The sequence below is a fragment of the Thamnophis elegans genome, chromosome 9 (genome assembly GCF_009769535.1).
Source record: "Thamnophis elegans isolate rThaEle1 chromosome 9, rThaEle1.pri, whole genome shotgun sequence".
Classification (NCBI taxonomy): domain Eukaryota; kingdom Metazoa; phylum Chordata; class Lepidosauria; order Squamata; family Colubridae; genus Thamnophis; species Thamnophis elegans.
The window spans coordinates 11437161-11509249 of NC_045549.1; the positions used below are offsets into that span (position 1 = coordinate 11437161).

The 72089-nt window shown below is 44.0% G+C and overlaps 1 protein-coding gene across 1 annotated transcript; it reads left to right on the top strand.

Annotated features, from left to right (window-relative positions):
* The first annotated feature begins 2215 nt into the window (after positions 1-2215).
* Positions 2216-53751, top strand: GPAT3 (glycerol-3-phosphate acyltransferase 3). Its single transcript, XM_032224546.1, has 12 exons — positions 2216-2535; positions 23003-23069; positions 28500-28770; positions 36752-36826; positions 38284-38373; positions 39584-39677; positions 41037-41152; positions 42698-42753; positions 43994-44079; positions 46179-46307; positions 47023-47102; positions 52758-53751. Exons 1-12 carry the CDS (start codon positions 2392-2394, stop codon positions 52876-52878), a joined length of 1329 nt encoding a protein of 442 aa, XP_032080437.1. The 5' UTR covers positions 2216-2391; the 3' UTR covers positions 52879-53751.
* The last annotated feature ends 18338 nt before the right edge of the window (positions 53752-72089 follow it).

The window sequence follows — 72089 nt, forward strand, 5'->3', positions numbered from 1 at the left end:
TGCCAACCTAGCTGTTCGAAAGCGCGTAAAAATGCAAGGAGAAAAATAGGAACCACGTTGGTGGGAAGGTAACTGTTCCGTGCGCCTTCGGCATTTAGTCATGCTGGCCACATGAGCACGGAGACATCTTCGGACAGTGCTGGCTCTTTGGCTTTGAAACGGAGATGAGCACCGCCCCCTAGAGTCAGGAATGGCTACCACATATGTTCGAGGGGAACCTTTACCTTTTTATGTGCATGTATTTTATCCATCAGATGGGTTGCAAATTTCTCTGCACAGTCCTGAAGGTAAAGTTGCCCATTCCTAAAAGCGCTCGAGTCACCCAGAACAAGATTACTGGACATTTATTTGCAGATGCAACAAGGGAGGGAAATATTGCTGCTTTATCACCCAGACACAATATAGATCTTAATGATGGCTCTAACCCAGTAACACTCTGGCATTCCCCCAGTAGCTCTCCAGGCATCTCTTTATCGGCTTTTCTTTCAGACATTCTCTATAAGTAGTCCTCGGCTTGCGACAATTGAGCCCAACATTTCTGTGGCTAAGTGAGACAATTGGCTTTGGTCCCATTTTATAACCTTTCTTGCCACCGTTAAGTGAATCACAGCAGCTGATAACCTTATTAACATGATTGCTAAGTGAATCTGGCTTCCCCACTTATCAGAAGGTCACAAAAGGGGACCACATGACCCCAGGACACTGCATCAAAAATTTGAACATTTCGCATTCGAAATGCAGATGCTGGTTTGCACGCTTCACCAAGGATGACGCATGGAGAGACCAGGAGTGCGATTATGCCGCTCTTCCTAAAATCTGTAACAATCTTGGTTTTATTATCGTTTAGAACCAGGTTGCTTTTATTGCACCAGTCCACTAAGGCCTTCAGATTGTGTGGAGGGCTACCTGTAATCCAGGTGGCTCCCTAGGTCTGCCTTTTACGTATCAGTTGTGAACCGGTGTCATTCTCAGGAGTTCTTTCAGTATGACATTGTCAAAGGTTTCTGCTCAGCCAGATGCGCAGATCTATGCGCATGGCTAAGATAAGTGGCATCCATTTATGGTGCCGCTTTATATAATCATTATACTTTGGTATTAGACTTAATATAACTGATTCATATGACTGGGTGCCACAAGCAGGTGATCAGGGTTTCTTTTCTGAAAACACTTCTAAGGCATATAGACCAAGGGCTAAAATTTCCCACCACCAACATACACACCAGGCAGTTTGAATTAAGGAGGACTAAATCCATTTAGGTTTACTTAAGCCTCTGTCATCACACAAATTGCAATTTTGCATCAAATGTACGTCACACACAACCTAATTCTGACCTCTTCGTGGCTTTGGCTGGATGACACGGCATTTGCTCATAAAGTATTGCACTTAGCAGCATACTTAAAAGTATTACTTTCAGTACTTATTTAAATGTACGGGCCACTAATTCTCCATGCATGAAATACTCAGCCTCAGAATCAGGTGATTTGGGAATGCTCAGAAATTTTACTACAGCTGTGTTTACAGCACATGCTTATCCACAGTTAATGATGGGTAATCTTAATTTTCGGGATTGCCTCTGGCTAGAGAGCTGCCGCATCTGGGCTGTAAACACTCCAATAAAGAATATTTGTAGCATCAGGGTTGAAATGAAGGATCCTCCCTGAGCTTAATTATTTTCTTGCAGCTGTTTGATGACCCAAACTGATGATGTTACCTAGTTTTGGTAATGAAATGTGTTCAAGAAAACAAGCTTAGCTCCCCCCCCCCCCAGTAAACAGCTGAATGAGATGGCAATCCAGTTTCTTCCATCTTCTTGTTCCCATCTTTGCAGCCCAGACTTGTGCGGAATTCCAGCAAGGATCCAACTCGGTTCGAGTAGCAAATATGCGCAATTCCAGAAGAAGCCCGCCCGTCTCGGGCTCCTCCCTCCCCACGTCCATCTATTCGGGCCGATCCGTGTCTCCCCGTGGAACTGAGCGCACAATGCCGCCGTGAGCGAACAAATGGGAAAGGCGGCGCACACGCGACGCGCCCTGGGGGCACCCTTTACGCGCGGCTTCGGCGGCAGATGCAGGGGAGGCGAGAGTTGCGTTGGGGAGCCAGCCGCCTGCCTGCCAGTCGTCCTTGAGTCAGACCTCGCTAAGCCGTGGCTCTCCGCCAGGAGCCAGCCTGCGCAGGCAGCGCCCGCAGGCAGCGCCCGAGGCTCCCCGGCGTTGCCGAAAGAGTTAAGTGGGTGGAGCCGCGGGAAGCCAGGGAAAACGGAGGCAGCTCGGAAGAGGCGCTGCCACTGAGCCTGGAGCGGAGTGTCCCTGGGCAGGCCGGCGAGCGAAGGAGAGAGCCGGGGATACCGGCGCTTGGTTGCTGGTGACGCCTCGCAGGCCCTCGTCCCCAGCATGGAGGCGGTGCTGGGCGCCTTCTTGCAGCTCCTGAGCTTCTGGTTCGCCCTGGCGTTCCTGCTCATCGTGCTGCCCTCCGTCTTCGGCTTGTCGCTGGGCATCTCGGAGTTCTACCTCCAGGTGCTGGTCAAGATCCTCGAGGTGAGTCGGGGGGGGGGGCTTCCCCGGAGGGGTGTGCCAGGAGGTCGGCGCAAGGCGCAGCTTATCTCTCCCCTTCCCCAACCCCCGCGCCTCGACTTCATGATTAAGCCGGGCGACGACGCCCCATCGGCAGGGGATGGTGGGGAGTGTTGTCAGGAGCGTGGAAGGAAAGGTTGGCCAAAAGTGCGCTTTAGCTGCGCCTGCAAAGCTCGCCAAAGGCTGACCTTTCCCGCGTGATTCAGCGATCTCTTAGGCGGCGGAGGGAGGCGAGACCCACGTCCCCCCCCTCTCCACACACACCTTAAGGGGGTCCTGGGCCTTGCCAGGGGAGGGGATCGCGGCCGGGTTGGGATCCGGAGAATGGAACCCACCGCGTAAACGAGAGGAAATTGCGGGAGCGATGTTGTTTTGGTTTGCAAACCAGCCTGGGACGAACCGCAGTCTCTCTGCGTTGCTCCCAGAGGATTTAAAAGGACTTGTTAAAAGAAAAAAAAAATCCACCCCTTCAGTACGGAATCCGCTCTCGGGGGATTATATTTCTTAGGCCAAAGCCTTTCCCGGGGAAGCGGTATAGGCAGGTGGAAGAATTGGGCGCATTTTGGGGTGGGAAACTGGACGCTTTTCAAATAAAGACGCCTGCCAAAAAACTTGGGTTGTGCCCAGGGCAAGGCTACCTTGTCACATCTCGAAAGCATTTCATCTGGGCTAGCTGGTTTAGGGCATTTTAAGGAGTTAGGGCTAGGCTTTTGATTGTTTTCATTTTACTTATGACCTGCTGAAATATTTGCTGCTTTGCTCTTGGGGGGATTGTCCACGAGTTTAAAAACCAGGTGCAGAATTGTTATTGTTTTCCTCTTTGAAAAGTTAAGTATGGCAATCCACTGCTTTAAGAAGAATCCTGCTGGGAAATGCATGGTGAATCCACTGCAACCACACAGATGCAAACAAGCACAAGTAGCATCCCACACTTGTGTGAGTTGTTTGAAATTGGCATTGTAGATCGGTTGCTGCATGGATGAAGTTGTTTGCCTCCTGTAAAGATTGGCAACCTAGACGTCTACTTAAAGGACTGTATCCAATCGAAAATGTGCATTGGCTAGAAGGATGCAGGTGACCTTTATTATAGTAAAGTTTATTACATTTATATTATTGCCTACCTGGCTGATGGGACTATGGGTGGCGTACAATAAAGCAAAGAAAACAAATCTTAAATAACCATTAAAATAACATAAAATTAACATAAAATATGATAAATCTCATCGTGAGAGAATGCACCAAAATCTCACAATACAACCATTTTGTGGGCTTCTTATTACCATGGGATTCTCACCTGCTATACAGTGTGTGTGTATGTATAGACACACACACACACAAACACACAGAGAGAGAGAGAGAGAGAGGGAGGGGAGGGAGGGAGAGATTTCTGGAAGAACAGTAGGGTCAGGCTAATCTCACCTCAGGTGGGTTGTGGGGCATTGGTGTTCTGCAGGGCGTGTAGTTCACAAAAAGTTCCATATCCTGCATCCCTTCAGATAGAAGTCTTTAGCAGATAGGATCCACAACATACTGCTTACTAGATCTGATGGATAGCTAAATATAACCAAGGAGAGAGGTTCCCCCTTCCCCAAAATAAACCTGACCCCATGCCATTTGGGAACCAGCATCTTGAATTGAAACCAGAAGCAAACTGGGAGCCAATGCAGCTTGCAGAACAGAAGTGTAATGTAACTTTTCATTACTAGGAAGACACATAACTCCCGTTTCACTTGAGTTGAAGTTTCCAGACACACTTCAAAGGCAGCCCTAACTACGGTATGTTTCGGTACTCCATTCCGGAAGTGACCAGGGTATGAGGGCAACTCTGAGATTAATGCAGAAAAGTAAATATAATTTCCCCGTTGCAGCCGTAGTTTACAAGAGTTCATCAAAATGCAGTAAAGAATATACAAAAATGACAGAAATTTTGTTTGAAAAGCACCACTGCAATGTAGGAAAAATATTTATACCTCATACCAGGGTTATCTTGGCCACTATACAATATATTGTGGAGGCTACCTTGATGTCAACTGGGCACACTTACAAAACCCAGCAACATGATCTGACCCTTCGGCCATTCCTCGCTCCACCCTCTCCCACTGTCCATGGTGGAATGTTTTTGTGGGACATACCAATTGATTTCATGATTTGACATTTTGGCATCAAGTCATCTCTTAGTTTAGAATCCATATACTTTATAATAACTAGGTTGATTATATTTACTTCCAAATTTATTTGTAAGTTCAGATGTCTCTCCATGGTCAGGAAGTCTGCACGATGGTGTCAACAATGTTTTATTCACAAGAGGCCACATCATTTATTTGTAATGAAATTCGGATTTCTTCTCATCCTAAGAAAGTTTGTGGTGATGGTGTCAACTGGCTATGTTTTATTCAAGAGAGACCATGCCATGGTCTGCATTGATGGGTACACTTCCTTTCAATGGGTGTCTTTATAGCCGGAATGGTGATTTATAAACTTCCATTGGACAGACAGTTTTTTTTTGGTTGCTTTTCTTGAATGTTTTTAGAGTACTTTCTTGAGTGCTTTTAGAGTTTTTTCTTGGTTGCTTTTCTTGAATATTTTAGAGTGCTTGAAGATAGGGCTTCTGTTTCAAAATCCAGGTATGATAGAGTTCATCTTGTTCCTAGTAAAAAAACAAAAACCCAAGAATTTGGTAGTATCATTTTTGACTAATAAATGTTGTGACTTTGGGATCTTCTGTAAGGTCCAGTTATTGTACAGGTCCAGTGGTGGGTTTCAAAAATTGTTCGAACCTACTCTGTGGGTGTCGCCTCCTTTGTGGGAGTGGCTTGCCGCCCATGTGACCGGATGGGAGTGGCTTGCCGCCCATGTGACCAGATATGAAGATGCCGACAACACTTATCAGAACCACCTTAAATTACCTCACACACAGCCCTGGCATGCATAAGAATATGATGTAAACTTGTTTTTTAAAAGGCATCTTTGGTTTGCGTTCAAACAACTTCAACACACGCAATGTTCTGATTGCACCACAAACGCGTAGTCATCCTTACCTTTCACAGAGGCACTGAGTTTTATAAATATGAGCATGATAGTGTAGAATAATCATATCCAAGGACCAGTGGTGGGTTTCAAAATTTTTTGGAACCTCTTCTAACCAGTTCGGTAGATTTGACGAACCGGTTCAACCGAATAGGTGCGAACTGGTAGGAACCCACCTTTGTACAGGTCTGAAAGAAAAGAGGATTAAATTCAGCCAACATATTTTGACCTTTGTTTCTTTCTTGTCTTGCAAAATATATTATCTTTGATTTTTTTCATACAGATACTTGGGTTGCTGTTATGTAATATTTCCAGATGCTGATGCAAGAATCTATTTCATCTGGGAATAACAATATACATAGTCCTTTTTTTGCAATCTTACAGATAAGGAAAACCTCTGATTAAAATTGGAAAGATAACACACATTTGCTTTCCTATTAAATCTGATATTGTTTTTGATTCACAGCCTTCTCTTTGAAATTCGAGGCTGGCTACATCCTCAACCTTTATAAAACACACAGTCTTCTCAAAATAAATAAAATCTGTTGGGAAACGGAATTGTTCCATTGTTTAATTTCCAGATGTCTTGTTCTGATGAGATAGAATAATTCCCAGGGTGACATTCTCCAAATAGAAAGGTAGAATATCTGGAGAAAATTGAGTTTCCTTCACAGGGAATACTTCTTTGTGTTTATATATTCACTGAAAATAGCTACTTCTCTGCTGCAGGGTTCCTTAAACTTTTTTTTTCCCTCTGGGGAACTCTTTCCAATTTTGAAGATTATGGAGGATTCCCAAAGTGCTTTTATTTGAGAGTCAGAGTGATCGATATTGACTGCATTAAAAATTAAAATTGTGTGTCAGGTTTCTGAAAGATGCCCTAATTATGAGTTGACATGATGCCGTTTTAGAATACAGGTTGTCTTCGATTTATGACCACGATGGAGCTGTGAGTTGTGCCCCATTTTTGCCACAATTGTTAAGCGAATCACTGTAGTTCTTAAGTGAATTTTGCAGTTGTTAAGGCTTACCCTCCCATTGATTTAGTTCCTTCGAAAACAGCTGGGGAAGGTTACAAATAGTGACTACATGACCTCGGAACAGTGCAACTGTCATAAGTACATGCCAGTTGCCAAGCGGCCTAATTTTGGTCACATGACCTCAGGGATGCCACAAAAGTCGTAAGTATGAAAGCCGGTCATCAGATACATTTTTCAGTGCCGTTGTAACTTCAGTCCACTAAATGAATGGTTGTAAATTGAGGACTACCTATATTTTTTTTAAAAAAATTCCATTATGGTAGTATAGGCCAATGATGGTGAATCTTTTTTGGCTCGGGTGCCAAAAGGACGTTTTTCCAACTTTCAGTGGGCCCAGTAGGTCCAATTTTCACCCTCCTCGGGCTCCAGAGGTTTTCTAGGAGGTTGGGTAGGGCAAAAAACGGCCAAAAATCAAGGCCGAAAATTAGCTGACAGGGCAACGCCTGACATGCCCCCAGAAATGGCTCCATGTGCTGTGACACAGGTTCGCCATCACGGGTATAGGTATATGTGAAATGAACACAACTGTACATTCTACATCAAGGCAAAATGACTGAGATGGTCATTGGACCATGTGACTGGTCAGGTGTCCCTCCTGCTGCCCTCCTCCATCCAAGTCTTCTGGTCAGTTAGGACTTCCCCTGCTAGTACTGTGGCCCCATCCATCCAATGCAAATGGCAGGTGTGGCCAATTGCCATTGTCAGGGAATTGCATAAGCAGATGTCCCAACGAATTCAGAGAGGCTGACACAAACTTGTAGTTTTTATATAAATGCATCTATTTCACATCTACATCTGCAGCAAGCAGAGATAGACACCTCGCTACATCATGAGGTAAATCATCAAGTGAAACTCAGAACAGCATACAGGGCACACAGAAAAAAAAGGCGGGAAAAAAGGGAACCTCCCCCTCCACACCCACAGCCACCAATCACAATGCAGATTGCAGGAGCCAGCGCTCTCCAATCAACATAATTGTCTTTTCTGGATCACTGTACAATAGGGTGGATTTGATTTAGATCAAGTTGATTTAAATCATTTAAATCACTAGTAAAAAGGCTTGATTTAACTCGATTTAAATCAAAAATTTTAAAGAGCAACTGTCATCTTTGTCCCTCGACGTTGACTCCCCGACAGTCCCAATATTGCTCAGTAACTGAGCTCCATTTCATAAACTATATTATTAATATATCTTTAGATAGATTTTTACTCCAAAAGTATTTTATTAAAATAAGTTTGATTTAAATAAAAAAAATCTGATTTCAATTAAAAAAATCATATATATATATATATATATATATATATATATATATATATATATATATATATATATATATATATATATATATATACATATAAAAATTTTTATCTACCTTGCTGTACAACCCCCACTGTTCCAGCTATTAAATTTACATATCTTTAAACAGCCTTCCTATTCATATACTGGGTCATGAAATGGGATTATTTCTCAAATGATTTGATGGGATTTTGATATCTATTTTTTCTTTAAAAAAACATATGATGGCTTTTCTGGATCCCTGAGATGGGCTTGGAGAATGTTAAGAAACTCTGTCCTATATCTTCCTTTTTGTCCCTTGTCACTAATTCAATTTCTAGTAAAATGGGTCAAGGAACTGTGTGCACTATTACTTTTAGTCTCGTTTCGTAATACTAGGAAATTGTCCTGCTTTCTCATGCTCCACTAGCTGAAGAACGCTTGTGGTGTAAGCTTTCCAATTAGCCTTCTACCCTTCCTGTGGTTGACACCCAAAATTTTGCATCCTATGAGTCAAACAGAATTCATGCCTAGAAACTGGTGTAGGCTGTGTAGTAGCCAACTACTACTTCTTTGTTTTTGGAATATCTTTTGTTGGAGAGTTTAATAATTTGAAAAGATAATGCAAACAGAAACCAGAAAGAGAGAAGAAAGTAGAAAGAAAAAAAAACAGAGCACAAAAAATAAAAATGTTTAAAGAAGAGACTCACAATTGTCTTTGCAACAAGTGCAGGCAAATTTATTACCCACACCCTACAAAATTACTCTATCTACATAATTTACTTCCTCTCATAAATACAGCACCCATTTCACCAATCCCAAAATTATTATTGTTTCTGTCCAAGTATCATCAAAAACCTTGTAGAATTTTATGGAAGTATTTTTTATATTAAACTTACTTTAAAGTCAATTTTATGTTCCTCTTTTTCCTTCTGATAGTCTTGATCGTTAAATCATCCAGGTGCTGTTGTAGAATTGAATCTCCATTTAGATTTACAAGAAGTCCGCGATTTACAACAATTTGTTTAGTGACCGCTTGAAATTACAGCGGCACTGAGAAAAGTGACAGGACCGTTTTTCATATTTACAATCATTGCAGCATCCCCATGGCCACATGATCAAAATTTGGAAGCTTGCCAACTGGTTCATTTTTATGACCATTGTACTGTCCTGGGGTCATGGATCACTTTTTGCAACCTTCTGAAAAGCAGAGTCGGTGGGGAATCCAGATTCATTTAACAGCTGTGTTACTAACTTAACAACTGCAGTGATTCACTTAACAACTGTCACAAAAAAGATAGTAAAATGGGGCAACATTCACTTAACTGTCTTGCTTAACAACAGAATTTTTTGGGTCAATTGTGGTTGTAAGTCGAGGACAACCTGTAGTTTATATCACAAGTCAAAGATTTCTTTAAGGCTTTAAAAGTCTCCTTTTCTAAGTCCAGTGATGTCAATTTTGTCCAGGCCATTTTCCATCCCTTGGACTATTATCATTTGCATTTCCACTTTCATTGTCATCTCTGTCTTACACTCCACAATTTATTTTCCAATGTTTTTACATCAGTTGGAATTTGTTTCTCATTTTCCATCCTGAGAGTCTACAAATTGTTCCATGTTGTTTTATTACTGTTTCTCCTTTAGATTCTTCTTCGAAAAATGTATTTCACATTTTTGCTGGTTTATTGGAAGGGCTTGTGTGTGTGTGTGTGTGTCCCTAAGGATTTCATAAGTTTTCCATAATGAAAGTAAGGTCTCAACTTTCTAATGCATGTTGTTCTTGTGATTCATTAAACTTGTTTTCCTGCTTAGGCTAAAAGTGATTTTCAAAATGTAAATACAGCTCACCTGGGTTGTTCCCTCTTTGGTATAAAATAACAGAACGCCCTACTTTAGCAAACACTTATGCAAATGAATGGTATGATGAACTGCAGTCATTTCCTATTTTGAAACGCTTCCAGTAGTAACTTTTCAGTAGCAATTTAATTGACAAGCAGTTTTAGAAAGAAGAAAAAAACATACTATAATACTGGTAGTCCTTGATTTATGAGCACAATTTGGACCAGAATTGCCATTGCTAAATGAGTCAGTTGTTAGATGCCACAGTTTTAAAGTGAATCAGGTGCCCTCGTTGACTTGGCTTGTTTGAAGCTGAATGGAAAAGTCATATGGCTGATCACATGACCCAGGGAGGCTGCTGTCATTGGAAATAGGTGTCGATTGCCAAGCGCCAACTTTTGATCACATGACAGTGGGGACGCTGCAGCGATTGTAAGTGCAAAAATCGGTCAAAAATTACGGTATTTCCCCCCCCTGCTACTCTGTACCTTCAAATGGCTGCTAAATGAATGGCTGTAATCAAGATAAGTGCAGAGAGACACCTACTTTTATATTTTTTAAAAAGAAAATAATTACTAGATTTAAATAAGCAACAAAATTGCAGCAAATTTAAATTAGGGAAATGTACAGTATGACCGGTCAGTATGACCAGCTAAGAATAAACCTCATTTGATTCAGTTTTTATTTTTATGGTGCAAATGGTTTCTAAAGGAGGTAATTGCTAAACAGGACTTCATGTTATGGGAACGACAGGTAGTTCTTGACTTACAACAGTTCACTTAATGTCCGCTCGAAGTTACAATGGCACTGAAAACCTACGACCGTTTTTCACACTTACTACTGTTGCAGCATCCCCATGGTCACTGAACAAAATTCAAATGCTTAGCAACTGACTCATATTTATGATGGTTACAGTGTCCTGGGGTCATGTACTCAGAGTTGTGACCTTCTCACAAGCAAGAGCCGAGGTGGCGCAGTGGTTAAATGCAGCACTGCAGGCTACTTCAGCTGACTGCAGTTCTGCAGTTCGGCTGTTCAAATCTCACCGGCTCAGGGTTGACTCAGCCTTCCATCCTTCCGAGGTGGGTAAAATGAGGACCCGGATTGTTGTTGGGGGCAATATGCTGACTCTGTAAACCGCTTAGAGAGGACTGAAAGCCCTATGAAGGGGTATATAAGTCTAACTGCTATTGCTATTGCTAAATTCAATGGGAAGCCAGATTCACTTAACAACCGCCTTACTAAATAACTGCAGTAATTCACTCAACAACTGTGGCAAGAAAGGTAAAGTGAGGCAAACTTCACTTAACAACTGTCTCGCTTAGCAACAGAAATGTTCAGCTCAATTGTGGTTCCAAGTTGAGAACAACCTGTAGTCTTGTTTCCCCTTTTTGCCTCTTTTCATTTGACTTACCATGTACCTGCTAAAAAACTTGAGATGGCACACATATTAATTTGTAATCTTATATGGGCCTAACAAAGGTACCGTTTTCATGTTGACTTTGGATTCTTTAATTTACTGAACAATTCTGGCTTTCTATGTAATACATAGGGATGCGGTGGCTCAGTGGCTATGACGCTGAGCTTGTTGATAAAAAGGTCGGCAGTTTGGCGGTTCGAATCCCTAGTGCTGCATAACGGGGTGAGCTCCCATTACTTGTCCCAGCTTCTGCCAACCTAGCAGTTCGAAAGCATGTAAAAATGCAAGTTACCCCCCCCCCCCCAAAAAAAGGAACCACCTTTGGTGGGAAGATAACAGCGCTCCGTGCGCCTTTGGTGTATAGTCACGCCGGCCACATGACCACAGAGACGTCTTTGCACAGCGCTGGCTCTTCGGCTTTGAAACGGAGATGAGCACCACCCCCTAGAGTCGGGAACTACTAGCACATATGTGCGAGGGGAACCTTTACCTTTTTATGTAATACATGTTCCTGTGCCTCGCTTTGCTCTTAAGCTGACGTTTTAATTTTGTAATCACAAAAAGGAGATTTCAGTTTTATTCCACTTCTGATTTATTTGGGGAGCTATTTCAGAAGGTCGTTGGTTGGAATGATGTTTCAGGACAATGTTTCTCAAACTTGGCAACTTTAGAAGTTACAGACATTACGTCCCAGAATTTCAGAGCCAGGTTGAGAAATGTGGCTCTAGAAAGTCTGGAATAAGACATTCCTTAAGCTAAAAAAAAAAAAAAAAAAAAAAAAAGTTGCTCGATTGTGGCTTTGTGTGTAGGTTGAACCACCATAGCAGGGAGCTTTTTCCAATGCTACTTGGTTATGTTGGGTTTCAACGTTTACACTACTTTGCTGTGTGGAAATTCTTGGATTTGTACTTCTCAGTAGAGTACGTGACACTAAGTCATATTAGCTCTAATGCGGCGTTTGGTTTAACTATGGTTAAAGCTATAATTGATGAGGTATGCAAATCCAGCCATGTTAGCTCTAATGCGGCATTTGGTTTAACTATGGTTAAAGCTATAATTGATGAGGTATGCAAATCCAGCCATGTGTTCTGGCATTATTGCAGTGCATGAACAGATACCTAATAATCATACTTAACTAAGATATGTATGGGCTTGAATTCATGGTGAAATCTTGGCTGTTCTCATTGTGTGGATGTTTTATAAGGCCTTTGAAGATATGATTGGTTTTCCAAGTCTTAGGTAAGACAGATGGAGCTCCTTGGATGTTGACTACCTATTCTGGTAGTCCTTACAACCATCGGAAGTTAAGAGAACATGAAAAAGTAATTATTAGGACCATTTTTGACACTTATGACATTTATTTTTTTTAAAGACAGAGTTGAAAAATGAGAATCCGTGGCAGGGTTATCATTCAGTGAATGGACCCTCCTGATTGCTTCCCAAGTCTTGTTTAACATGAGAGCAAATGGTATATTAATAATTCACCATTTGATCCACTGACAACTAATCAGTGCAGATATTGTTCTGTGGCTTGACTTGGGCTAAAAAGAATAAGAGAATGGACCCGATTGTCCTGTCCTCATTACACACTACTCTGTGTGTAGCTCGACATACAGCGAAACCCTCCTATCCTTCAATAAGTGAGACTATAAACCTAGATCTTGATACTTTATTAAAGAACAGGATGAGGTGAAACAGCGATGCCATGTAGGGGATATCGATTTTGTCTTCAGAAGCACCTGTGTCACAGACTAAGTTGGATTCTTCTAGACCAGGGGTGTCTAACTTGATTTCCTTGAGGGCTGCATCCAGGGGCTGGGGTGGGCGTGTTGGGCATGGCCAGCTCGATGTCACTTGTGTCAGGGGGCCCTGTGTAGCCCGAGCACTCTGCGAGTGAAAATGAGCTCCCGAGCTCCGTTTTCGGCTATGACGACCTCCTGCAATCCTCTGCCATTGAACACTGAGGCCCATCCACAGCCCTCCCGAGTTCCGTTTTTGCTGGCAGAGGCACTGCGGGCCAGTCCTTCGTTGTTTCTAGGGCGGCCCCACAGGCCAGATCTAAGCATCCTGCAAGCTGGATCCGGCCCCTGGGCCTTGAGTTTGACACCCATGTTCTAGATCAGCGATGGCGAACCTTTTTTGGCTTGCATGCTATAAGTGGGGGGGAGCTCAGGGAGGGTCATGTGCCACACCCACAATGTAATGCGTGACCCCCCAAGTGCGCATGTGTGCACTGTTAAGGATTCATTAATATTCATGAGGCCAGCAACAGCCTCTGACTTCTGGTTGGCTGGAAGCCTCAGAGGGTGTTGCCGGCCGAAAGTTACAGTTGATTGGCCGAGGGACTGACGTCAGCGGTTGCTGTCTAGTCCCCGGCCGGTGATTGGTTAAACGTTAGTATAAATACCTTTGGCGCGCGTTCTGTCCTTGGAATCGCTGTCAGCTTAGAATAAACCAGTTGTTGTTTGAACCCTGGCTGCCGCGTCGTCCCTCCGTCGATATTTAAAAACTGGCGACGAGGGTGGGATCGCGATTCCACGCAAGCCTAGGGTAGAGAGAGAGGTTCTATCAGCCAGCTGCCACAAGCCGCTACTCGCGCCGGCACCGAACGCTGAGGGAAAATTCCTGTCACGACCTCCTCTCCACAGCCTCCCACTCCTCAGCCTGTCACTAACTTCTAGCCAACATGAATCCTTTGCCGCCTTTCGCTCCATTCGGCTCCGCCGGTGAATCCTGGGAAGGGTTCATGGAGCGGTTTGAGACATACCTCATTGCTACAAAGAACCAGGCTCAAACCGATGAGGAGAAGTGTAGTTTCTTTTTATCCTGCTGCGAACCTTCTATGTTCGCCTCAGCCAGAGCTATGGCTGCTCCCAGACCAGCTTATAAATTAGGTTGGGACAACTTGATGGCTAAACTGAAGGGGCACTATGCCCCGACACCTTCCAAAATTGCCCGCAGCTTTGCGTTCCGCAGAAGAGTGCAAAAGCCAGGAGAGTCAATTAGTCAGTTCTTAGAAGCCCTGCGCACGGTAGCGTCCCAGTGTGATTTCTCAAATCTTGAGGAAAATTTAGTTGAGCAATTCGTGTGCGGAGTGCGGGATGTCCATCTAAGAAGCCGCATGTTCCGCTACCACGATATTACCCTCCTACAAGCAGTGGAGATCGCCAGAGCAGCGGAGCTCTCTGAGCAATCCACCGCGGATCTGGAGCGGCTACAACTATCATCACAAACGCCAGGGCACGTTCCATTCACTCCACCGGCCTCCCAAATCCATGACATTGACTTTGATGACTTTACGCCGTCCGAGGACCCGGAGCCCGACAACGTCGGCCAAGTACGTGCCCAACCTCGGCGAAGACAACCGGCTCCTTCAGCGGCCGCAATGCAAGCCTCCAAGGCGTCTTGCCTCAGTTGCGGAGGCCGCCACGACCGCCAGACCTGTCAGTTCCGGAACGCCATCTGCCGCCGTTGTCAGAGGCAGGGGCACATTGCCCAAGTCTGCCGAGCATCCTTGCCGGCCCCTGCCTTCTTCCAAGCCAACGAAAGATCCAAATCGCAGCCGCGCCGCCAACCACCGCGGCCAACTCGCAGAGGAGACGACTGCCACAATGTGTCCGCACCGCAGGATATGGAGAGTTCAATCAACCAGGCCTCCTCCGGATCCCGGAAAATAACAGCCAATGTCCACCTGGCAGGTCAGCCGTGCCAAATGGAGGTGGACTCCGGCTCCTCCCGTTCGTTGCTGTCCTGGGACATGTTCTCCCGCCTCTGCCCTGCGGTGCCCCAAACAAAGTTAGCCCCAACCCGCTTACTTTTAAGGGACTACCAGGGAAAATTGATTCCCGTACTGGGGTCTTTCCCTATTCCTGTCAATTATGGCACTTTTAATGGGAAGCTGCCAATCATTATTGTAAAAAACGCCCTGCCGGCCCTTCTCGGCCTTGACTGGTTTCCAGCCCTGGGGTTGTCCATTGGGGGGGTGCACCGGGTGATTTCCTTTTCAGTAGAGGACGTTTTAAAAGAATTCTCTGACGTTTTCGATGGTCAGCTCGGGTGCTACAAGGGAACCCCCATCTCCCTTAGTTTAGATCCCCAGATTGCTCCCATTAGGCTGAAAGCCCGCAGGGTGCCCTTTGCCTTAAGGGCCAAGGTTGACGCCGAACTTGACAAACTCTTGGCGCAGGGTGTCATCGAGCCAGTTGATCACGCTCCATGGGAGACCCCCATAGTTCTCCCGGTCAAGCCGGATGGCTCGGTGAGAATCTGCGCCGACTACAAGTCGACGATCAACTTGGCCCTTCAGGCAAACCCCTATCCAGTCCCTGTTGTGCAACACCTGCTCCACTCCTTGGGGCAGGGTTGCATATTTGCCAAACTGGATATGGCGCAGGCCTATCAACAGCTCCCGGTGGATGACGATGCGGCGGCTGCCCAGACCATCGTCACCCATCGTGGGGCTTTCCGTTGTCGCCGCCTGCAATTCGGCGTGTCCGTTGCCCCGGGGATCTTCCAGAGCCTCATGGAGCGTCTGCTCCATGGACTACCGGGGGTTGTGCCATATTTCGATGATGTTCTGATCGCTGCAGCCAGCCGCTCAGAACTCATCGATGTATTACGGAAGGTCCTCAGTCGTTTCAGGGGCGCGGGATTGAAATTGAAGAGCAGCAAATGCTCATTTGCTGTCCCTAGGGTAGAATTCTTGGGCTTCTTAATAGACGCCCAAGGCATTCACCCTACACCGTCAAAAATTGCCGCCATTAAGAACGCCCCTGCTCCCACCTCCAGGGCGGAGCTACAGGCGTTCCTAGGGCTGCTCAATTTCTATGCCCCCTTTATTCCTCACAAGGCGTCACTAGCCGAGCCGCTGCATCGGTTGCTCGACCGATCCGCGGCCTGGCGCTGGGGCAGCCGCGAAGCGCATGCGTTCGCGGCTGTCAAAGAGACGTTGACGTCATCGGCAGTCCTGATTCAGTATCATGACGGGATGCCTCTGACGTTGGCGTGTGACGCCTCCCCATTTGGTCTAGGGGCGGTCCCGAATGGCTCAGAGGCCCCTGTGGCCTTTTATTCCCGGACACTCTCCTCGGCGGAGCGTAACTACAGTCAGATCGACAAGGAGGCTCTGGCTGCAGTGTCCGGGATTAAGAGGTTCCACGACTACCTCTATGGTCGGCACTTTACTCTTGTCACCGACCATAAGCCACTCCTTGGGCTTTTGGCGGGCGACAAGCCGACCCCTGCCATTTTGTCCCCCCGAATGACTCGCTGGACGGAGTTCCTCGCAGCGTATTCTTATACGCTGCTCTACCGTCCTGGCAAACAGCTGGGGCATGCGGATGCCCTCAGCCGTTGCCCGCTACCGGAGACGGACACCGCCACCGTCCCAGCCCTCTCCGTCCTCTCCATTGCCTCCTCCGGTTTCCCAATCTCCGCCGCAGACGTGGCAGCCCACACGAAGGCCGATCCAATCCTCTCCCAGGTCGCTTCCTGGGTTTTGAGGGGATGGCCAACAGACAAAGTGGCAGAGGGCTTTCGGCCCTTTAAAAATCGCCAGACAGAGATCTCCCTCCACGGGGGTTGTCTCTTCTGGGGGGATCGGGTGCTGATCCCCGCCGCGCTTCGGCCACAAGTTCTGGATCTGCTCCACAAGGACCACCCGGGCATAGCACGGATGAAGGCATTGGCCCGTAGCTATGTCTGGTGGCCCTTGCTGGACACAGAGATAGCGGCCTATGTAGGCCGCTGCACGACTTGTCAAGTATCCAGGCCCAACCCCCCTGCCGGGCCTGCTCGAGAGTGGGAGGCTCCGAGAGGCCCATGGTCCCGCCTCCACATCGATTTCGCTGGTCCCTTCCACGGCCAGAACTTCCTGGTTGTGGTGGATGCCTACTCCCGATGGGTGGAGCTGGTCCTCATGGGCTCTACCACAGCCGAGAGTACGGTCAGGGCTCTACGGAAATTGTTCGCAACCCATGGGTTGCCGGACGTGATGGTTTCGGACAACGGGCCCCAGTTCACATCCACCACTTTCCAGGAATTCTTGGCCGAGCAAGGGATCCGGCACGCGCCCATAGCCCCGTATCACCCGGCCAGCAATGGCCGGGCGGAGCGGGCGGTCCGCTCAGCGAAGGAGGCACTGGGCCGCATGGACCGGGGCAACTGGCAGGCGAGGGTGGCGGCTTACCTGCTAAGCCAACATTCCACCCCCTGCCCAACCACCAACAAAAGCCCCGCGGAGCTCTTGATGGGTCGGCGCCTGCGGACTCCCCTGGATAGGCTTCACCCGCTCTATTCAGGGGATCAGCCGAGCAATCTGGGGTTCTCCCTCCCCGTTCCTTTAAGTTAGGGGATTCCGTGTGGGCCCGGTCTTTTGCGGGGGAGCCGAGATGGGTGCCAGCTTCTATCGTTGCCCTGACCGGCCCATGTTCTTTTAGGATCCAATTGGCCGATGGATCCCAATGGAGACGCCACCTGGATCAGCTAAGGAGGCGTCTCCCGTCGCAGGCCGGTGGCCACGAACCCCCGATTGACAACACCGCAATACCGGGGTTGCCCTGTGAAGCCTTCGCCACTCCAGGCCTCAACCTGTGCCAACCACAACATACTCAAGCCGAGGGACCGCAAACAAGGGCCTTCGCCACTCCAGGCCCTACCTACCAAAGCGCCACCTGCAAGGACGCAGAACTGACACCTCAACCCGTCCTAGGAAACTTTCAGAAATTCAATCACAACCCCGGGGACACTCCCCAGAAGGTCCCTCCTACGCCTGGCGACGCGCCCCCACGGCCAAGCCTACCTTTGCAGTTGAGCCCGCCTTCTGGGCCTTTTCAAAATGGCGTGCCTCGGAGCTCCACTCCCTTTGGGGAGGAGCTACCACGAGGAGGTCCTCCTCCGCCGACGACTGCCCCTGCAATGAGAAGATCTGGGCGGGTCCGGCGCCGCCCAGCATACCTTCAAGACTACGCATGCTCCGTTTCGGGCATGCGCAGAACTGGGGGAAAGGGGTGTTAAGGATTCATTAATATTCATGAGGCCAGCAACAGCCTCTGACTTCTGGTTGGCTGGAAGCCTCAGAGGGTGTTGCCGGCCGAAAGTTACAGTTGATTGGCCGAGGGACTGACGTCAGCGGTTGCTGTCTAGTCCCCGGCCGGTGATTGGTTAAACGTTAGTATAAATACCTTTGGCGCGCGTTCTGTCCTTGGAATCGCTGTCAGCTTAGAATAAACCAGTTGTTGTTTGAACCCTGGCTGCCGCGTCGTCCCTCCGTCGATATTTAAAATGCACTACAGGCGCTCCCCCATTTTTTGCATGCTTTTTCGCCTTCCCCAGGCTCCAGAGGCTTTATAGGAGCCTGGGGAGGGCGAAAACAGCCTCCTCCCCCGGAAGCCCTCTGGAGGCTTCAGGGACCTTCAGGAGGCTTCCCTGAAGCCTCTGGAGCAGTCAAATTGCCCTCTGAGCAAACCGGAAGTCACTTCTGGTTTGCTCGGAGGGTCGTTTTAAGCGCACCGAAGGCTTCAGGGACCTTCAGGAGGCTTCCCTGAAGCCTCCAGAGCAGGCAAAACGGCCCTCCGAGCAAACCGGAAGTCCGTTCCTGAACTTCTGGTTTGCCCATAGGGCCGTTTTTTGCGCTCTGGAGGCTTCAGGGAAGTTCATGAAGCCTCCGGAGGGCCTCCAGGAGGGCGAAGGAGGATGCTCTTTTCGCCCTCCCCAGGCTCCTATAAAGCCTCTGGAGCCTGGAGAGGGCGAAAAATGGTATTAAAAAAGGGTGAACTCAGCTGGCCAGCGCGCGCATGTGCGCTGGCCAGCTAACAGGGCAACACCTCCCGTGCCCTGACAAATGGCTCTGCATGCCACCTGTGGCACACGTGCCATAGGTTCGCCATCACCGTTCTAGGTGTTTCTGATAGCTCAGAACGTTACAAAATGGTGTCTGGCTTCAAAAATGCTACCAAAGCCAACGTTCTAAACCAGGGCTCTCCAACCTTGGCAACTTTAAGACTTGTGGACTTCAACTCCCAGAATTCCTCAGCCAACTTGCTCCTCAAGTCTTCAAGTTGCCAAGGTTGGAGAATCCTGTTCTAAACAATGAAAGCTTGCCCCTGGCGACTATATGGGGCTCAACACATAGCAGAGACCAACAACATTATATAGCTACACAATATAGAAGATGAAGAATATAGAGCCAGGGTGGGTAAGTCTGGCAACTTTACAACATGTGGACTTCAACTCCCAGAATTCCTGAGCCATCCATAGTTGCCCACCCCTGATATAGGGAGTTGTTTTTTTATATAATCTGGTTCAATATATTGCTTAGTCATAATTCACTCAATAAGCTGTTGTGGGCTGGGCCGTGTGTTTAATATCTTGGTTCAATATTGCTTTGCCATAATTCATTTCATAAGTTATAAAGGGCTTAGTCCTTAGTAATTTAATAAGAACTGGCTCTTGTTACAGAGTTAAATCTCTTGCCAGTGTGTTCAACAACAGCACTTTGGGATCTGGCCTCATTTTTTTGACATTCATTTTTTTAAAAAACTGAGCAGATTTTCAGAACTTAAAATTGGAAGTTAGCATTTTCACCTTGTTTCCTAGGAATTCTTTGGTCACTTGTAGGTTTTGGGGGGTTTTTTGGGAAAAAAAATGTGACTCAGCAACCTCCTCCTTTGTTAGGTGTGTGTGTCAAAGAGTGGTGATACCAAAACTCCAGATGTGCAATAGTCTACTGTCAACGCTGTGTCCCAGTGTCTCTTGCCAATACATACATCACAGATTTAATGTGATGACTATCAGGTTTCTGAAAGATGCCCTAATTAATTCATGAGCCCTGAGCCAAGTTTCAAAAGAAATCCAGTCATTTATTAGGAGCAACATTTCGGCAATGCCCCAGTGCAGTCTGATCTGACCTCACGTAAGTTATGGCTGAACTTTGCTCCTGTTTCCCCCCCTCCCCTCAGTCTGTGTCATAATCACATTATCCAACAAGGTGCTCCAAGCCTGCTGTGGTAATCTGAGATCCGACTCTAGCCGAAGGTATGTGTGGAATGCACTCCCCCCTTTCTCCACCATGGCAACTCGATAACAGACATGGAACTTTATGAGTTGACATTTGGCTCCCCTCACCTCCCAAAAGCTAAGTCATTTGTGTTTTGTCATTTGCCATTCAATTGCATCCCCTTTATTCTGTTTACCTATTCAGAAAAAAGTCAAAAATTACATGTGGAACAATTCCCCGTGGCAGAGATCTTTGCAGAGGGGCAGCAGTGGTAATGGGGAGGAATTTCGCCATTATATATTCTGGCGAAGGAACATGATATGTTTGGTACATTTACCATGGCAGCCATTTTGTTGGGAATTATCCGTGACAGAGAGCTTCCTCTACTTCCCAAAAGATTAGGTGGCTTTGGACTAAGCGATAACGATGGGTTTCACGTACCTCATTCAGTTGCAGGCAGACAAACAAACCCAATTTTGGCTTAGCATAATGTGTTATGTATCTTAGCATAGATGGACTGCAAGAAACAAACTCTCACTAAGAAATAATTAAAATGCAGTGAGGCGTTTCCAATAAAGCAGACTATTTATAACTCAAAAGTTGAAATGAAGTCTTTAGTGCTCTCTGAGCTTGTTGTTTCCTTGCAAATGTTTCATTACCCAAACTAGAAAACATCCTTAGTGTGAGTAGCACTGATGATGTTACCATTTTGGGTAATGAAACGTCTGCAAGAAAACAACCAAGCTCCGAGCAACACGGATGAGGAAGTTTTTTTAAATAGCTATTATTTAAAAGGTAAACATTAGCACAAAGTGTTGGTATGATTATAAATTTTATTTCTAGTATCTGCCCAGAATCTTTGATTTTTTTTCCTGAAACCAGTTGACTTCATCATGATTAGAATGTTGAAGCATAACAAGTTTTTAAAATGATCTCTTCCCAGTCTGCATGTCCTCTTAAATTGCCCTACCTATGCCATCATTGCAAGAATGGTTATGAGATAAAGCTTCATTTTATACTTGCCAGTTGCCAAACCTCTAAATTTTGATCACATGATCGCAAAGATGTAACTGTTGTAAGTGTGAAAAACGGTCATAAGTCACTTTGTCAGTGCCACTGTTAACTTCGAATGGTCTCTGAGAGAATGGTTGTAATTCAAAACTACCTGTACCAGTGGTGAAATTCAAATTTTTTTACTACCGGTTCTGTGGGCATGGCTTGGTGGGCGTGCCAGGGGAAAGATACTGCAAAATTTCCATTCCCTCCCCACTCCAGGGAAAGGATACTGCAAAATCTCCATTCCCTTCCCACTCCAGGGGAAGGATACTGCAAAATCCCCATTCCTTCCCACTCCAGGGGAAGGATATTTCAAAATCCCCATTCCCTTCCCACTCCAGGGGAAGGATACTGCAAAATCCCCATTCCCTTCCCACTCCAGGGGAAGGATATTGCAAAATCTCCATTCCCTCCCCACTCCAGGGGAAGGATACTTCAATATCCCCATTCCCTTCCCACTCCAGGGGAAGGATACTGCAAAATCCCCATTCCCTCCCCACTCCAGGGGAAGGATACTGCAAAACCCCCATTCCCTTCCCACTCCAGGGGAAAGATACTGCAAAATCCCCATTCCTTTCCCACTCCAGGGGAAGGATACTGCAAAAATCCCCATTCCCTCCCCATTCCAGGGGAAGGATATTGCAAAATCCCCATTCCCTCCCCACCCCTGGGGGAAGGATACTGCAAAATCCCCATTCCCTCCCCACTCCAGGGGAAGGATATTGCAAAATCTCCATTCCTACCCACTCTGGGGCCAGCCAGAGGTGGTATTTGCCAGTTCTCCGAGCTGCTCAAAATTTCTGCTACCAGTTGTGCAGAACCTGTCGGAACCTGCTAAATTTCACCCCTGACCTGTAGCATTAACAATGACAGTCTGATATTTATTTATTTGTTAAATTTATGTAAGAGTCTAGTGGCATCAGAGACTAAATTCCTTACATTGTGCTTTTTTATAGCAAGGAGATGTAATTCTTGGCAGTGCTGTCATGCTACCTGTTCTGAGGTTATCAGGGTGGTACCAAGGTTGCCTAGCTGGTACTATAGACACTTTCCTGGGCAATATTTGCCTTTCCTGATACTTTTTCCATTAACATGTTTTATTTAAAAAGTAGGGAGATGGCATGCTGCAAAACAGCCTCTAGCATCCAGAAATGCTTCTAAAGTCCATCAGCTTCATGAATGGCTGCAGTCCAATCCTTTGTTGGACTCCCTGGCCAGAAACAAGAATAGCTCAGGTGGCTGAATAGCATTCAGGTACAATTGTAACAAGTTAAATTTCCCTTCAGCAGCTACTTTCTGAATGAGTGAAGACTGTAGTGTCTGGTTTGCCAGCTCCCAGAACAGGTTGTCACATTCCAGATGTGCCCCAAGGAAAAATTTTTGGGATTCCCTGATATGAAACAGACTCCTGTTTTTTCTAGCCTTGCATTCCTTAACAATCATGTTACCAACGTAACAACTGTAGTGATTCACTTAACAACTTGTGGCAAGAAAGGTTGTAAAATGGGCCAAAATTCACTTAACAACTGTCTTGCTTAGCAATGGAAATTTTGGACTCAGTTGTTGCAATTGGAGGGCCCACCTGTATTTTAAAATAGAATTATTTAAAAAATGAAAAAGGCTGCAATCTTCCAGGCAGATAATTGGCACTTAAAACTGTCTAAGCCAATTAAAAAAAAAAAAAGTAGCGTTCAGAGAGTAAATGAAAGAAAAAAAATGCAGGGGTACACACAGACTTCTTTAAAAGCTGGTCTTCTCTGATTTTTTTCCCCAAATAGTGGGCCACACTCCGAATTCAGAAGGGAATCCGAAGAGAACAGTTACAGAGATCCTATACTTCAAGTGGTAAGTTGCTTGATTACAGTTTTAAATTATAGATAACAGAATATTATTATTATTATTATTATTATTATTATTATTATTATTATTATTAATAATAATAGACTTTGCAAAGAAGCTGATGAAACTGTTGATCACATACTCAGCTGCTGTAAAAAAAATCACGCAGACTGATTATAAATTGCGGCACAATTCAGTGGCACAAATGATCCATTGGAATTTGTGCAAAAATTATAATATTAAAACAGCAACAAACTGATGGGAACATCAGCCTGAAAAAGTCACCGAAAATCAGATGGTCAAGATCTTGTGGGATTTCCGTATACAAACGAACAAAATACTGGCGCATAATACACCAGACATCACACTGGTTGAGAAAAATAAGGTCACAGTCATAGACATCGCAATACCAGGTGATAGCAGGGTCGCCGAGAAGGAACATGAAAAAATTACAAAATACCAGGACTTAAAAATCGAAATTCAACAACTATGGCACAAACCAGCAGTAGTAATTCCAGTGGTAATTGGCACACTGGGTGCTATTCTAAAAGCACTGGAATTACATTTGAAACAGTTAAAAATTGACAAAATCACCATCAGTCAAATGCAAAAAGCCGCACTGCTTGGATCTGCACGCATATTACGAAAATACGTTACGACGTCTTAGGCCCCTGGGTGGGGCCCGACTAGTAACCAATGCCAAATCCGGCGAAACAACTGGCCGCTGTGATACAATTGTATAATAATAATAATCTGAAAGAATTCTCCCGAATGTCAGTTTAACAGTATTTTTTTCGTAGTTCAGAGAAATAAAAACCTGAGAAATGCTTAACCGTGGCTCCTGGAAAATGTATGGACTTCAATTCCCAATATTCATCAGCCAGCCAGCTCCCGGGAATTCTGGGAGTTGAAGTCCACACGGCTTCCAGTGGCCAAAACTGAGAAACACTGTTTATTCACTACTGCTGAATATTCGATAAATAGGGACCTTGGTGCCATATATTATCCATCTTCAGTTCTATCAAACTATAAAAGATTGAATATTTCATCTGTAAAATATTTAACAGCTCTCCTGCCCACAATTGCCAATGCGGGCTTGATATCTGCCTGACCTTTTGACGATATCTGACATTTAACTAGTCCCAATTAACCAAATGTGGTGATCTAGAATAATTTTCCTTCTGTGGTACAGGTGTCAAACAGATTCTCTTGTATGTACAGTATAGATAAATTGGGTCTGTATTCCTAGGCGTGAAAAGATGATTTTAAAAAAATCATAGAAAGAAACTTTGGCTGAGTCTAATAACGAACTCCCTGTCAATTGGATTCAAAAGTTTCCAATTTTGCAGTTATTGCATTTAACATTTACACTGTGCTCACCACAACTAATTCTGGTCTTAGCACTTAGACTTATATACCTCTTCATAGTGCTTTTACAGACCTCTCTAAGCGGTTTACAGAGTCAGCATATTACCCCCAACAATCTGGGTCCTCATTTTACCAACCTCGGAAGGGTGGAAGGCTGAGTCAACCTTGAGCCAGTGAGATTTGAACTGCTGAACTGCAGCTAGCAGTCAGTCAGCTAAAGTAACTTGCAGTACTGCACTCTAACCACTGCACCACCTTGGCTCTTCAGTCTGATATATAGACACGTGCCTTATGATCTGAATAAGGATACTATCACTAGGTCTTTCCATCAAAATAGGTCACTCATCTTTGCTAATATAGTGGTGGGTAGAATCTTTTTAGTAAGATTGGGGAAACTTTAATTACTTATTCAGCAACATAATTTTTCTTGGTTTTGGATTGACTGATCTCATACGGCTGTTGTAGGAATAAAAGAAGCGGAATGCATTGTTATAAGTCGTTTTTTTTTCTTTAACTAAAGCACTCAATTTAGCAACATAATTTTTCTTGGTTTTAACTGGTCTCATACGCCTGTTGTAGGAATAAAAGAAGCAGAATGCATTGTTATAAGTCATAGTTGTATTTTTTCTTTAACTAAAGCACTCAATTTAGCTATCTCAGCTCATTCCATCATCTATTGTAAAATTTAAAGCATCTTTTAATTTTTTTATTAAATTTAAAAATAAAAAAATATTTTTTTTAAATTTTAATTCAAGGATCTTTTTGTGCATAAAAGCATTCTTGCTGATATCAGCCTATATAAGTTCAAAGTTCCACATTTTTTCAAGTTTTTTTTCGTTTGTCCATTAGGGCTAAAAGAAAAGCTTCTGGTTTTATCTTTATATTTAAGAATCTTCTGTATTAATATGTGAATCCTACCCCAGTATTTCTTTGTTAATATACAGTGTATTTACTACTTATCACTTTGTCCCTATATATACAATTGCCTAACATTGCTCCTTTTTATCTAGATGTTGAAATAAAAATTTGTCTGTCAGCACAGCACTTTAGCTATGCCATGTGACTAAGAAATAGGCTATAGTTGAAACTGGGAAAGTAATTATGCTTTTACAGGAACTGTCATGGAATTGGAGAGGTTGTTGCTTGAAATTCACGCAAATCGAGAAACCTCATTTCCAGCCTGGCTAGCTTAATGCAGGTGGAAAAAAGCCAGCACGCCACTGGCAATGAAAAAGCAGTACAGCTACTCCTTGACTTACAACCAGTGGTGGGATTCAGCCGGTTCGCACCTATTCGGGAGAACCGGTTGGCAACTTTCTAAGCAGTTTGGAGAACCGGTTGTTGGAAGAAATCTCATTATGTTTTTTTCCACTTTACAGGGATAATCCTGTAAGGAAGGCAGGAAGGAAACATTCTGGTGTTGTTTCTATCCTAATCTTTATTGCCCTGCTTACAGAAACTGCCTCTCTGGTTAACCCTTATTACATTGTCACAGCTAAGGCGAAGCGCCCATCGACATGAGTGACGTTGAGTTGGCCATGCCCACCAAGTAACATGCCCACCAAGCCCCACCTACCCTGCTGGTCATGAGGGCAGAGAACCGGTTGTTAAATTATTTGAATCCCACCACTGCTTACAACAGTTCCTTTAGCGACCATTTGAAGTTACAACAGCTTTCACACTTGCAACCATTGGGTCGTGTGATCAAAATGCGGAGGCTACCTGTAAACCACACATCGTTAAGAATCTGGGAGCTTTTCAGGACAGCCACATCTAGGTGCTGAGAAGATTGTCCATAGTATCAGCGATTAGTTTACATTTCGCTTTGGTGGTATTTTTCTTCCTTATCTCCCTCTCACAGGCCTAAACATAGGCAAGTGAGTAAGGTAATTGATACTTTCCTGGTATCTTTGTCTACAACCTGCCCTACTTCTCATTGTGAATTGTGTGACCTCTGCGGTAGTGACTCATCCTACAGCAATGTCACTCATCTTTAGTACATTATCTCAAGATCCTTGTTTCCATAATTTGTCAATGTTGAGTCAACTCAAACCAGGTGTCAGTGGCTTCCCATATTAACAGCAACTATTCTTTGAGGCCACGACAACAGTCTCTTCTGTGTGTTCACTGGGATTTATACAAATACAATAGCAGAGTTGGAAGGGACCTTGAAGGTCTTCTAGTCCAACCCCCTGCCTAGGCAGGAAACCTTATACCGTTTCAGACAAGTGGCTATCCAACATCTTCTTAAAGACTTCCAGTGTTGGGGCATTCACAACTTCTGGAGGCAAGCTGTTCCACTGATTAATTGTTCTAACTGCCAGGAAATTTCTCCTTAACTCTAAGTTGCTTCTCTCCTTGATTAGTTTCCACCCATTGCTTCTTGTTCTACCCTCAGGTGCCTTGGAGAATAGCTTGACTCCCTCTTCTTTGTGGCAACCCCTGAGATATTGGAAGACTGCTATCATGTCACCCCTAGTCCTTCTTTCTATTAAACTAGACATGCCCAGTTCCTGCAATTATTCATATGTTTTAACCTCCAGTCCCCTAATCCTCTTTGTTGCTCTTCTCTGCACTCTTTCTAGAGTCTCCACAACTTTTCTACATCGTGGCGACCAAAACTGAATGCTGTATTCCAAGTGTGGCTTTACTAAGGCATTATAAAGTGGTATTAACACTTCACGTGATCTTGATTCTATCCCTCTGTTTATTAGCCTAGAACTGTGTTGGCTTTTTTAAATGGTTGTCCACTAGGACTCCAAGATCCCTCTCAATAGTAGTAACTGTGAGAGAGATCTTGGAGTCCTAGTGGACAACCATTTAAACATGAGCCAGCCGTGTGCCAAAAAAACCTAACACAGTTGGAGACTACATAAACATTTGTCTTCTGTTAGAGCAGCGGTGACCAAGCAGTGGTCCGTGGACCACAGGTGGTCTGTGAGACAAGGTGGTCCGCAGAAAAATTATTTGCATTTTTTATATTGCAGTAAATACTATTTATCTTTTTTAAAAAATCATGTTAGTGGTTCATGGGATTTAAAATTATGAATTTAGTGGTCGCTGAGGTCCGAAAGGTTGGTGACCCCTGTGTTAGAATCCTCAACTTACAACATCATTTGGTGACCATCCAAAGTCCCAAAAGTGACTTATGACCATTATTCACACTTAGGACCATTGCAGAATCCCCATAGTCACATGACCAAAATTCAGACAACTGACAACTGGTTCGCATTTATGATGATTGCAGTGTCTTGGGATCATGTGATCCCCTTTTGCGACTTTCTGACAAGCAAAGCGAATGGGTAAAGCAGATTTGCTTAACAACCGTGTGACTAACTTCAACTGCAATGATTCACTTAACAACTGTGTCAGGAAAAGTCGCACAAACTCGCTTAACAAACGTTTCAACATAAATTTGGGGATCAGTTGTGGTCGTACGTCGAGGACTTTCTGCATTAATCAAAGTGACACCAGTTGTTCCCTGGACATACCCGTATTTTTCGGAGTATAAGACGCACCAAGAGGTAAATAAAAAAAAAAAGGTTTTGCACCCTGTAGACCTCCCAATTCCTCTGCATGCCTCATTTTTTGCCAAAAAAGGGGCATGCATAGCCTTTAGGAGGCTTGTAGAGTGCTCCTGGGAGCTGGGGGGAGGGCAAAAATGAGAAAAACACTCTGGTTTTTTTTGCAAAAACGGGCCCATTTTTTGCCAAACAAAGGGCATGCATAGCCTTTAGGAGGCTTGTTAAGTGCTTCTGGGGGCTGCGGGAGGGAGGGGGAAAAATGGCCCAATTTTTGCTCGATTTTGCCCTCCCCAGTTCTCAGAAGCACTTTGCAGGCCTCTCAAACCCTCTGCACATCCATTTTTGTGAAGGGGGCGGGGTTTCGGAAGGCCAAAAATGCTGTATTCAGTGTATAAGATGCACCCAGATTTTCACCCTCTTTTTTTTTGGGGGGGGGGAAAGTGCATCTTATACTCTGGAAAATAGGGTACAATATGATCTGCCTTGGTCTAGCTTTACTTCCTCACTCAGCTGTGTTCTCCCTCTCTCTCCCTTTATTCTGAAGTTATCATACAGAGAGAGCAAACCACCATGGAGAAGGAGATGGCGGGCAATGGCTGCAGAGACTTTGAGCTCTCGGATGTCTTTTATTTTTCTAAGAAGGGCATTGAAGCCATTGTAGAAGATGAAGTCACCCAAAGATTCACTTCGGAGGAGCTGGTTTCCTGGAACCTCCTCACCAGGACCAATGTCAACTTCCATTACATCAGCTTACGGCTGACGATTATGTGGGTTATCGGAGTCTTTATGCGTTACTGTTTATTGCTTCCTCTTCGGTAAGTTGAGCGGTCGGTGGGATTGTAGGGAATAGTTTTAGACAAGAGTGGACTGTTGGTCTTTCAGCGTCTGCAGGGGGAGGCAGGAGAAGGGCGAGCATTCGAGCTTCATTGTGCTGTCATGCAAATGACATGAATCGAGATACAATGGGTGTGTTGTAGCCCACCAGCAGATTCTGACAGTGAGGAGATTGGGGAGGAACATGGGCTTAGCAACAAACATGTTGGGGTCAATTATGATTGTAAGCTGAAGACTACCTGTACATCCCTACGAGGAATGGTTTAGTAGAGGCAGGGGTGGGCTTCAAAAATTGCAGCAACGGGTTTGCTGCCCCATTGCTGGGTGGGCGTAGCCATAGGGGCGTGGCCTAGTCGGCTCCTGCACCACGGCAGAGTGTGTGTGTTGCGCCCTCCCCATGCTCTGGAGGCTTTCTTCGAGCCTCCGGGAGGGTGAAAACTGCTTCCCCGGGGTCCAGAGACCCTCCAGATGTCAGAAAAAGTCCTGTTTCCAGAATTCCGGAACCTCCTGTAGGCTCGTTTTCCCCCCTCCCCAAGCCTCCGTGCGGGCCCTGCAGTTCCCTGGCATGATGACCGGGCCGCGTGGAGACTCTTTTGTGGGGCAGGGTGGGTGGGTCCAGCCATGGGTGGCATTTGGGGGTTTGCGGAACTGGGCAGAATCCTAGCTAGAGGATCGCCCGAATCCATGCAAACCCCCAGCAGCCCACCCCTGGCTGGGGTCCCCAAACTTGGCAACTTTAAGACTTGTGGACTTCAACTCCCAGAATTCTTCAGCCAGTTGGCTGGAGAATTCTGGGACTTGAAGTGCACAAATCTTAAAGTTGACAAGTTTGGAGACCTCTTGTTCAGTATAACAGGAGCCTTGACATTGTGCTTTTCTTCTCATAGATCCATAGTTTTATGTGATCCAGTTGGATGCGATTTGCTTTTATTTTTTCTAAGCTTATTTGACTTCAAATGGGTGAAAGAATCCTGATAGCCAACATGTAACATATATAGGGACGCAGTAGCTCAGTGGCTAAGATGCTGGGTTTGTCGATCAGAATGGTCGGCAGTCCAGCGGTTCGAATCCCGAGCGCCGCGTAACGGAGTGAGCTCCCGTGACTTGTCCCAGCTTCTGCCAACCTAGCAGTTCGAAAGCAAGTAAAAAATGCAAGTAGAAAAATAGGAACCACTTTGGTGGTAAGGTAACAGCGCTCTGTGCGCCTTCGGTGTTTAATCATGCCGGCTACATGACCACGGAGGCGTCTTCGGACAGGGCTGGCTCTTTGGCTTTGAAACGGAGATGAGCACCGCCCCCTAGAGTCGGGAACGACTAGCACATGTGCGAGGGAAACCTTTACTTTACATATGTCAGAAGTGAGACATCTTTGTGGGGGTGGCCACCTCTGGCTGGCCACGCCCCATCTATTCTCTACTTCCTGAGTCCCAGCTAGTTGGCTGGGTCTTCTTCCATTGCCCTGCACAGGAGAATGGAGCTGGAAAGCAGGTTAGTGGGGTGGGGAGGGAATGAGGATTTTGTAGTATCCTCCTGCTGCCATGACCACCAAACCAAGCCACGTCCACCAAACCAAGCCACATCCACCAAGCCATAACCACAGAAATAGTAGTAAAAAAAATCAGCACTTCAGCAGTTCGAATCCCTAGCGCCGTGTAACGGAGTGAGCTCCTATTACTTGTCCCAGCTTCTGCCAACCTAGCAGTTTGAAAGCAAGTAAAAAATGCAAGAAGAAGAATAGGAACCACCTTTGGTGGGAAGGTAACAGCATTCCATGCTCCTTTGGCATTTAGTCATGCTGGCCACATGACCATGGAGACGTCTTCGGACAGGGCTGGCTCTTTGGCTTTGAAATGGAGATGAGCACCGCCCCCTAGAGTCGGGAACGACTAGCACATGTGCGAGGGAAACCTTTACTTTACATATGTCAGAAGTGAGACATCTTTGGGGGTGGTGGTAACCTACACTTTTATTTCTAATATTTGCAGTTCCGTGAACTGATCAAACACAATTTTTAACTCCCATCAAAGGCAGTTTCTGTGTCATATCTTGTGGAACTATCAGGAGAAGGATTTTTTTAGTCTTGTTGTTTAAATTGGCATGCTGCCAAGTCTGAAAGATTCATGGTAGCTGACAACAATATAAAAGCACAGTTAAAATGTCCATCTCAAGTATTTAATTGCTTAGTTACCCAGGGGCAACACCAGTGTGAGTAAATGTTGGATTTGCTACATATTTACAGTATATATAATAGCATGCTGTTACCTAGTACTGAATACAGGTAGTCCTCAACTTACGACAGCAATTGAGCCCAACGTTTATGTTGCTAAGTGACAAATTTGTTAAGTGAGTTTTGTCCCATTTTACAACCTTTCTTGCCACAGTTTGTTAAGTGAATCACTGCAGTTGTTAAGTTAGTAACACGGTGGTTAAATGAATGTGGCTTCCCCATTGACGTTGCTTGCTGGAAGGGGAATCACATGACCCTGGGACATTGCAACCGTCATAAATGTGAGTCACTTGCCAAGCGCCTGAATTTGGATGATGGGTCCGTGGGGATGCTGCAACAATTTTAAGTGGGAAAGGAAGGTCATAAGTCACTTTTTGTCAGTGGCCGTTGTACAGTAACTTTGAATAGTCACTAAATGAACTGCTTTAAGTCAAGGACTACCTATATTTTCTAGCCTTTCATGCTCATTTCATTCTTCTTCCTTTATAGACCATCCTTTGCTAATTTAGCCAGCTTACATTTCTACTGAACACATTATTTTTTTTTTATTATTATTATTATTATTATTATTATTATTATTATTATTATTATTATACAATTGTATCACAGCGGCCAGTTGTTTCACCGGATTTGGCATTGGTTACTAGTCGGGCCCCACCCAGGGGCCTAGGACGTCGTAACGTATTTTCTTAATATGCGTGCAGATCCAAGCAGTGCGGCTTTTTGCATTTGACTGATGGTGATTTTGTCAATTTTTAACTGTTTTAAATGTAATTCCAGTGCTTTTGGAATAGCACCCAGTGTGCCAATTACCACTGGAATTACCACTGCTGGTTTGTGCCATAGTCGTTGAATTTCGATTTTTAAGTCCTGGTATCTTGCGATTTTTTCATGTTCCTTCTCGGCGACCCTGCTATCACCTGGTATTGCGATGTCTATGATTGTGACCTTATTTTTCTCAACCAGTGTGATGTCTGGTGTATTATGCGCCAGTATTTTGTCGGTTTGTATACGGAAATCCCACAAGATCTTGACCATCTGATTTTCGGTGACTTTTTCAGGCTGATGTTCCCACCAGTTTGTTGCTGTTTTAATATTATAATTTTTGCACAAATTCCAATGGATCATTTGTGCTACTGAATTGTGCCGCAATTTATAATCAGTCTGCGCGATTTTTTTACAGCAGCTGAGTATGTGATCAACAGTTTCATCAGCTTCTTTGCAAAGTCTGCATTTGGCATCATCAGAGGATTTTTCGATTTTGGCCTTAATGGCATTTGTGCGGATAGCTTGTTCTTGCGCAGCCAGGATTAGTGACTCTGTTTCTTTCTTTAATGTACCTGTTGTTAACCATAACCAAGTTTGTTCACTGTTCACTTTATCTTTTATTTTTTCCAGAAATTGGCCATGCAGTGCTTTGTTCTGCCAACTCTCCATTCTTGATTTTATCACATCTTTTCTGTATTCTTGTTTCGTCTGTTGGGCCTTCAGTAGATTTTTGTTCTTTACTTCGATTAATAGATGTTCTTGACTTTCTTTTAAATAATCAGCCAGTGCATGTTTTTCTTCATTATTTTATTATTATTATTATTATTATTATTATTATTATTTACTAGTTGATAACCTGGTGTTCCCCGCGTATTTATTCATGAGGGAAAATGTTGGGATCAAATAATTTCTAATGTTGGATTTCCCCCTGACCAGAGGGAGCCCCCTTGTGAAGGCATTACTATGGCAACTCTACTGCGCTGTACAATAGAAGCCATTTTACAGCAGTATGGTAGAAGCCATTTTAATGCACAACAGACTGTATCTTAACAAAACACACACCCCGAGGGGTGTTAGGGGTGTCTTAACCCCACAGTATTTATTTCCAGAGAGTAAGTCATCTGTGTACCAGATTTGGTTGAAATTGCTCGAGGCGTTCCAGAGTTATGCTGGAACATACACACACACAGTCATTTTAGATAGATAGATAATAGATAGATATAATTGTAGATAGGTAGGTAGGTAGGTAGGTAGGTAGGTAGATAATAGATAGATATAATTGAAGATAGGTAGGTAGGTAGGTAGGTAGGTAGATGATAGATAGATGGATGGATGGATGGATGGATGGATGGATGATAGACAGACAAACAGACAGAAAGACAGAGAGAGAGAGAAAGTGGGAGAGAAAGGGGGAGAGAGGGAGGGAGAGAGAGAGAAAAGAAGATTAAATTCCTATGCCATCCATCTCCTCTATCAGCTGACACATTCAAAGAACACACCTTGAATGCCTTTTGAGAACGGCTAACAGTTTTACAGCTGTGCTACCCCTGATTGCATTGTATACATTGGCGCGTTTGTTAGTATTTGCCTCAGCATCTTGCCATTTGGGGAGCTTGGCTCTCTGTATTCGCAAAATGCAAACATTGTGGTTATAACACAAAAGTTCAGTTTGCATAATTCCCACTGAGAATCTTGAGAAAGCTTTTCTGTTTGCGATTTCTGATTTTTTTAGAATGGCTTGTCAGGTGTTGAAAAGGGTGCTTATATAATAAGCTGGCTTTGCCCAAATGGGACAGAATAAGCTTTATGAGCCGCAGTGGCGCAGTGGTTAGAGTGCAGTACTGCAGGCTATTTCTGTTGATCTCCGGCTGCCAGGAGTTTGGCAGTTCGAATCTCACCAGGCTTAAGATAGACTCAGCCTTCCTTCCTTCCAAGGTGGGTAAAATGAGGATTCAAATTGTTGGGGGGCAAGAGGCTGACTCTGTAAACTGCTTAGGGCTCTAAAGCACTATGAAGCGGTATATAAATTTAAGTTCTATTGCTATTAAAGCAAAAACTATCATTAACTTAGATCACTGATTGTCAAAGATTTTGGCCTGAGGACCTTTTCCTTTGGGAGTTGTGAGTTTGTCCAACTTTGGCAACTTTAGGACCTATGGATTTCAGTCCCCAGAATTCCCCAGCCAATTCTCAGAGTTCAACTCCACAAGTCTTAAAGTTGCTGCTTTACATTCCTTAGAGTAACTGAGTACCCCAAAGGCCTTTGTTTTACCTGGATGATATCCATTGATATTTTCTGTATTAGAAATTAAAATTGAGATTTTTTAGAAGTATTTTATTTGACTTCGCACGCTGCTTGAAAGGCTCCTGGGGGAGCCCAGGAGCCCCTACTCCCCCCCAATTTGAAACACAGTGATTTAGATGATAATTCTTAATTTTAGAATTTTCTGAATTGGGGGGGGGGTATTAAGCCCCTTTTGAGTGTATCCCTTTGACTGGCTAAACAGCCTCTCTACTCTGCAAGCAGATCAAAGCAGGCAAAATTGTATATCCAGAATCACAATGAGGATGCTAATGAGCGTAATTAAAATGAAAGAATGTAAAAAATGTTTTGTAGGTGTAGGGAGGGATAGGGAAGAAAATAACAATATGTAAGTATATATTCAAAGGTAAGATATAAAGGGGGAAAAAACATAATCAGGATAGATTTGAGAAGGAAAGGGAACAAGAAATGATATTTAATTATTTTTGGGTTTGTGGAAATACCACCCCAAGAAAATAAAAAGCAAAAGCTGGGACACTTACAATAATAGAAAAAGAAAGGCAAAGAGGGAAAGGAGGAAAGGAAGACAGAGGTGAGGAGGGGAAGATGGGAGGGAGAAGGAGAAGAGGGTAGGAAGGAGAAGAGAGGAGTAGGGGAGCGGTAAAGGGAAGAAGGAAGGGAAAGGAGAGGAGGAAGGAAGGAAGAGAAGAGAGGGAGGGAGAAAAGAAAGGGAAATGAAGGTGGTGTCGAAATAGGCAGAGGGATGGTAAACAAAGCAACTCAAATGGTATGTTACAACCCTGTAAATGAAATGACAGATGTATAAGAACGACGGAATGTAAAAAAGAAGAATAACTATGTGAATGTATGCCTATAATTGCATATAGAGAACAAAAGCTTAAAAAAAAAATCCAAAAAAGAAAGAAAGACAGGGGATAGCTTGATGCAGAGGTTAAAGCATCAGGCTAGAAGACACTGTAGTTTTAGTTCTGCCTTATGTATAAAGCCAGCTGGTTTACCTTGGGCCAGTCACTCTCCCTCAGCCCTGGGAAGACAAATCATTTCTGAAAAACATTGCCAAGTTGGCTCAAAGGTACCAAAAGAAAAGAGAGAAAAACAAAACAAAAGAGAAACCATTTATGTCCACAAAGCTTCATTTTAAATGTTCTGTACCAGTCTCCTTGATAGAGTTGTTCAGCTATCCCTGGATAGGGGACTTCCAAAAACTCTGATGAAACTTATCTCAGCTTCATCTGGGGGGGAAAAAAACCTCACTGATGTAGTAAACATATTAATGTAATTGCTTGAAGAAATATCCACCCGTGTTCAGTTCCAAGTGGGGAGAAAGATACTGGAAACACGGAGGCTGCTTGGAAAGATGGCTTATTGATGAACAGGTCCACATGGGTTTGAAGCCCTGGGTAGCTGACCAGGTGGAGTGGAGAGTAAGGGTTATTTATACCCTCTCTTGGGCTTTGAACTTGAGCTTCCTGTTCCTGTGGAAAGGGCATGTATCCTATTGGTTGCAGACTCCCATGTAGAGTCATGTTTGTCTGAATCAGGTGGAATCTTGCTGGGTGATGTAATGAAAGGGCTTGGTTGTGCCATGTGGTGAGCTCTGCTGATAGATAATCCTATTATGTCCTGGAGGGTCATGTCTGAATCCCATCACCTTGGAGCTGGAGATCTTTTGTTTTGTAGATAGGCTGGCCCAGTCCTTCTCAATGGGAACCAAATATCTGCTGGGGGCAGGGAGCTGAGTTTCTGTCTCCCTTAAGATTTCTATTTCTCTTTTAGGGGAAATAGTCTGCCTTTTTAATATTTCCTAAAACATTTACCATATTTTTTGGAGTATACGACGCACCAAGATTTTGAAGAGGCAAATTTTTTAAAAAAGTTTTTGCACTCTGCAAACTTCCCAAAAATGATCTGTTTTTCACGAAGACGGGTCCGTTTTTTGTCAAAAAAATGGCATGCATCTATCTATCCTCTCTCTCTCTCTCTCTCTCTCTCTCTCTCTCTCTCTCTCTCTCTCTCTCGATCTATCTATCTATCTATCTATCTATCTGTCATCTATCTATCCGTCATCTCTCTCTCTCTCTCCCTCTCTCTCTCTCTCTCTCTATCTATCTATCTGTCATCCATCCATCCATCCATCTATCTATCTATCTATCTATCTATCTATCTATCTATCTATCTATCTATCTATCTATCATCTATCATCTATCAATCTGTGTGTGTGTGTTCCAGCATAACTCTGGAATGCCTCGAGCAATTTCAACCATTAGTAAGACAGATGACTTACTGGAGTCTCTGGTGGGGGTCGGGGAAGGGGCAAAAAGAGCATTTATTTCACCCATTTTTGCCCACCCCCCCCAGCCCCAGGAACACTCTGGAAGCCTCCTAAAGGCTATGCACAGCCATTTTTTGCAAAGGGGGCGGGGTTTCGGGAGGCCAAAAACGATGTATTCAGTGTATAAAACGCACCCAGGTTTTCACCCTCTTTTTGGGGGGAATATGGTAATTCTTCTAGGAGAGGGGTGGGTGCTAGCTTTCTTCAGTAATATATTTATATATTGTTAATGTTATATATAATAAACAAGAGATCATCAGATTGCTTAGAAAATAGTTGCTAGACAAGGGTGAGCCAGAAGAGAAAATGCACTGATATCATTTGGACATTTTCTTCTCTTTTTCCCTCCAGAATTACCTTGGCAGCCATTGGGATCACGTCCATGATTGTGGGGACTACCTTGGTAGGACAGCTGCCAAATGGACAGTAAGTGGATCTGCTTTTTGTTCATGAAACAGCACTCCTGGAATATAAAAAGCTAATAGTCCTAAGCAAGGTGGTTGTTAAGTGAGTTGCACCAGATTTTACTGCTTTTTTTGCTAGATTTGTTAAGCAAATAACTGCAATTGTTAGGTGATTCTTGTGGTTGTTAAGCAAATTTTTACCTCCATCATCGATTTTCCTCGTTGGAAGCACGCTGGGGAGGTTGCAAATGTGAATCACATGACCTCAGGGTTCTGCAATCATCGTAAATACCGGCCCATTGCCAAGCACCCAAATTCTGATCTCACAACTGTAGGAATTCTGCAACAGTCCTGTGCGGACTGGTTGTAAGTCACCTTTTTAGAGTCCTTGTAACTTTGAATGGTCACTGAACGAATGGTTGTATGAGCCGCGGTGGCGCAGTGGTTAGAGTGCAGTACTGCAGGCTTCTTCTGCTGCCTGCCGGCTGCCTGCAATGTGGCCATTCGAATCTCACCAGTCTCAAGGTTGACTCATCCTTCCATCCTTCCAAGTTGGGTAAAATGAGGACCCAGATTGTTGGGGCAAGAGGCTGACTCTGCAAACCGCTTAGAGAGGGCTGTGAAGCACTGTAAAGCGGTATATAAGTCTAAGTGCTATTGCTATTGTAAGTAGAGATCATCTGTAATGCCAACCTTTTGGCCATATTGTTTAGTGATGGAATTTCTGATCCAAATTACCCTTGTTAAGTAGGACTACCTGTATTATTGGATTTCATTTCTTTCATTGTTGGCTGGCTGGAGCAGCCAATTCCGCAGGTCTTAAAGTTGCCAAGTTTAAGTCCACGAGTCTTTTTTTACAGTGATAATTTTTTTTATTTTAAACACATAAACACATCAACAAAAATAAACACATAACTTAAAAACAACATAGGAACAATAAGTTCCATCGTATATCATACAGCAGTTCCGAATCGGTTTCTTTGCAGTTAGTGTTTTCCCTACTATACATTTCTATCTTTCGTTCATAATCTCCTTATTCGTTATCCATTTGTATGTACATTTCTTTATTTATTTAAACTTAGCTACTTATGACCAGATATTATTTACCTATATTATGCTATGTATTTTTACTGTCATTTGTTCTCTTACATAAAGATTATAGATATATATTCACATAATTATTCTTTTTCTTTGCCATTCTTATATTATTATTATCCCATTTGGAAGGTTATAAGGTATAGTTTAGAATGCTTTGTTTACCATCCGCACCTGCTAAGACACCACGAGTCTTAATACACACACACAGATGCACACACACAGACCATTTTAGGATTCTTTCAGGCCTGGGCTGCCCTTCTTCTGTAATAGTTGATAACATCTGGGCTTCTCCCTTGTTACTTAGATGGTGAACTTAATTTGTGGTTTGGAGAATCCTCTGATGAAGAGAATTTCTAAACCACTTGATGTTCTGTTTTGCAGAACCAAAGACTGGCTGAGTGATCTTGTCCATCTCACCTGCTGCCGAATCCTTGTCCGGGCCCTCTCAGGAAGCATTCGTTATCACAACAGGTGAGCGGAAGCACATAGGCGCTGCAATTAGCTAAGTTCTCTTGCTCTGTTGTTGATTTAAACCGAACCCACATATTACGCAATTGGACTGCATTCGTATAGTTGAGGGATCCTGGTTAAGGCGCTGGCCTAGAAACCAGGAGACTGGGAGTTCTAGTCCTGCCTTAGGTATGAGAGCTGCCTGGGTGACTGTGAGCAAGTGGACCGTGAGTGGACCATTTCTCAAACCTAAAGTCTTCGTAGTTTGACTCTGTCTTAACCTTGATGATACTGGAAAAAGAACTCTGGGGGAAAAAAGAGTTGTTATCTTTGAGCTGCGGCCCAGTCAATAGGATTTAGGGGCCTATAAATTTAATATGTAAACAAATGCTGCAATTTGTAATCATGGGGATGTCCCAATTGCACGAATTCCTTTTCCTGTTGATCTGTTAACTCTCTGACATTTCTTTGCCTATTGTAGAGCAGGGGTGTCAAACACAAATTCATTGAGGGCCGCATCAGGGCTGTGGTTGACCTCAGGTGGGCATGGCCGACTGGGTGGGTATGGCCAGCTTTACGCCATTCACTGGGCGTGGCTGACTGGGTGGGCATGGCCAGCTCGATGCCACTCACCAAACTACCGATATGTTTCTTCCTCGCACTGGGTAGACGGGGCCGAAGCAACGCATACCGGCCATTACATTTTCCAGCACGGCCCTGTGGGCCGAATCCGACCACATTATGGGCCGGATCTGGCCTGCGGGCTTTGTGTTTGACACCCCTATTGTAGGGGCTCAGGTGTATTTAGCATCTCCTGGCCCTCTGCAGAGGATTCTCGTGTGAAGTTACAGTGGAATGAGGGTGACACCTGTCCACTGATTCTGTCTCGCTAGACAGCCCTCAAGCCTGCCCAATTGCAATCGTAACTTGTGACAGTCATAAATTGGATCATTAACACTACTGACTCAATTTGATGACCTTTTTGTACAGTAGTCGTTAACCATGTCACCTTGGTTGTTAAGCAAAGCTGTTGTTAAGTGAAAGCCGCAACCATTAACCGAATCAATGGTTTACTATGGGTGCAGTTTTGCCCCAAACTGGAAGCATGTGCCGCTTTTTGCCCAAAAAGTCTTTTTTAAACCAGCAATAGCAGTGGAATCCTCAAATGTAGAGGGATTATGGGATGGCTGTTTTACTACAATGTTGCGAATCACATGTCCTTTTATTGCAGGGAGAACCGACCCCAAAAAGGTGGAATTTGTGTAGCAAATCACACATCTCCGATAGATGTTATAATCTTGACAAATGATGGCTGTTACGCAATGGTATGTCACAATAGCTTGAGAATTTTGTCACTGCACACTTAATAGAAAATCGACATCTCTTAATCATTTCCTGGATTCCAAGAACTGTGCAGAATTTCTTACACCGAATTGTGGTGAACATTTGGGGAAAAGAGAAATGATGTAAAGGAAAAGTAGCAATGATATAAAATATACCATTTTGTGTTTTCTATTTGCTGCCACTTTGGGTCGAAATATTTTACCCTTTATTAATTTTATGTAGCAATTGCCAGCATGCTTTGCAAGTCGTTCAAACTTCCCTTAATAGATTACAGTTTAATATTTTATACAAAATAAATTGAAGTGGTAGCATCAGTTGTAAGGAGTGTAGAATTTAATTAGCTCTTGGAGCACTATATGCAAATGCTAAGGATTCCATCATTGAAAGCGATTAACAGATTAATCAGTTGAGTTCTACCCTGTTTTCCCCAAAATAAGACCTCCCCGGATAATAAGCCCAATTGGGCTTTTGAGTACATGCGCTCCCCCGAAAATAAGTCCTCCCCGAAAATATTTAAACACATGCGCAGCTGGTCTCCGCCAGAATTCTTAAATGAATCACTGAAGTTGTTAAGTTAGTAATACAATTGTGTAAGTGAATCTGGTCTCCCCATTGAATTTGCTTTTGAGATCGTCACAAAAAGTAACCTCATGATTCCGGGACATTTGCAACTGTCATGAATACATGCCAGTTGCCAAGCGTCCAAATTTGATCACGTGACCATGGCGAGGCTGGAATGGTTGTAAGTATGAAAAATGATCATATGTCACTTTTTTCAGTGTTCTAACATTGACCGGTGACTAAATGAAGGCTTGTAAATTGAAGGCTACCTGGAATGCAGCTGTAACTTCTTAAGGAGTTGAAGAAAGGTGTGCTATTTACCGTATTTTTCAGAGTATAAGATGCCCCCCCCCTTAAAAGAGTGTGGAAATGTTGGTGTGTCTTATACACTGAATACAGCCATTTTTGACCTCCTGAAGCCCTGCCTGTGCATCCCGTTTTTGTGAAAAATGGGACATTTTCCACAAAAACGGAAGCGTTTTTGCCTTCCCCCAGCCCCCAGAAGCACTCTGTTCAGCAGGGCTGGGGGAAGGCAATAATGCCCCTGTTTTTTGCCCATTTTTCACAAAAATGGGGGCGTTTTCCCTTCCCCCATCCCTGCTGAAGCCTGCAGAGTGCTTCTGGGGGCCAGGGAGGATGAAAACTGTTTTTAATTACCTCTTTGAAATCTTGGTGCGGCTTCTACACCCTGGTGCGTCTTATAGTCCGAAAAATACAGTAATTGCCTTTTTTATTTATTTGTTCCTATTTGTTTTTGTTTGGTATGGATGAATTTCCAGGTTGGGCAGGCTCATGGTGGTTTGATGGGTGTCATTCAAAGAGCCACAGTTAAGGCCTCTCCTCACGTCTGGTTTGAGCGTTCGGAAATGAAAGATCGCCATCTGGTGACAAAAAGGTAAGAGTCCCCCCCCCCCCCAATTACTCCATCTCAAAAAATGTTTCTCCAGGAGCCCAGTGAAAGGCTAGGAAGGACATGTGACTCTGCCCATTTTGAAATGCTAACAACATGAATGGAATAGGGGAGTGGAGGCTAAAACATATGAAGAATGATTGGGTATAAGGTAAAGGTAAAGGTTCCCCTTGCACATATGTGCTAGTCATTCCTGACTCTAGGAGAGTCAGCGCTGGCCGAAGACATTCTCCGTGGTCATGTGGCCAGCATGACTAGATGCTGAAGGCGCACGGAACACTGTTACCTTCCCACCAAAGGTGGCCTCTATTTTTTCTACTTGCAGTTTTACCTGCTTTCAAACTGCTAGGTTGGCAGAAGCTGGGACAATTAACGGGAGCTCACTCCGTTACGCAGCACTAGGGATTCGAACTGCTGAACTGCCAAACCTTTTGATCAACAAGCTCAGTGTCTTATCCACTGAGCCACTGCGTCCCTTTTAATTAGGTATAAGTCTTGGTTTATTTGGGCATAGGAATTGGGTCTAGTTTAATGAAAAGAAGATCTAGGGGTGCCATGATAACAGATTCCCAATATCTAAGGGGCTGCCATAGAGAAGAGCAAGTGAACCTATTTTCTAAAGCCCCCTTGAAGATAGAACAAGATGGAAACTAATCAAAGAGAGATCCAACCTTGAAATAAGGAGAAATTTCCTGACAGTGAGAATAATTAAATCAGTTGTAGATGCTACATCACCGGAGGTTTTCAAGAAGATCAATATTGTCAACAAAAATGGGGTAGAGTTTCCTGTTTGAGCAGGGGGTTAGACTAGAAGACCTCCAAGGTCCCTTTCCACTCTGTTGTTCTGATTTCTCGTCCTGTTTCACTTCTACCATTGGGCAGAAGACATCAAAGCATAACCAGCTGAACAAATAGGTTTAAAAATAGTTTCTATCCTTGGGCTGTCAGACTCTTAAACACAACCACAATCACTCCACGCACACGTGGAAACGTATGACTAGTTTTTCTTTTTCTTTCTTTTTCTTTTCCCCTAAATTACTTGCATAGGGATTATTCTTTATACTATTTATGTTGTTTATATCATGGATTGCGCCAGTGAGGCTAAAACCAATTTCTTTGTATATATCAGTGGTAGTCAACCTGGTCCCTACCGTCCACTAATGGGCGTTCCAGCTTTCATGGTGGGCGGTAGGGGTTTGCTGTAACTCTGCTTTATAAATTTTATAAAGTTAAGTTACTTCCCTACTTTATAAATCACCATTACTGTGGAACCGTTGGGCGGTTAGAAAATTTTACTACTAACAGAGATACAAAAGTGGGCGGTAGGTATGAAAAGGTTGACTGCCCCTGGTATACATAATGTACAATGACAATAAAGGCTATACTATACTATCACTAAAACTTTTATTATTGCCTCCTTTAAAACCTGAACGAATTCTCTTAGATTGTAAGTTGAGTCAATTATGAAAATATCTCCTATATTCTCGGGGAATGCCTAACATATTTCTCACGTTACTATTCTTTTTTTAGGCTAAGAGAACACATTTCGAACAAGGACAAATTGCCCATCCTTATTTTTCCAGAAGGTAAAATCCAAAGACCAGAATGTGCATATTTCTCTCTTCCACTTGTTTCCGGATGGTTGTTTATAATCAAGTCTGGGTGAATGATTTCCCCCCCTTTATACACACACCGTAATGTATGCATGCAATCACTCATGCATTGAGGAAACAAAAGATGGAGGGAGGGGGAACATTTGCAACTCTTTAGAGGCAAGGATATCAAATAAAAATATTTGTTTATCTGCCTGTTTTTCACAAAAGGGGACAAAAACTGATATCAACTATGAGGAACTAATTCAGCATCCTAGTAGTATTATATTTGGTCTTGTGGTTGCTGTCCCTTGACTGGATGCAGAGATCCGGATCCTTACCACTCTCCTGGCCTTCCGTAAAGCCGTTAAGACCTGGTTGTTCCGGCAGGCCTGGGGCTGTTGATTGATATCCAGCCCCGCTTAGATGGAATGGGTGATGTGAATTTTAATATTGTATTTTTTATTTTTATTTTTATTTTTTAAATTTAATTGTTTCTTTGTCTTGTTGTGAGCCACCCAGAGTCCCAGTGGGAGTGGATGCAAATTCTATTAAACTTGGAAACTTGGATGTTGGCAGGTTAGCATGAGTTCAGTTTAGAAGTTCATGTAGAGGTATGGAGAACTTCAGACTAGGAGTGGGATACAAATGCATGCAACCTCTTTCCTCCCTCCCTTCCTCCCTCTTTCTCCTCCACATTGTAGTGGTCTAGAGGAAAACTCTCAGAGTTTGTTGCAGAAAAATCAAATGCAGAAAGCCCACACAGATAACTGATTCAACTGGATTCATTAACTTCTTTTATATACATAAGAATAGATGAATAAATGTACTATACCAACAGGTGGTTCTTCCAAGTAAAACACAAGGCAGGCGAGTTACAGGCAAACACAAGCAGCTAGCTTCACTTCAGCAGACAAGCCCAGAGAGACTGCTAGTTTACTTCTCAGAGCAGCAGACTGTTTAAGTTTCTGTTTCAATTCTTTGCACACTCAGACCTGTTTAAGCTCCCATTGGCTGACCTAGTTGCTATGCTATTCATGACTGGGACCTTGTTCCCATGTCTGTCCCAGTCATGAATATTTGAACAAAAACTGAATCTCTGTTTGTTTGAATTCCTTTCTGCATAATGCAGAATCTGGAGAGAAACTGGGTCTCAGATCATGCTATTAACTATTTACATATATCTTGACAGGAAGCACCTATTTATCTCTCTTTCTCTTTCTCTTCTGTCCAGGCACCTGCATAAACAACACCTCCGTTATGATGTTCAAAAAGGGGAGCTTTGAAATAGGTGCCACCATCTATCCGGTAGCAATCAAGGTATGTGAAGAAAATAAGAGCCGAGGTGGCGCAGTGGTTAAAGTGCAGTACTGCAGGCTACTTCAGCTGACTGCTAGCTGCAGTTCAGCAGTTCAAATCTCATCAGGGTCAAGGTTGACTCAGCCTTCCATCCTTCCGAGGTGGGTAAAAATGAGGACTCAGATTGTTTGGGGCAAGAGGCTGACTCTATAAACTGCTTAGAGAGGGCTGTAAAAGCATTATAAAGCAGTATGTAAGTCCAAGTGCTATTGATATAAGGAAAAGGTACCTTGATGGAAATATGCAGGCTGAGGGATAAAACATTTTGAAAGTCCAGAATGTCCAGATAAAGTTTGGAAGTGGCTTAGACGGTATCTCCCTAATTCATTGAAATGTAAGGAGACAATCAGGCTTATTCTGTTTTTCTGTTATTGTAGCCAATCTCAATAAACTTAGTCTTTCTGTGGAGTTCATTTGTTCATCTGGTCCAGCTGCCTACATGATTTTTTTAAAAAAAACCCTGCTTCTCTCCTGTTATATCTACCTATCGCACCAGGAATGCAAGACTTGTTACGGATCAGATCCATCTCATTTATATTCTATGGCTTGCCCTGTCAGTGTTGGTGGGAGTGGTGTTGGAGGTTCAAGAAACTGCCAAACATGCTAATGTTACAACCTTCAAGACCACCCCCACCAATACTGACAGCGGAAGCCACTAGAATAGAAAATGAGAGCAAACCCCTTTCTTTTGCTAGCACTGATGAGCTTACTACCCTGTTTTTCCCCAAAATAAGACCTCCCCGGATAATAAGCCCAATCGGGCTTTTGAGTGCATGGGCTGAAATAAGCCCTCCCCGAAAATATTGCAACACAGCAGCAGCCATGAGGTGACCACGCTCGCCGCCTCCTGCACCTCAAAAATAATAAGACACTCCCCCCCAAAAAAAATAAGGCCAAGCGCTTATTTTAGGGGTCAAAAGAAAATAGGACCCTGTCTTATTTTCGGGGAAACACGCTAGTTTGGGTAATGAAACGTCTGTGTTAGGTAAGCTCCCCGTTGGGAGAGCGAGTATGTTCTGAGAAGCGTTGTGAGAGTTGTGTTGGAGAACACACAAACCAGCATACAGAGACACTGCAATTTAAATAGGCTTTTATTTCGTGGAAATAGAGGTATCAGAGTCCATCAAACAGTCCAAGTCATACACGGATAAGAGAGTCAGTCATCAACGTCTTTCAGTTAAGGGATAATCCAAATAACATAGTCCAGTATCATATAATCAGTTCAGTACTCGTTAACAGTTGCAAAACTTACAATAGCTCAAGGCACTTTCTAACAGCCAGCTTCCAAATCAGATCAGATCAGCCCAGCATCTAACAGACAGAGAGCTAACAGTCATTCTGGCTCCCTCTTATGGCTGATTGAGGAAACAGCAACCAATCACATTTTACAGTATGATTTAAAGAAACAGGTATAACATTGCTATATGATTTATATATTGCCAACCCAACCGTTACAATTATATTCCTAACAGAAAACCACCAAGCTCACAGAGCACCAAAGATCCCCTCACTATTTGTTTATTTCTCAAGCACACAGTTCGGAAGTTTCGGTGGTAGTTGTCATGTGTTGGTGTACATCAGGGGTGTCAAACTCAATTTCTTTGAGGGCCACATCAGGGTTGGGTTTGACTTGGTGGGGGGGAACATGGCCAGGGTGGCATGGCCAGTTCGACGTCAGTGCTTTTGACGCCTGTGGTGGCCCGAGAGCTCTTCCAGTGGAAATGGGCCCCCAAGCTCTCATTTTTGACTGTCACTGCCTCCTTCAACTCTCTGCCAGTGAAAACAGAGGTCGGGAGGGCCGCGTGCTTTGTTTTCACTGGCAGAGGGTTGCAGGAGGCCGTGGCAGTCGAAAATGGAGCTTGGGAGCCTGTTTTCATGGGAGAAGCGCCACGGGCCGGTCCTTTGCTGTTTCCAGGGTGGCCCCGCAGGACAGATATAAGTACCCCGCGGATCAGATCCCCGGACCTTGAGTTTGACACCCCTGGTCTATATGTTCTGAAGCCGCTTCTTGTATGATGGTGTTGAGTATATGATCCTTCAACTTCTCCTTTCTGTTGCAGTATGACCCACGGTTTGGTGACGCCTTCTGGAACAGCAGCAAGTATAACATTGTGAGTTACCTCCTGCGAATCATGACGAGCTGGGCCATTGTGTGCCAGGTGTGGTACCTGCCCCCCGTGACAAGAAAGGTATGTCCCATTTCTGTTATTTGACTCTTTTTGAGGGTCACCACAACTTCTCAGGCTGACCCTGTTGTGGCCCGCCAGCAGAGCTGGCAGCAGAGTCAGACAGCGAGGAGGTTGGGGAGGAACATGGGCTAGTCCTGGAGTCTGGGGAAGGCTCTGATGAGGGCTCTGTCGGAGGCAGAGAGTTATCAGCTGCCTTTGAAGTCAGACATAAGTGAGGCAGATGAACAGCTGGAGCCTGTTCCCAGTGTGTGCATGAGGAGAGCTGCCAGGAAAATGGAATAGCTAAGGAACAAGAGCCGACTCAGGAGTAAGGCCACAGGTGGACGGTGAGTGGCCCCGCCCAGAGGGAATAAAAGGAGTGAAAGGGGAGAGGTGTTGGCAGGAGACAATTAGTTCGTTCCTGCATTCTTGCCAAGTATTGCAGCATCTGAAAGATATTGGCCTGGACACTTTCCAAGACTGATAAAGATCGGTAATTGTGAACGATCTTGAAAGACTGTGGGCTGGGACTTTGCTGGAGAGGAATCCGCTGTAAATGAAATAAAAGGGGTTTATCGGGATGAGGGCTTCGTGCTGCTGGGGAAGCTTAGGTCAGAACAGACCCATCCAGAAACCTTTCTGCTTTCGGAGCGCTACTTCCTCTTGGCTGCGGAATTCCCTTTTTGCTATCATATCGACAATTAGATGATCTCTCCTTGTGTTCCTTTATATACAGGAAGGAGAAGGTGCTGTTGAATTTGCCAACCGGGTGAAATCTGCTATTGCTCTACAAGGAGGCCTTACCGAATTGCCCTGGTAAGGAAAATATTTTGCTCTTATAATGGGAAGCCAAGAAGATTTGGAAGAGGAGTGACTCCAGGGGTGAAATCCAGCAGGTTCTGACCAGTTCTGGAGAACCAGTAATGGAAATTTTGAGTAGTTTGGAGACCTGGCAAATGACACCTCTGGCTGACCCCAGAGTGGGGTGGGAATGGAGATTTTGCAGTATCCTTCCCCTGCCACGCCCACCAAGCCACGCCCACAGAACCAGTAGTTAAAAAAAATAGAATTTCACCACTGAGTGCCTCCTTTATCCTGGGTTGAACAGCCTTTTGTTGATCAATTTTACTGTTTTTAAAAAAAACATTTTTGATCTTGGGACAGTAATGATAATTACACCAGTAGAAGGATAGGGTGAAACTTTTCATGCAAATCTTCCCCTGCCCTCCAATCATTTGTGGCTTTGGCTACAATGATGAGTGCTAGAAATTTAGAAACACAGTTATATAATATATACAGTACATACCTAACTTTACTTTAGCCCAGAAAGCAATATTTGGGTATCATAAATTGACCGTTTTTGAGTTCAGTAGAACAATCGAGAGATGCTTTGGAGGGTGTAAAATGGGAGATCCTAAATTCAAGATTGCTTCCAGATGGAAGAATATTAATCTAGAGATCTGAGTGAGTCTTAAAAACAGTTTAGAAACTTTGCATTTTCTGTCTCATTCTCTTTATAAGAAACCCTTGATTTAACATTTAACATTTAGGGGATTTTAGGTATAAAGCACAGCATTTTTTTAAATATATATTTTTTATTTTTAAAACTAACAAAAACAACACATATAAAAAACTTTCCTCAATTTTGTCAAGCATGTAGTTTGGTTACAAACTTTTGTGCATCAGTTTTTACAATTAAAAATAAGATCACTGGTTATCTATCAAACATAACTAAATACATACTTATCATTGAGCATTATGTGTTCAAGTTACTGCTAATATTTTTTTTTAAAATATATTTTATTCATTTTTCACATTCCATTTGCAATCACTTATATACAGGGTATTTACTATAAGAAAAGAAAAAAAAAAGGAGATAAAACGAACAAAAAAAGGAAACACAACTCATCATTCACAACCCCACCTAACCCTTCCATCCTCCATACACCCCATCTACCCCCTCCAACTTTCCTTTCTCCCTCTAACACTCCCCTCCTACTTCCCTTTCCCCTCAAGCCTTCCTTCTCCCCTTACTCCCCACACACCCTCCTTACATTCCCCTTACTCCTTCCTTACTCCTCCCTCTTCTTTCCCTCTACCTCCCTCCTTGGTGTATGCCTTTATTCGAGTGTTGTTTGATCTGATAAAAGTAAAATGAACCAAGTAAAAAAAAAAAAAAAAAGAAAAAAAAGAACCACCGTATATAAATACATTCTTGTTCTTATTAAGACTATGTTAACACCCCCCACCCCCCACCCCACAAATCCCCATCCCTAATCCTCCCGACTTCCCAGGGCCCACACCTGGCACTACCTTCTGTCTAAAATATCTTGTATACATATGGATTAAAAAAATAAAAGTAATATGTCAAAAAAAAGAAAAACAGAAAAAAAAGAAGAGAGAAAAGAAAAAAGAAAAGAAAAAAAGAAAAAAAAGAAACCACTCTTTGTGTTGATCTCAACCCCCCATCTTTATCTATGCTTAAATAGTATAAATCATTCTATCTATATTTTATTCTCGTCTCTTACTTCTTTGCTATTTACCCCAACCTTCTGTAGACTCTCCCGTTCCTCTTCCTAAACCTTATGATCCCTTCCGATAAAATTTAAGCAACGTGGTTCATGCCACATATTCAAATTACTTTGCAGAAGAGTAATCAAGCTTTCCCTTCTAGTAAAATTTAAACAGCGTAAATGATCTTTCTTAACCTCCTTTTCAAACAGTAATTCAAAATAATCTAGCCAAGCTTCCCCTTCTTAGTAAAGTTAAGCAGCGTAGATCAAATATTACTTTACACAGAAATCAACTTCTATCTTAAGATAATTCCAACCGACTTTCTCTTCTAATAGGATTTAAATAACGTAGTTCATTCCCCATGCATTTTACCCTCATCCCTTACTTGTCTGATATTTACCACTATCAAATTTATGCTAACATTTGTTTGAGATCTAACTCAAAGCAATTTCAACCAACTTTCCCTTCTAATAAAAGTTAAATAGCATGGATCATTCCACATATTCAAATAATACTTTCAGCAAGAGTCAGTTAACCTTCTGTTTTAAAATAGTCCCTTCTAACAAAGTTTAAACAACATAAATCCTTCCGCATTCTTTTTACACCTATCTTAAGATAATCCCAACCGGCTTTCTGTTCTAATAAGCTTTAAACAACGTAAATCATTCCACATATATTTTACCCTCATCCCTTGCTTGTCTAATGTTTACAACTATCAAATTTATGCTAACGTTAATTTAAAATCTAGCTCAAAGTAGTTTCACCCAGCTTTCCCTTCTGATAAGAATTAGTCCGCTTTTTCTACTGGAGAGAGGTCTCAAACCCCCATTCAGTCCTTAACTTTGGCGAATATTTTGAAATGTCTAAATTCTCGATCTCCGTTTTTCTGCTTCTCCGAGGGAGGAAAGGCTACCCCCTCCATCTTGCAGCCACATGGCCTGCCGTTTGCCTTCTCCTTCCGCTTGTCTCTCCTCTCTTCCAAGTGAGTCAGGAAGTCCCGCCTTCAAAGTCCTACAGTAGAAATCTTGAGCCTCCGAAACAGAGTTAAGACGAAATCTTTGATTCTTAAATGTAACCGTGATGCCGGCAGGGGCCTCCCATCTGTATCGAATCTGTTGACTCCTAAGCTCTTTAGTTAAAAAGGTGTAGTCCCTTCTTGCTTTCAACATCTGGAAAGGTATATCTTTGAAGACAATCAGGTCCTGGTCATCAACTCGGAGACTGTTGTTATGAAACTTTTGCACAATCGCGTTTCTAGCTTCTTTTGTAGAGAAATGTATAATTATGTCCCTCGGGAGCTGTCGCTGTTCCGCTATCAATGAGTTCTGGCGATAGATTTTCCGAATCTGCCAATCAAAATTAAGTCCCGGGCTTCCCACCGCATGGCTGAAGGCTTCAGCAAAGGTCTGTTTCAGATTCTCTTGCTCCTTTTCACGGAATCCTCTGACTCTTACTGCAAATGCCTTCCTATTAAAATTTATCATCATAAGCTGTTGTTCAGTGTCTCTAATTTTTTGTTGTAAAATTTGAATATTGGTAGTCAAATTAAAATTAGCCTTCTCCAAACTTTCCAATTTGTTCTCTATTTCAACAGAATAATCTGACAGGGCAGACACGGCTGCAAACGTATTCGCCTTCATTTGATTAACTTTAGACTTTAAATCATCATATAGTTCCAATACAAATTCCTTAATTTCTTGTTTAAAATCATTAAACATTTTAAAGAAATATTCCTGTGTTAAAAGTTCTCCAGTAGAGGGCGTAGGAGACAAAGGCTGTGGTTCCAGTAAAAATTCTTTAAATTCTTTAGACACATTTGTAGCAAGGCGCTTCTTTGACCTGGGTGCCATAATAAATACACAAGTAAGCAGCGCTTTGCTCCCCTCTGTTTCCAAAGAAGAAGAGTTTATTTTGTTAAGGAGCGGTCTGCAGGAAGGTAAAACCGGCTAAGTATATCCACTATCAATCATCCACGGAGAGAAATCGCCATTTTGAAATCCATTTAGACAAAGAAGTCTCTAAGACAAATGGTGCTGGTATTTAAGATAGTAATAAAAACATAAATCTCACAGGGGTGGGACCCGCCTGTATCGATTCTAGCTTGAAAAAAACTTTGTTTTGTCCTGGGGGGGGGCTAGCCTGTCTGGGGCTGCCAAAAAAAAAAGGCAGCTGAGAAGAACTGGCTGGAGATAAAAGCTCCGCTCCGGCTGGATCTAATCTCTATCCACAGCCAAAAAAAGAAAAAGGCTGTGGCTTACGAATAGACCCTAGCCTACAGAGCTACTCCCTGCCCCTTTCTTAGCCAAAAAGGGGTGCTATCTATGATCTTATTTAGATATACAGACCAGATCTCTGAGGAGCTCGGTGGAGCCCTCCTCGGCAACAGGCCACGCCCCCAGGAAGTCCTAGTTACTGCTAATATTAATCATCCATACAGTATACAATACTTATAGTGTAGCATATTCAACTCCAGAAATAGTTTCCCATTGCTAAGCACAGTATTTTTATTCAGACATGCTCCGAGAATAACAGACTGGTAGTCTGAATAAGGCATTTATGATTTGTAAGTGAAATTTACCATATTAGGTAATTGCAAGTTGAGCTTGCATTTGCTTTATTAAGCTAATGGGAATTCCTCTCATTCACATCCAGCAAAGTCCTGGCAAACAGGCTTTCAAGCTGCCCGGAGTCCTTCGGGATTGGGCGGCCTATAAATTCATTAATCTAAAGGGTGAATTTATAACCACAGACCTTATCAGGCCTGGAGAGCTGCCAGCCCCATATCTTCCGCGATGCTGTACAAGAAAATATAAATTATAATGCCTTGGTAAGGCCACACTTGGAATACTGCATTCAGTTTTGGTCGCCACGATGTAGAAAAAATGTGGAGACTCTGGAAAGAGTGCAGAGAAGAGCAACGAAGATGATTAGGGGACTGGAGACTAAAACGTGAAGAACGGTTGCAGGAACTGGGTGTGTCTAGTTTAATAGAGAGAAGGACTAGGGGAGACATGATGGCAGTGTTCCAATATCTCAGGTGCTGCCACAAAGAAGAAGGAGTCAAACTATTCTCCAAGGCACCTGATTGTAGAACAAGAAGCAATGGGTAGAAACTAATCAAGGAGAGAAGCAACTTAGAACTGAGGAGAAATTTCCTGACAGTTAGAACAATTAATCAGTGGAACAGCTTGCCTCCAAGCTTCCAAGGGTTGTGCGGCTTAGCTGTGAAACCCACGATCGTTGGAAGCTTCCCCCTTCCTTCTTTTTAAAACATTTTTTCCTTGCTGGTTTGGGTCAATAGGCAGGGAAAAAATGCTTTAAAAAGCAGTGAGGTGAGGGCTGTGAAAGAGAGAGAGGGAGGGAGGACCACAAACCTGGCACTAGACGCAGCTTCAGAGGATACCTTGAAAGAGCACAGCAATCTAGGGCTGGAAGGGACCTGGAGGTCATCTAGTCCAACCCCCTGCTCCAGCAGGACATTGTTAAAGTGAGCTGCTGTCCTTTGACTCTGCCAAGTCACTTGAATACATAACCACGCCAGTGGTGGGTTGTTCTTATCGTCGCTACAGGTACGCTGATCATGGTCTGTTCATGCACGCATGCGCAATCCACCGCCCCTGCGACAACCAGCTGCTTGTTGGGGCTCGCGCAAGCACCGCACGCTGTGTGTGCATGCACATTTTGCCGTTTGCCATAAAAACAGCTATAAAGTGCGGTCGGGCGGATGGCCAAATGAGCAGTATGCTCTCAGCTACTCCCGGCCACTACCGGTACGGCAGTACCGGGCCGTAACTGCAGCAACGCACCTCTGAGCCACACCCACTCAGTCACATGACCCCCCAAGCCACGCCCACAGAACGTGTAGGAAAAACTTGTTTGATTTCACCACTGCTTAATAGCGTATTGTATTAAGTAGATAGCTGTTATCTCATTGCTTTTCCCTTTGGTTCTTTGAAGGGACGGCGGATTGAAAAGAGCCAAAGTGAAAGAAACTTTTAAGGAAGAGGAACAGAAAAACTACAGCAAGGTGATCATAGGAAATGGAACACCGCCAAATGGCACCAACAACTCGGGCTGAACTGTCCCAGCGGATGTGTCTCCTGCTTGTTCACTGTCAGAAAGGGTGGATTTTTTTAACCCCCATGTAGTAAATAAATAAGGAAAACTTCCAAGTGTGCGCAATTCAAAAAAAAAAAAAGAAGACAGAAAAACAACAAGCATTTTTCTTGCTTTTTCTGGTGCTCACCAATGAATTCCACTCTCGGTGTCTGGAAATCCAGCTTTGAAGCAGAATCAAAAAAATCCCAGTAGCTAAAATGGGTGGAATTCTCGCCCAAAGGGAACATATGTAACGATGTTTAAAAAAAAAAAAATCAAAGTTATTTAATTGTACAAATAATGGTTCTATCTTTTAAGTGATAAGAGGATGTTTGAACAAATCTTCCTCCCTGGCTACACTGGGCTGTTGTTGTGTGTTTGTTTGAATAGGTGGTCCGACATTTCCGAAGTCATTTTTGCTGAGTTTGTGTTTTTTGTTGTTGGTGTTGTTAACGAAATGTTCGTGGGGAAGGAATAAATCGTAGGAGTAACTAAGGGGGCCCTTAGGAGTTGCAGTGAGAAGCTTATAATTCCCTCCCCGTAGCTGTTTTTTTTTTTTCAAAAGATGCTTCTAAAACTGAACGGTTCTCTGATTTTCATCTTGCCTAAAGAGAAAACGGGGGTTTAAGAAGCTCCAGGCTGCGGGTCTGTTTGCTCCCTTGATAGTAAAATATTAAAAGATGAGTAGAATATAGCTACGTACATGCAATATCAGTCAAAAGAAATATTGAATACAATGCTTTTCTTTCCCAGATTGTGTTGGCAGCCTTTATGTATATTTGTCACTTAACTGTATGAGAAACATGACTTGTTGCCTTACTGTACATTGAAATAAATTCTATATTTCTAACTAGCAGTAACTTTTTTTCTTTTCCTAGGAATTGATCTAATGTGTTTGTACAAAAAGTTAGTGTGTGTGTGGGGGGGGGGGGAGGAACGGGACGATTGATGACTAACAACCAGTGGTATCCAGAAGAGGCAAAGACCAAGACGAGATTGCACTTACCTGTAAACAGGTTAAATCTTGGATAACCAAAAAGCCACTCCCCCTTTGTATTGTCCATGTTGTTGTTTTTAATGGCGCTAAAATGTTCTGTGTCTTTTGGCCTATCGATACGATAATGTAGATTGTTGTGATTGTCCTCTTATCTTTTTTTAAAAAAATCTCTTTTTCTGTTATTTATGTCTCTCTTCCCTGCTTTCTGCCCCATTTTGCCAATTAACTGTTTTGATTTTTGATAAATAAAACCACTTTTTGGGTAGCTGAGTGGCATTTGTGCTTCTGCTTATCTGGATATCAGGAGACTGCTGGATTGAACTGGAAATTCAATGATTTTCCAGTTCCTTGCTACCTAACAGATCCTCAATTCCAAAACATCTATGCTTACTGTTCTGGCCCCCCTCCGTCTAGTAATGAACGCAGACACAGGCTTAGCTGTTTGCCACTCTTTATTCACAGCAATTATAATCCTGTTGGCTGAAAGCCCAGGCACGACTCACTGGCAAGACGTTGACAGCAACCCAGACTCCAACAGACACGGGAACACAAGGCAGACCAGACAAGGAGTTGTCCAGATTATTACGAACGGTTGTGTCCTGCAAAAGGACTCCTCCCAAAGTCTCTTCTTATATAATCTCTTGGGAGGGGCCAAGCCACAACCACCTGGGCTTGATTATCTCTTATGAGTCTGTCTCCGTAACTGCTGCCTCCGTTTCTCCGCCCACTGTTGCCTGGCATCAGGGACAAACTCCCTTTGATCTTCCCCACTGCTCCATGCCTCAGGTGTCTCCTAGTGGCCAACCAGCCTCTCTGGTCCCTGCTCTGAGTCTGAACCCTGCCCAGGGCCCTCCACATCTTCCATAGCAGACTCGTAGGGTTCCTCGCTATCTGAGTCCATTGGCAGCTCCAACAGCTCCTACTGGGCCACAACAGCTTACTATGGAACGAGTGCTCTGTAGCAGTGGGGCAACACGGCTTCTCGTGCCAATTTGGGCACATTTGCCATAGGTTCATCATCATGGAGCTTACAAGGTCCCTTCCAACTCTGTTAATCTAAGCAAACTTAAACCTAAACAAAGACAGGCTTAAGATACAGAAGGATCTTGACAAACTTGAACATTGAGCACTATCTAATAAAATGAAATTCAGTGGTGAAAAGAGTAAAGGTTCTACATTTAGGCAAGAAAAATCAAATGCACAGGTACAGTATAGGTGGTACCTGGCTCAGTAGTAATAACTGTGAGAGGGATCTTGGAGTCCTAGAGGACAACCATTTAAATAGGAGCCAGCCGTGTGTAGCAGCTGCCAAAAAAGCCAACAGTTCTAGGTTACATAAACGGATAGAATCAAGATCACGTGAAGAGCCAAGGTGGCGCAATGGTTAGGGTGCAGTACTGCAGGCCACTTCAGCTGACTGTTATCTGCAGTTCAGTGGTTCTAATCTCACCGGCTCAAGATTGACTCAGCCTTCCATCCTTCCGAGGTGGGTGAAATGAGGACACAGACTGTGGGGGCGATACGCTGACTCTCTAAACTGTTTAGAGAGGGCTGAAAGCCCTATGAAGCGGTATATAAGTCTAACTGCTATTGCTACTGCTAAGTGTTAATACCACTTTATAATGCCTTGGTAAGGCCACACTTGGAATACGGCATTCAGTTTTGGTCGCCACGATGTAGAAAAGATGTGGAGACTCTGGAAAGAGTGCAGAGAAGAGCAACAAAGATGATTAGGGGACTGGAGACTAAAACATATGAATAATTGCAGGAACTGGGTATGTCTAGTTTAATGAAAAGAAGGACTAGGGGAGACATGATAGCAGTGTTCCAATATCTCGGGGGTTGCCACAAAGAAGAGGGAGTCAAACTATTCTCCAAGGCACCTGAGGGTAGAACAAGAAGCAATGGGTGGAAACTAATCAAGGAGAGAAGGAACTTAGAACTGAGGAGAAATTTCCTGCCGGTGAGAACAATTAATCAGTGAACAGTTTGCCTCCAGAAGTTGTGAATGCCCCAACACTGGAAGTCTTTAAGAAGATTTTGGATAGCCATTTGTCTGAAACGGTATAAGGTTTAGTGCTTAGGCAGGGGGTTGGACTAGAAGATCTCCAAGGTCCCCTCCAACTCTGCTATTGTATTAAACTTGAGGCTTTTGAGTTCTTGCAGAATTGCTATACATTTGGCGCACAGTTCTCCAATAGGATATGTTTTAACGTTTGACAAATGTATGTATTTGCAAAGATAGGAATTAATATCTGCCTGATTTTGTAGCGGTAGTCCTCAACTTGCAACTTTTCATTCGAAGTTTGAAGTTATAATGGCATTGAACGAATGACTTACGACCATTTTTCACACCTGTGACCTTTGCAGCATCCCCATGGTCATAGGATCAAAATTGGCACCTGAACTGTATTTATGACGGATGCAGGGTCCCAAGGCGGGGGGGGGGGGGGTCTTTTGTGACCTTCTGAAAAGCAAAATCAACGGGGAAGCCAGATTCACTTAACAACCATGTTACTAAATCAACAACTGCAGTGATTCACTTAACAACAGTGGCAAGAAAGGTTGCAAATTGGGGCAAAACTCACTCCTGGTTAGCAATGGAAATGGGCACAATTGTGATTGCAAGTTGGAAGACTGCCTATATACCTTCACTGGTATAGGTTTTTTTTAAAGACTATTGTGCTTTGCAAAATTAAGATAACAGATCTGTGAACGAGAACTGAGTTTCAATACTGACGGATACTTTTCAAAGACCAGGAAATAGACGGTTCCCGCTTCAGTGGCTAAGACGCTGAGCTTGTTGATCAGAAAGTTCGGGGGTTCGAATCCCTAGTGCCGCGTAACAGAGTGAGCTCCCGTTACTTGTCCCAGCTTCTGCCAACCTAGCAGTTCGAAAGCATGTGAAAATGCAAGTAGAAAAATAGGAACCACCTTTGGTGGGGAGGGAACAGCGTTCCTGTGCCTTCGGTGTTTAGTCATGCCGGCCACATGGCCATGGAGATGTCTTCGGACAGTGATGGCTCTTCAGCTTTAAAACGGAGATTCGGGAACAACTAGGACATACGTGCAAGGGGAACCTTTACCTTAGCTTAGAGAAAATATTTCATCCTGAAACCTCTGCCTATTCTGGGATGGCCAGTCTGCTAGTCTTAAGGAAGGTGTTTCAAACATCTGCTCCAATTTGGCATTGTGTTCCTGCACAAAAGAACGAACTGCGGCCATTTAAGAGGCCAGTTGCTTGGTAAAGCATGTGACCAAATGTATTGAGTAGAAATCTCACCGCACGACATGAAAATGAATAACGCCACTAGATGGTGATATTGCAACCTGATTTTATTCAATGCCCAGTTCAAAGCTGTAGATACTTAAGGGATTGTCAAGTTGAATGAAGATGAGCAGCATAATGACAAAATAATGGCCTTTTATTATTTTTGTCAGCATAATGACAAAATAATGGCTATAAACAACTACTTTCTCCAATTTACTTCTTCAGATATTAAGCCCAGGATGGCGAACCTATGGCATACATGCCACAGGTGGCACACAGAGCCATTTATCAGGGCATGCGAGGCGTTGCCCTGTCAGCTGGCCAGCGCATATGTACGTGCTTGCCAGCTGACTTCAGCCTTTTTTGAGGCCATTTTCGCCCTCCCCAGGCTCCAGAGGCTTTATAGGAGCCTGGGGAGGGCGAAAACAGCCTCACCCCATTCCCGAGGCCCTCCGGAGGCTTCAGGAGCTTCCCTGAAGTCTCCGGAGCACAAAAAAATGGCCCTACGGGCAAACCGGAAGTTCAGGGACGGACTTCCGGTTTGCTCGTAGGACTGGTTTTAGTCCTCCGGAGCCTTCAGGGACCTTCAGGAGGCTTCCCTGAAGGCTCTGGAGGGCAAAAAACGACCCTCACCGGGAGTCACTTCCGTTTTGTCCGTAGGGCCGTTTTTAGTCCTCTGGAGCCTTCAGAGAAGCCTCCTGAGGGCTCCTGAAAGCTCCGGAGGGCTAAAATCAGCCTTATGAGCAACCCGGAAGAGACTTCCGGTTTGCTCATAGGGTTGTTTTTTGCCCTCCAGAGCCATCAGGGAAGCTCCTGTAACCTATAAAGTCTCTGGGGACTGGGGAGGGCGAAAAAAGTATACAAAAAATGGGGGAGAGCGCTGGTCGTGCGTGCATGCGCGCTGGGGTGCATGTGTCGCGCATTGCATTATTGGTGTGGCATGCCTGCGCAAGACTCCCTTGCACTCCCCTCGCTTTTGGCAAGCGTGCCAAAAAGGTTCACCATCACTGTACTAAGCAATACACCGCTGGGAATATTTGGGTCACAAATCCGGCTCCCATTCAAGCAGTTTGAAAGCTACGATTTCAGTAATAGAGAATTGTAAGTCCTTGATTTGTGACGTTTGAAGTTGGGATGACTCACTCCAGAAAGTACTTTTAGCCCAGTTCTAATGGCTGACCCGCCCATGGTCATAAAACCACAATTTCAGCACTTGGCAACTGGCCAGGCAAGTTAGCAAGAGTCAACAATGACTCAAAGACACACACACCTGCATAGTGCATAGTAGGTGTATATCACTGATTGTATGTACTTCTGTTGTGGCCTGTCGGTCCCTGACCCCTCCAGCAGCCAAATCAGAGGAGGAGGACGAGGTGTGGGAATCAGGGTCAGCGTCCGGGCAACCTGGGACCTCCAAGGGGGAAGAGGAAATGGAGCTGTCAGAGAGAGAGAGACAGAGGCGGAGCCTGAGATGTCCGTCAGCCCTCAGATGGAGACCCAACCCCCCCAGGTGGCTGATGAGGAAGAGGAGGAACAGCCGGGTCCAGTGCCTGACACGTGGATGCATAGAAGGCAGAGGAGAGGAGAGCAGTGGAAATCTATGGGCCGGTCCTTGGGACAGAATAGCCACCACTGCTAGCGAAGCACCACCCTAGCTCTGGGGATAAAAGGCAGGGGACAGAGATGAATAGGTGTGGCAGACAACTATTCATTTGCCGGCCGGTCGGACTTGTTAGCCTGTTAGGAAAAAATTTTGTTGGGGCTGCCGGCATTCCTAATAAAGGAATCTTTTGAGTTCACATCAGTCGGTTTGGGGAGCTGGGTCAGAACAACTTTCTACTTGGAGGACATAGGCAGTAATGAGTTGATTTGTAAGATAGTCTCTAATTAAATATCCTGGGTAATATACAATTAGTCCTCAACTTACATAGATTTGTTTAGAGACCATTCAAAGTCAAAATGACATGGAGAAAAGGGACTATTGTCCAGTTTCCACACTTTAGGACCATTGAGGCTAGTCATGAACACAGGAGGAACATTTGGAAGGTTGGCAACTGGCATGTACTTATGACAGTTGCACTGTCCAGGCTCATGGGATCAACGGAGGAAAAGCCAGCTTTGTTTAGTGACTGCATGACTCCCCTAACAACTGCATTGATTCTCTTAACTGTGTCAAGAAAGGTCAAACAATGGAGCAAAACACAATTGTCTATATATTAGCAATGGAAATTTTGGGGTCAACTACAGTCGTAAATGGAGGACTACCTGTAGAATAGCAGAAAGGTGCTTCCGATACTCTTGTGCATGGCAGCGGAAGGATACTGGCATATAAGATGAAGCACATGATCCTAATTGGATGTTGTGGCCTGCCAGCAGAGCTGGCAGCAGATTCAGACAGTGAGGAGGTTGGGGAGGAACATGGGCAAGTCCTGGAATCTGGGGAAGGCTCTGATGAGGGCTCTGTGTCGGAGGCAGAGAGGGGGCCAGAGCCGTCTGACAGTTATCAGCTGCTTTCAGAGTCAGACATCAGTAAGGCAGACGAACAGCTGGAGCCTGTTCCCAGTGTGTGCATGCACAAAGTTGCCAGACGAAGGGAACAGCTAAAGAACAGGGGTTGACTTGTAAGGCCATAGGTGGACATTGAATGGCCCCTCCCAGAGGAAATAAAAGAGGAGCGAAAGGGGGAGTGGAGTTTGCAGGAGACAATCAGTTTGCTTAATTGCTTTGGGACTCTCCGAGACTCCTTGCCACGTTTTGCAGATCTCGGCTTGTCAGCTCTCCAAGCCAGATAAGGTCTGTGACTGTAAATCCTCTCTTGAAAGACTTTGCCGGATGTGAATGAGTAAAATTCACAGTCAATTAATAAAAGGGTTTTTTGTCAGGACCAGGAGTTTGCTTCATTCTCTTGGGAAGCCTCGATCAGAACACTGGAGTCAAAAGGCATCTGATTACTCAGGGACCGAATGCAAAGCAAACTGCTTGTCAATCAACTCCTTCTGGAAAACCTTATTTGTCATTTCTTTGAAATCCAGCAGGGGGAAACTTGCCAGCATGCACCAATATTAGCGACCACAGCTAGAGGGCAGCCTTGCCATGTCTCACTTCCTCTCCTACTGTTGCTGAAACACAACATTGGGTCCCTCTCCTGCTACAATGAAGGGTGAAAGCAGGGAAGGTTGAGGGAAGCATTAGATTTGTATTGCACCTGCATTTGCATACTCTAATGAGATGGGCCATAATTGGCCTGCATCGATTTTGTTTTCATTGAGCTAAGAAATAGAGTCGGTGCGTTTTTGGCTAGGAGAGCCAAATTGATTTGTTGGTAAGATCCAGGGCTGTTCTGTTGGAAAGGGGAAAAAAAATTAATTATGCTTGTATTCAGCAATCAGCAGCGACCAGGCTGATGTCATCACCCCACTGTCCCATGGGGTGAGCTTTATAGTGTACATCTGCCGGCTTTAAGAGAAGGTTGATGGAATAGCAAGTGAAATCTTTCTCTATTTAAAATCTTGATGTACTTGACCATAAAATGTACTGCTTATGTTTGAACTATCCACTTCTTTTCAATTTCCCTAACTTTCTGAACCAGGGGATGTTCTCCGACAATTTCTACACTATTTGTAAGAATATAATTGGGATAGTAATGCTAGGCAATGGGATAACCCATAGCTAACATTATGGCCAGTTGGGAGAACCTCCAAATCCCACCCCAGGCTGGCCCTGCCCACCACGCCACGCCTCTGCCGCCCCACTATACCTCTCCCAGGAGCCTCCACGCTCCCCGTTTTGGATGCCAGGTAAGTGCAGGGCCCACGCGGCAGCTCAGGGAGGGGGGAAAACAGGCCACCCGGAAGGCCTCCGGAGCCCAGGCGAGGAAGTGTTCATTTTCCCAGAGGCACGAGGAAAGCCTCCAGAGCCTGGGTAAGACGAAAACGTCCGTCCCCCCCCGCCATAGTGTAGGAGGCTGACTAGGCCACGCCCACCATGGCCACACTCACCAAGGGGAGGCTGGCATGCTATGGTCCATGAAGTCGCGAAGAGTCGGACATGACTTAGCAACTGAACACAAAGGGGCAAGAAATTGGGAGATATGAAACAATGAGGTCAAATTCATTCTCCATATTTCCCTAACCATGCCATAAAGATGCCCAGTTAACTGTTTTATATCACATCCTGATGAAATTACCCTTATGAAGCTTGTAGTAAGAATACTGCATCCAGTTTTGATCCCCGTATTATAACAAAGATGTGGGGACTCTAGAAAGAGTGCAGAGAAGAGCAACAAAGACGACTAGGAGCAGTGGTGGGATGCAACCGGTTTAACAACCAGTTCAGTGAGCATCAGGGGTGGGTTCCCGCCAGTTCTAACCTCTTCTATAGAAGAGGTTCCACAAATCTACCGTGCCGTTTAGAACCGGTTCCAACTCCCTCCCCCCGCCCGTCCGCACATCATCAAGATGAAGAGCGAGAGGAGGAATTCTGGGAGTTGAAGTCCACAAGTCTTAAAGCTGTCAAGTTTGAACACCCCTGGGTTTTTTTTCCCTAAAGAGTTAGGGGTGCAAAGGTCTTGTAAAAGAGCCGTGGTGGCGCAGTGGTTAAATGCAGCACTGCAGGCTACTTCAGCTGACTGCAGTTCTGCAGTTCGGCTGTTCAAATCTCACCAGCTCAGGGTTGACTCAGCTTTCCATCCTTCCGAGGTGGGTAAAAATGAGGACCCGGATTGTTGTTGGGAGCAATATGCTGACTCTGTAAACCGCTTAGAGAGGGCTGAAAGCCCTATGAAGCGGTATATAAGTCTAACTGCTATTGCTATTGTAACTTGACAGCTTTAAGACTTGCGTGAGTTTCACCACATTTTACAAGTAGGCCACGCCCACCCAGTCACATGGCTGTCAAGCCACTCCCACCAGGTCACATGGCCAGCAAGCCACTCCCACAAAGCATAGAAGAGGTTCTAAAAATTTTTGAAACCCACCACTGGTGAGCGTGAACTTTGCGTGCACACGCAGCATTCAAAAGCCACCCATTTTAAGTTTAAAAACTTACCTTCTATGTTAGCACTGGTGAGTAAAACAGCTGACGCATGGCAATCCACTGTGAAACAGCTGAGCTAAAAAACAGGGAAATATAGGACAGGAAAGTGGGGGGGGGGAGGGGAAGAAACTGCTCAGTGGCACTACTGGTTCGCTAGAACCGGTGTGAACTGGTAGAATTCAGCCACTGACTAGGAGGCTAAAACATATGAAGAACAGTTGCAGCAATTGGATATGTCTAATCTAATGAAAAGGAGGACAAGGGGAGGCATCATAGTAGTCTTCCAATATTTGAGATGTTGCCTTAGGAGTCAACCTATTTCCCAAAGCAAGACAAGAAGCAATGGATGGAAACTAATCAAGGAGAGAAGCAACCTGAAATTAAGGGGAAATTTCCTAGCAGTGAGAACAATTAACCAGTGGAACAACTTGCCACCAGAAGTTGTGGGTGCTTCATCACTGGAGGTTTTTTAAGAAGACTGGATAGTCACTTGTCTGAAATGGTATAGGACCATGATGGTGAACTGTTCTAATCCCCCTCGTCCCACACCAACACACACTCCGAGCCAAAGATAAGTTACGGCATTTAATTAACAGACAGACAGGTCCTTGGCAGCAAACCAGCACAGACAAGCTTGGGCAGCAATCCAGCACAGATAAGGCTTGGCAGCAATCCAGCCTGCCAAGCTCACCATAATGTTCTCCGACATTGATTCCTGCCTTGACTTCTGCAAGAGGGGCACGTGCACAAGCAGTCTTTTTATAGTCTGGAGAGGAGCCTAATGACCACCAGCTGAGTGCAATTACCTCCTGTAATTGTGCAACTGTTCCTGACGCCTATTAGCTCTTTGGTGCCGTGCATCCAGGAACAACTCACTGCTGGCGTCGGGCTCACTCTCCCTTGTCTCCTCCCCACTGGTCCAAGGCTCAGGTGCCTCCTGGTGGCCAACCAGCCTCTCTGCACCCTGCTCGGAGTCGGAACCCTGTCCAGGGTCCTCCACATCCTCCAGAGCCGACTCATAGGGCCCCTCACTGTCGGAGTTTGGTGGCAGCTCCAACGGCTCCTGCTGGGCCACAACAGTGAACCTATGGTACACATGCCACAGGTGGCACGCGGAGCCATTTCTGACGGCACATGAGGCAAAAAAGGTTCACCATCACTGGTATTAGGATCTCCTGCTTGAGGAGAGGGCTGGACTAGAAGTCCTCTAAGATCCCTTCCATCTTTGTTATTTTGTTAAGATGCTTTAATCTCATGGGACATGAAGAAACATCCATTGAGTTTCACTATCCTACTTTAAAATATGCAGCTTTTCAGGATCAAAGCTCCGAGAGATCAGGAGATTAAACCTTCCATTTCATTGAACGAGAAATTAATGAGCGAGTATTACAACTCTTCTTTTTTCCATAGTTGCATTCCCTTTCCCTCCCTTCCCTCAGTCTTCCACAGCTACGATGGCTTCCTCAGATAGAAAAAAAGTTTTGTTTTTTTCTCCCACAGTGCTAATGTGAAAAATCCATTGGCTAGATCATCTTCGCCGCTTCTGCTTCAATTAACTTGTCCTTAAAAATATATCTTGTCTCATAAAATGATGAACACTTTTCAATATGCTGAAACTCTTACTCACTCGAGAGATTGATTCATCATTACTATTATCATCCTGAACCAATAACAGAAAAAGACGGTGAGGAATGGTAGTTTGGGTGAAAATACAATCATTTGCAGATTCTATCTCGAGCTGATTTTATTAAAATTTGCAGTAAACTTTATAAAGCCCCGTGTCTGGTTCATTAAGGGAACATTACCTTACAATTATGATTAATTAGATTAAACTTATGAAAGTGTGTTATTTGTTGAAATCAAAAGGGTGAGAGAGGAATGATGGATGATGAAAGAGTTTGATAAATGAAGAAAGCAGCTGAACTAAATTGAATGTGTATTCATCCGTTTTCACTTCATAACTAATGATAAATTGAGCATGTCACATTTAACAATACATGTCCGGGTCTAAACACACACTGAAGTTTTTCCCCCCTTTCTAATGTCTTCTGTCAGATAGAGATGCTTTGTTTACTCAAATCTTATCAAAATTCATTAGCATGCTGCCTCTCTAATCCAAATAAACCAACAACGAAGGACAAATAGGGAATGTCTTAATAGGAACAGATGTGCAAGGGAAGTTAACATTAAAAGTCTGCAATAAAAGTTTCCATCTATTATGAAAACTAGATATGGAGTGAAAACATCTGTGGGAGAAATTCTACTACCTGTAAGTGGGTATTATGTTTATTTAGCTTTCATATTTAACAGAATAACAGGGTTGGAGGTCTTCTAGTCCAACCCCCTGCTCAGGTAGAAAGCCCTAGACCATTTCAGACAAATGGTGGTCCAATCTCTTCTTAAAAACTTCCAGTGTTGTAGCACCGACAACTTCTGGAGGCAGGTTGTTCCATTGATTAATTGTTCTAACTGTCAGGAAATTTCTCCTAGGTTGCTCCTCTCCTTGACTAGTTTCCATCTGTTGCTTCTTGTCCTGCCTTCAGGTGTGTTGGAGAATAGTTTGACTCCCTCTTCTTTGTGGCAGCCCCTGAGATGTAAGAACATTGCTATCATGTCACTCCAAAGCCTGAGTTTCCTTAAAGTTCCATTTTATTAGAGAGGTCATATTGGCACATCCAGGGAAAACCTGAATCTGAAAGCTTCCAGGTTTTCCCCACCCAAAAGAAAGCCCAAGTCCCTGGCCCAGCACCAGAGGTGGGTTCCTACCAGTTCGCACCTATTCGGTAGAACCGCTTCGTCAAATCTACCGAACCGGTTAGAAGAGGTTCCACCAGTGGACCCGGAAAGCAGGCCACACCTACAGAAGAGGTCCCAATTTTTTTTGAAACCCACCACTTTGTCCTTGGATATGATTATTCTACACTATCATGCTCATATTTATAAAACTCAGCACCTCTGTGAAAGGTAAGGATGACTCCTGCATTTGTGGTGCAATCAGATCATTGCGTGTGTTGAAATTGTGTTAACGCGAACCAAAGTTGCCTTTTAAAAAACAAGTTTACATCCTATTCTTATGCATGCCAGTGCTGTGTGTGAGGTAATTTAAGGTGGTTCTGACAAGTGTCGTCGGGATCTTCATATCCGGTCATGTGGGTGGCAAGCCACTCCCATCCGGTCACATGGGTGGCAAGCCACTCCCACAAAGGAGGCCACACCCACAGAGTAAGTTCGAACAATTTTTGAAACCCACTACTGCCCAGCACCCACATCTCCATCCCATGGTCCAATCAAGCATGGTCCCAACTGGAGATGCCTCCCAGTCACACCACTCCAGGTGCAGGGCAAGACGTCCTTGATTCTCTGGGAAAAGGAATGTTATTTAGACGATATATCTTGCATACTCCATATAATCCCCCCTCCCATTTTCCCACAGACTAAATGTGGCAGGCCTGAAGGCCCAATGCAAAATATAGCTTTCCAGGCCATCTGACCGATTCTGGCGAACCTGTAGCAGAAATTTTGAGTAGTTCAGAGAACCGGCAAATACCACCTCTGGCTGGCTCTGCCCGCATCTATTTACTGCCTCTCAAGTCCCAGCTGATTGGCTGGGTCTTCTTCTGTTACCATGTAAAGGAGAACGGAGCTGAGAAATAGGTTAGTGGGTGGGAAGGAATGGGGATTTTGCAGTAACCTTCCCCTGGAGTGGGGTGGAAATAGAGATTTTACAGTATCCTTCCCCTGCTATGCCCACCAAGCCAGGCCATGCCCACAGAACCGGTAGCAAAAGTTTTTGAATCTTACCACTGACATACATGCTACTTGTAAAACAGATTGCCCCATAAATTGACAATTGTAATGTCTTAGACGCAGACTCTCTTCGAGTTTTGATTACAGCCATGTTGGATGCAATAAAACAATATGTCTGTTAAAACCAAGCAGAAAAGATCTCTGCCCCTTGATCTCAAGGATCACAAGAATCCTTGAATAGGAACCCCCAAAGTGGGAAGCCTGTTGATTTCAGCTGACGAAGCCGAAAGCATCACTTCGTCCCATGGACTCCTCCGGGGCTTATTAATTGCACTGTTGTGAATTAACTTAAAATGTTCATTCATACAGTTGGGTCCTCATTAACATTATTGTAGGAAGCTCTAGTGGTTACACTGCCGCTAATAACAATGATTTTGCAAGCCTGTCTTTAATGAATATGAATCGCTTGCATTTCTTTTTAATAATCCCATACTATATGCATCCCCCTCCTCCCACTACCTCTTTGTTCTCATTCTGGAAATATTTGTTTTGGGAAAAGAAAATATGATAACCTGCAACTCTCTCTGTCTCTTGGGGCTAACTACTCATTTTAGAACATGCCTCGCAAATCTAAAAGAGAATAGAATAGAGTAGAGTAGAGTAAAGTAAAGTAGAGTGTAGTGGAATGGAATAGAAATAGAAATAGAGCAGAGCAGAGCAGAATAGAATAGAATAGAAATGTAGAATAGAAGTAGAGTAGAAGAATAGAATAGAATAGAATAGAATAGGAATAGGAATAGGAACAGAATAGAATAGAAAAGAAATAGAATAGAATAGAAATGTAGAATAAAAGTAGAGTAGAAGAATAGAATAGAATAGGAATAGGAACAGAATAGAATAGAAAAGAAATAGAATAGAATAGAAATAGACTACCGTAGGGTAGAATAGAGTAGAGTAGAGTAGGATAGGGTAGGGTAGGGTAGAATAGAGTAGAGTAGAGTAGAGTAGAGTAGAATAGAATAGAATAGAATAGGAATAGGAACAGAATAGAATAGAAAAGAATAGGAATAGAATAGAAAAGAAATAGAATAGAATAGAATAAAATAGCAGTAGCAATAGCAGTAGACTTATATACCGCTTCATAGGCCTTTCAGGCCTCTCTAAGCGGTTTACAGAGAATCAGCATATTGCCCCCAACAATCTGGGTCCTCATTTTACCCACCTCGGAAGGATGGAAGGCTGAGTCAACCCTGAGCCGGTGAGATTTGAACCGCTGACCTGCTGATCTAGCAGTAGCCTGCAGTGCTGCATTTAACCACCGCGCCACCCTGTAGTATAAAAATATACTACAGCAGAGTAGAGTAGAGTAGAGTATAATATAATATAATAGGAATAGGAATAGGAATAGGAATAGGAATAGGAATAGGAATAGGAATAGGAATAGGAATAGGAACAGAATAGAATAGAAATAGAATAGAATAGAAATATACTACAGTAGAGTAGAGTAGAGTGGAGTAGAGTAGAGTAGAGTAGAATAGAATAGGAATAGGAACAGAACAGAATAGAATAGAAAAGAAATAGAATAGAATAGAAATAGACTATAGTAGAATAGAATAGAATAGAATAGAATAGAATAGAATAGAGCTGGAAGGTCTTCTAGTCCAGCCCTCCTGCTCAAGCAGGAGAACCTATAGTATAGGTCCTATACCATTTCAGACAAATGACTTTCCAGTGTCTTCTTAAAAACTTCCAGTGATGGAGCCGTCATGATTTCTGGAGGCCAGCTGTTCCACTGGTTAATTGTCCTCACTGTTAGGAACTTTCTCCATAATTCTAGGTTGCTTCTCTCTTTGATTGGTTCCCAACCATTATTTCTCGTCCTGCCCTCTGGTGCTTTGGAGAATAAGTTGACCCCCTTTTCTTTGTGGCAGCCCCGCAAATACTGGAATACTGCAATCATGTCACCCCTAATTCTTCTTTTCTCAGAACTTACTCAAGGTGAAACATATTGTGCTAAAAATCATAAATGTGCTGGCTGGGGGTGTGTGGGATTCTGGGAGTTGAAGTCCACGCATCTTCAAGCGGCCAAGGTTGAGAAACACTGTGAAAGAGTGAAGCCAGGGGTGGGCTGTTGGGGATTTGCAGCGGTTCGGGAGAACCCCTTGTTAAGATTCTGTGCAGTTCGGAGAACCTCCAAATCCCACTCCTGGCTGGCCCCACCCACCCCCTCCCCTCCCCTCCTAGGAGTCTTCACGCGGCCTGTATTGCATGCAGGTAAGTGTAGGGTGCATGTGGAGGCTCGGGGAGGGCAAAAGACAGGCCTACTGAAAGTTCGAGAAGGCCAGAAATGAGCCTGGGGAGGCTGTTTTCACCCTCCCGGAGGCTCGACAAAAGCCTCCGGAGCCCGGGGAGGACAAAAATGACCCCCCCAGTGCAGGAGGCCGAATAGGCCATGCCCACCATGGTCACGCCCACCCAGCAACCAGGCAGAGAACCCCTTGCTAAAATTTTTGAAGTCCACTCCTGATTGAAGCCAATTTGCATTTCTCTCTCTCCCTCTCCCTCCCTCCCTCCCTCTCTCTCTCTCTCTCTCTCCCTCCCTCCCTCCCTCCCTCCCTCTCTCCCTCTGCTATTTCTCCACACTATTTCTTCCTGGCTACTTTTCTCCTCTCATCCAGACACTACCTATTAGTAACTCCTCCAGCCTCCCTTTCAATAATATTGGCTAAGCCGTAAGAAAAGTGTTCTTTTAATGTGGGAGATGTACTTCAGACATGGCACTGGAGTCGCTTTCTAAGTAACATTTTATGGAATTGATTAAAGTTTAGCACCATAACTCTTGAATTCACAAGTCCCAGGGGGCGGGGGGGGGGGGGAAGAACACCGGAAGAGTTAAGTCTTAGCAATTTACGCTTTGCTTTTTTCAACGCTAAAACAGATCTCCAGATCCACTGGATCTGAAATTTCATCCACCTCTTTCTTTTTTACCTATAAAGGTAGCTCTTGACTTGAAACCATTCATTTAGTGGCCGTTCAAAGTTACAACAGCAGTGGAAAAAGCGAGATTAGCATTTTTCACACGACCGTTGCAAGTATTTTTATGGTCATGTCATCAAAATTTGGATGCTTGGCAACTGGCATGTATTTATGATGGTTGCAGTGATTTGGGGTCATGTGATCACCTTTTGCAACCTTCTGATGAGCCAGATAATAGAATAGAATAGAATAGGAATGGGAATGGGAATGGGATTAGGAATAAGAAGAGAATAGGAATAGGAATAGGAAGAGAAGAGAAGGGAATAAATAGGAATGGGAATAGAATAGGAATGGGAATGGGAATGGGAATAGGAATAGGAGAGAAGAGAAGGGAATAGGAATAGGAATAGGAATAGGAGAGAAGAGAAGAGAATAGGAATAGGAATAGGAGAGAAGAGAAGAGAATAGAAATAGGAATAGAAGAGAAGAGAAGGGAATAGAAATAGGAATAGGAGAGAAGAGAATAGGAATAGGAATAGGAATAGGAGAGAAGAGAAGAGAATAGAAATAGGAATAGAAGAGAAGAGAAGGGAATAGAAATAGGAATAGGAGAGAAGAGAAGGGAATAGGAATAGGAATAGGAGAGAAGAGAAGAGAAATAGGAATAGAAGAGAAGAGAAAGAAATAGGAATAGGAGAGAAGAGAAGGGAATAGAAATAAGAATAGGAGAGAAGAGAAGGGAAGGGAATAAAAATAGGAATAGAAGAGAAGAGAAAGAAATAGGAATAGGAGAGAAGAGAAGGGAATAGAAATAGGAATAGGAGGGAAGAGAAGGGAAGGGAATAAAAATAGGAATAGGAATAGGAGAGAAGAGAAGAGAAGAGAATAGGAATAGGAATAGGAATAGGAATAGGAGAGGAGAAATAGGAATAGAAGAGAAGAGAAAGAAATAGGAATAGGAGAGAAGAGAAGGGAATAGAAATAAGAATAGGAGAGAAGAGAAGGGAATAGAAATAGGAATAGGAGAGAAGAGAAGAGAATAGGAATAGGAATAGGAATAGGAGAGAAGATAAGGGAATAGAAATAGGAATAGGAATAGGAATAGGATAGAATAGAATAGAATTCTTTATTGGCCAAGTGTGATTGGACAAACAAGGACTTTGTCTTCAGTGGATAAGCTTTCAGTGTACATAAATATATATATTCATCAAGAATCATAAGATACAACATTGATTGGTCTCATTTGAGACAACAACGAATCTGCATACAGATAGATGGTTGAACAACTAGCCTTGTGTGCGACCGGAACAATATTGAACTAAACACACTCAAAACCCTAGAAACACTGGCATGGATACAGGCTCGAGACCTGAGCTCCACACGACAGAGTGAGCTCCTGTCCTCACCCCAGCTTCTGCTCACCTAGCATTTCGAAAGCATGCAAATGCAAGTAGATAAATAGGTACACTTTGGTGGGAAGGTAACTGTTATGGCCCACCAGTGGCAGCAGAGTTGGACAGTGAGGAGGCTGGGGAGGAACATGGGCCAGTCCTGGAGTCTGGGGAAGGCTCGGCAAGGGGTCTGCATCAGAAGCAGAGATGGGGCCAAGGCCGTTTGGCAGTTCTCAGCTGCCTACGGAACTAGACAGCAGTGAGGCAGAGGTACAGCTGGAGCCTGTTCCCAGTGTGCGCATGCGCAGAGCTGCCAGAAGAAAAGAACAGCTGAGAAATCAGGGTCGACTTGGGAGTAAAGCCAAAGGTGGACGGCAAATGGCCTCTCCCATAGGAAATAAAAGAGGAGCAGAAGGGGAGTGGGCTTTTGCAGGAAACAATTTGTTCGTTTGTTCGTTCCAGGAGTGTGAAGATTTGTCCGTGAATCTCAGAGACTCTGTGCCAAGACTTTCCTTGCACAGCACTGCATTTGGAAAATATTTGCACAGCAGCTTTACAAGCTAGATAAGGTCTGTCGTCATAAATATTCCTTTGAAAGACTGTTTACTGGGCCTGTGCTGAATGTGAATGAACTGAATTCACATTCGTCTAATAAAAGGGGTTTTGCCAGGACCAGGAATCTGCTTTGTGCTTTTTGGGGAAACCTAGGCCAGAACAGTAACTGCATTCTGTAATGTCATGCTGGCCATGATGAAATATCTTCAAAAAGTGCTCACTCAATGGCCTTGAAACAGATATGAACTCTCTATAGTCAGCAACAACTAGCGGAATAAAATCCATAGGGATTCCTTTACCTTGTATATACCTTGGATAGGCATAGAGTTGAATTATGTAGTGCAACAAAATGTATAGTTCTAAAACATGGATATTTAAAAATGAGATATAAGAAGTTTTGACATCAATTGATACTTTTGCTTTGAAAACCTGCCATTCTAAATTCCGGACGTAACATGTCAAATCACAGTGAAAAGGGGCTTCTACAACTTCGGAACAAATATGAGCTCCATTTAGCTTCCCAGTTTAAAATGACAGCAATTAAGTTTGATAATCAGATCTAATGATTCATAATTCAGTTTTTTTCAGACGACGCAGATAAAACGTCTCAATCTGATCCTGCACAGAAATCTATATGCGGATGCTTGAATGTGCACACCCTTGTACACACCCACCCACTCACCGTGTAACAGTATAAAAGGAAACGGTTCCCCTTGTTCGTACGTGCTAGTCGTTCCTGACTCCAGGGGGCGGTGCTCATCTCCGTTTCAAAGCCAAAGAGCCAGCGCTGTCTGAAGACGTCTCCGTGGTCATGTGGCCGGCATGACTAAACACCAAAGGCGCATGGTACACTGTTACCTTCCCACCAAAGGTGGTCCCTATTTTTCCACTTGCATTTTTACGTGCTATCGAACTGCTAGGTTGGCAGATGCTGGGACAAGTAACCGGAGCTCACTCTGTTACGCAGCACTAGGGATTCAAACCGTTGAACTCTCGACCATTCTGACCGACAAGCTTAGCATCTTAGCCACTTGTGTAACAGTATAGTGTGTGTCATTATAATAATTTTATTATTTAAAAAAAAACTTGCCCTAGCCCTTAGCACCTTAAAAATATGGTAAGCCACTTTTTCTTCTAATAAAAATAAACACTGATATTTTTTTTTAAAGGGTTTGGCTGGGTTTTTTCCCCCCTTTTTACTAAAACGTCTTTTATCTGAA

Bases quoted from the DNA above. Each gene is read 5' to 3' on its own strand.
- GPAT3 (XM_032224546.1), top strand. From the start codon at position 2,392: ATGGAGGCGGTGCTGGGCGCCTTCTTGCAGCTCCTGAGCTTCTGGTTC. The intron at 36,827-38,283 runs GTAAGTGGATCT...TCTGTTTTGCAG, and splicing joins GGACAGCTGCCAAATGGACA to AACCAAAGACTGGCTGAGTG. The intron at 47,103-52,757 runs GTAAGGAAAATA...GGTTCTTTGAAG, and splicing joins GGCCTTACCGAATTGCCCTG to GGACGGCGGATTGAAAAGAG.